The sequence below is a fragment of the Aulonocara stuartgranti genome (genome assembly GCF_965226115.1).
Source record: "Aulonocara stuartgranti genome assembly, chromosome: 5".
Lineage (NCBI taxonomy): Eukaryota > Metazoa > Chordata > Actinopteri > Cichliformes > Cichlidae > Aulonocara > Aulonocara stuartgranti.
In genome coordinates, this window is record NC_138943.1 from 2,143,573 (window position 1) to 2,212,500 (window position 68,928).

General features: G+C 43.4%; 1 protein-coding gene and 2 long non-coding RNA genes across 3 annotated transcripts in view; all 3 read left to right on the forward strand.

Annotated features, from left to right (window-relative positions):
* The window catches only part of gdf5 (growth differentiation factor 5), an 8,772-nt gene extending 5,397 nt beyond the window's left edge, over positions 1-3,375 (forward strand). Inside the window, exon 2 of the mRNA XM_082533896.1 lies at positions 1,861-3,375. Within this exon, the coding sequence (XP_082390022.1) occupies positions 1,861-2,810 (950 nt within the window). The 3' untranslated portion in view covers positions 2,811-3,375. The remainder of the gene's footprint in view (positions 1-1,860) is intronic.
* An 8,713-nt stretch (positions 3,376-12,088) lies between these two features.
* On the forward strand, positions 12,089-60,358 carry LOC309707420. Its single transcript, XR_014276979.1, has 4 exons — positions 12,089-12,106; positions 59,477-59,727; positions 59,887-60,104; positions 60,315-60,358. It is a non-coding gene; the product is annotated as an uncharacterized lncRNA (long non-coding RNA).
* Positions 60,359-64,724: 4,366 nt separating this feature from the next.
* On the forward strand, positions 64,725-66,716 carry LOC309707211. The gene is made up of 4 exons (XR_014276951.1): positions 64,725-65,682; positions 65,774-65,888; positions 66,016-66,086; positions 66,633-66,716. It is a non-coding gene; the product is annotated as an uncharacterized lncRNA (long non-coding RNA).
* The last annotated feature ends 2,212 nt before the right edge of the window (positions 66,717-68,928 follow it).

A 68,928-nucleotide genomic window follows, 5' to 3' on the forward strand; every position in this document is an offset into this window, starting at 1 on the left:
TAAAGCTTTTCACTTACCCGTGAGGACATTACTTTAATTTCAGGACAATTAATATAAAGTAAACCATAAAGTGTTACTCTAAACACGAGTCTTTGGATGCTCATTCTTATTATTTATGTCGATTTCCTTCATAATGCCTGCAGTAGTTTATTGTAGATATGGCAACTGACTTCATTCACCAGTTTTTGCATCTGTGGTTTGAAGCTTCAACATTTACATTTTGGCTACCACCATGTTTTTATTGATTTATTTATTTAAAGCAACGAGTTACCATATTTGGACCAGAAGGTAGAGAGCTCAGTTGCCAGCTGTTGGTAGCCCTTTGTTAGCAAACTGCATCTATAGCACTAATTAACAGGTGTCTGTATTGCTACATTACATCCATACAGTCTGAGTAACATCATTAAATATGTAAAATCTATTGGTTAGGTTGTTTCAGAGAGCCTGTGAACAAAGATGGTGTATTTTGTAAGAAGCTACATATGCCTAGCTGTTTAGTGCTAAATGCTAATACAAACATTGTAAAACCAATCCTAAAATCTATTTGGAGCCATTTCGTACTGCAAAGAGATGCTTTGCCCAAGATAGTAAACGGGGATTAATCTAAACACGATGACACAAATGCAGGAATGTGTTTTTCCAGGTCAGCAGAGGAAACCATATGTTGCAATTTAGAAATGTGTCTGAAATGAAAGAAACAGGAATGAGAGCAAGTTGAAGCCCAGAATAAAATAAATATTACACCAAGATTTCAAACACTGGCCCGTTGAACAAAAAGAAGCAAGAGTCTGACTTGTGAGTGCGAATGGTTGTCAGTCTCTGTGTGTTAGCCCTGTGACAGACTGGCGACCTGTCCAGGGTGACAGCTGGGATAGGCTCCAGCGCCCCTGAAAAGGATAAGTGGAAGCAAATGGAAACCAAAACCAATTGAATTGTAACAGGATATAAAAATATTTGTTGTTAAGTTGGACATTTTACCATTTGATGTTATTGATAAACCTTTGAATCAATGGATATTTGAGGAACTGTAGTTCACTTCACATTTTCGCTCTTGGCAGCTATTACGATGTTTTAGTCTGAGATGTCTTCAAAAATAAAAGAAATCCCAAAATAAAGTCAAGAATGCTGTTCTTTCCTTTTTTAAAGGGTAATAAAAATCTAAACAATAGTAATGTTTTTATAAAACAGACAAGATCCAGAAAAACTATTAGGTCCATTTTTACCTGGAGGGAAAATGTCAACAGTATAAAAGAATAACAGCAGAGCCAAAGCAGAAGAGCACACTTATTTTCTACATTATGGTCATTCTAAGAGAAAGGATGTTTATCCAGGTTAGGCTCCAGCTCGGCTAAATACATGCCAATCACAAATCCCTGTCCAGTGAGTCTTCAGCATCACTTGGTTTCACAGTCAGACCCACAGCTCAATACCAAGATTGTGATGATAAAAAGGGTCATGAATAAAAGTCTATAGTCTGTGATGGGGAGCAGCACTGAAGGAAAGTACAGTATTTCTTTATATTTCAAAATCTGAGATCAGACAATATCTGGATTATTAAAATGGGTTCAATGAAGATTTCAAGTAGGGAGATCTCGTAAAAGATTTAGTTAAAAAAGAAAGAAAGAGTCAGTTATGGAAGTGTATGGACCTGTCAGTGTATTTCATGACCTATATGCAGGAGTCCATCCTTTATGACCTGACGGGTGGCCATCAGCTGATGGCGCTCTGGGGCTCACATTACAGATTCATTCATTTACTCAACAGTCCTTACTTGCTGTGTTGTGTTAGAAAAGTTTGTTACACTATTTTTCTTTTTGCCTGTCGGTGAATATTTACCTGCGCTTTCGTTTCTAATCACAGATGAACGTGGGCCCCAGCTGCGACGGCAGAGGTATCTTTTCAACATCAGCTCTCTGGAACGGGATGGGCTCCTGGGGGCCGAGCTACACATCCTGAGGAAGCGCCTGCCTGACCCTCGCAGAGTCTTGATAGGCTACAGAGAAGGAGAAGGAGGAGGAGTCCCGTCACCGCTCCTAAGGCTGCACACCTGCGCTTCAGGCAAACAAAAGGCCGTTCTTGTCCAGATGAAGGCCGTAGAGGATCTGTTCAGCAGCACATGGGAAGTGTTTGACGTTTGGAAGGTGTTCAGGGGCTTCAAAACCCAGAAAGGCCAGCATTCCCAGGAGCTGTGCTTTGAACTGGAAGCGCTGGAGCACGGAGGCGGTCGCCCCATGGACCTTCGCGCTCTGGGATTCGCTCGACACGGCAGGACCAACAAGGAAAAAGCCTTCTTCTTAGCATTTGGGAAAAGCAAGAAGCGTGACCTTTTTTACAAAGAGATCAAAGCGCGGTCCGGCCACGACAACAAAACAGTCTACGAGTACCTGTTCACCCAGCGACGGATGAGACGGGCACCTGCTGCGAGGGGAGTCAAAAAACCCGTGCAGCAGTCCCTGCCACAGTCCATATCCCAGCACCAGACAGTGAAGGCCAGGCTGCGCTGCCACCGGAGACGGCTCCACGTCAACTTCAAGGAGATGGGCTGGGACGACTGGATCATCGCGCCGCTGGAGTACGACGCCTATCACTGCGACGGCGCCTGCGATTTTCCCATCCGCTCACACCTGGAGCCGACCAACCACGCTATCATACAAACCCTGATTAACTCCATGGACCCGGAGTCAACGCCGCCCACTTGCTGCGTCCCGACACGGCTCAGCCCGATCAGCATCCTCTACATCGACTCGGCCAATAACGTCGTCTACAAGCAATACGAGGACATGGTGGTGGAGTCGTGCGGGTGCAGGTAGCAGACACAGCAAAGACTTTTCATTATATTCAAAGCTAAAACTGGAGTTGGTATTTCAGGCTCACTGCTATGCAACGCACATTACTCCTCACACTCAAGTGGGCTTACAAGAATGCATACCAGAGACTATTTAAGACTAAACAGATGAAGATAAACTCACGGAGGTGATGCTCTGAAACGCCCACTCACTGTGTAATGTTGATGTTGGTAGTGATGAGCATTATGCATCCAATACAATCCAAATAATGGAAACACGACCCGATGAAGAAAGACTCGTTTGGACTGTTTCGTACGGACTTTTTCCTTCTTCTTAGATTTGTATCAAGTTGCTGATTGTTGTAAAGAGTTTAAAATGCCTTGGAAAAATGAAGTGTTATACTTAAAAATGCTCTTTTCCAGCACTTATCTGATGAAGTCATTTGTATGCCTTATCCAAGACCTTTTTGTAAAGCATGTCAAGAATTTCTGATGTATAAATACGAGCCAGGGATGAAGTGCTCATCTGACCTGCTCCAAATTTGGGAAAGCTGCATAAACTCGTGTTCAATAAAAAAATGTCTAATTGACTGAGCTCCAAACTCCTATCAGTGAAAACCTCTGCCCCCCACCCCCTCGAGGATCTGCAGACTAAACTATCGGAGGAATTTGTGAGATTTACAGCTGCCAAATTTACAATTTAACCCAGAAATGACTGTTTGATGTGGAACATGAGTGTTTTACTTGGCTGGCTTGATAAACTGTTGCAAAGGTCTAGTTAAAATTACCAGGAGTTAGGTTTTTTAACTTTGTGCCTATTAAAGGGGACCTGTTCTGCTCATTTCCAGCTCCATCTCTTTATTATAGACTCTGCAAGTAGATTTGCAGGCGCTGAATTCATCATCTGGGTGACTACATATAAAAGATGGTCGAAGCCTCTGTGATGTAACCCACTGGGCTGTGAACTCCACGTTTTGAAATCTCAGTGTCAGCATTTTTCCTCTGGAGCCGGAGCTGGCTGTGAATTATCAGCTGCATTAATAAATTGTACATATATCTGTAAGTTAGCACTAAGCCCCATAAAATAAGATAAGATCAGATAAAACTGGAGCACAGACGTCTCAGACGATCTGGCTAACCACAGAGATAATTGCATCACTCCGACATGTACCTTACTCCAAAACTGACTAACAGCACAAACTGGTCCAAAGATCCAGTTCAGGGACTTCAGTTACCAAAATTATTTCTGTAGCACGCTGTAAACATCTTCGTTTCTGCTTTAAAGCAGCATCTTTTTAAACCCCAGAGGGGCTATCATAGGTGCTAACTGTCAAAACTCAGGAGACCAGTTTAAAAAAGACAGCTCTGTTTGCACAGGGTTAAGGTCAGCTGATGACCTTGGAGGGGGTTCATACTGGCGTTTGTGGGGACTGACTGGTTTTGGAGAAAGCCTCAAGAGTTTCATCGCCACTTGAGGAAGAACCAGTTTGACCAATTATTATTATGTAAGTCATAAAACAAACGAACAGCCTGAGCAGACTTACAACACAACAGTTACAAGTAACTAGATCCAGATAAGCTTAAGAAACTCTGTCAGCTCACTTGTAAATGCATCACTGCATTTATCCATCCCGGGTGCCTGCAGCTCACGAGGTAGAGAAGGTCATCTGATTGGAAGGTTGGTGAATAGATGCCTGCATGCCAAATATCCTAAACCAAGGATCCATCGGAGTGATGGGAAGCACCTAAGCATGGAAGAAACCGCTTGTAAGAATGGCTGTGAATAAGGCGCGAGGTATGAAGAACCAGTCCATTTAGCATCCGTCCATCCACCCTCAGCTGGTGCTCTGAGCCTGGGCTGTGGATACTAGAGAGTTTGCAGAGATCCCCAGAGCTGCTCTGCTCCAGCATTTCCAATGGGACTCTCAGGAGTCTGTGTCTGCCCCAGGTTCTTCTTCTGGTTGTGCATGCTCAAAATATATCATATAACCATATACTGTCATATATTTATTTAATATATTTAATATTGTAGATTTTCTCATTTCCTCACAATAAACGGTAGAAAAGAAAGTATCACTCTCAGCTTCTCCTAATTGTTAAATCAGACTTTTAGAAACTATCAGTTCTTTGTTGTTCAGAGTCATTGAAGGAGACGTGCCTTATAACGGGCCTTGAACATGTTCACGTCCTGGTCTGGTGGTTTCATAATCTCTCTCTGCCTCCTCCGATTACTCGAGAAAGCGCAGACTCTGAGGAAAACCTGACAATGTGTGAAGCAGTAGAGATGACTGCATCTATGGTGTTGCTGCAGAACGCACGCAACAGCAGTAACGTGTGTGCGTGTGCCTCCTACCGTCAGCAGCGAGCACACCTGTCTGCCTGCCTGCCCGTGAAGCTTGCGAGCTATTGGATAAAACCATCTGTGCTGAGCGGATGGCTTGTTTCTCTTGGAGAAGGACTGATGTAAGCATTTCCTTTAATCAAAGCTGAGGCATGCCAGTGGTATGACCCCCACCCCCATCCCCAAAATACTGAACTGAGGAGGTGGAGGCAGAGAGAGGCTCAGTGGGACTGGAACCTGAGAATATTAGGGCTGTTCAGTTTGTGTTTTAACCCCAACAGGAGCTCATTTAGTCCAGAAAGCACTTGTTCCGACGGTGCAGCAGCTGCTGAGTCTTGATAATAACCGCCTTTACATTAGGTCTGGCTTCGCGTCTGCTTCCTTATTTATAATTTTACCTGTTTGGGATATCCAAATGGACATCTTATAACTCATCTTATATATGCTATGATCCCATATTCCTGAACCTGTGCTTGTTTAGCATGTGTTGAGCTGCACGGGGAAATGAGCAACATGTCAAGAGTTAAACAGGAAGTCTGTGAGCTCCAACTCATCTAACATCAATCAAAGGAGACATTTTTAAGCAATCTTTGACCAAAACAAACAATTTTTATCTTTATGGAGCCAAATCAAGGTTTTTGGAACTCATCACGAATGTTACACAGCCTATTAAGCATAAATTAGTCTCTCATCATTCTTAACAGGTGTAAAGGAAATCTACATGTGACTCTGCGGTGCACAGGTCATCCAGCCTACCATCGTGTGAGTCATTAAGGTCTCATGGGTGTCACCTAAAACGTTCCCAGACTGTTGGAGCTGCTTACTGGGACATGGAGCGTCAGCTCTCAGGTGGGAAAACAGCCCAAGCTTTATCGCCGGGCACAGCTCGTGTTCCACAACCAGTCTCCAGGACCGGGGTGCTTTCTGGATGCCTCTGTATGAGGTGTTTTGGGCATGTCCTAGCAGCAGGAAGCTTGGGGCACACCCAGGACACTCAGTCAAAGTCTAGACTAGCTCGGGAACTCGTCAATGTTCCCACAGAAGAGATGTGGGAGGTGGCTGTGGAGAAGGAGTCTGGTGTCTGGTTAAACTGTTGTCTCCACGACGGGATAGGCTGCAGAAAATGGATGGATGTTTGGTTTGGTGTGTACACAGGATGCTTCACAGCAGGCCAAACGTACCGAGAACCTGTAATGAGAGATGGGCCTCGAGTTTGATGCACATGCCCCGAGTGGTTTTCCTTATTATGAAATGCATAATACCTCTGGTTTACTGCAGCTTTGACTTGATGAAAATTCAGTTTGTTCTTTGATTTATGGCGCGTCTGATTTGTGTGCCGGTTAACAATCAGCTCATTCTTTTCAGATGTGGGAAGGAACCCGTCCACTCAGACCTGACAGGGCTAATTTTGGCTTCGTGTAACAAATGGTGTTTGCAGATAAGAGATATTCACTGTGTTTATTTTTTCCCACCCAGAGACCCACCTAAAAAACTCCACCCAAGCAACGGCAACTTTTCTTTTAAAACAACAACTGGACTTTTGAGAGTAGATTCACAGAATACTTATACCACTCATGTTACATACATCTGTCTCAATACTGCTAATATTAATGTTTCTAAATGAAGTTTTTGTCTCTTAAACTGTTTAACTTTAAACACTGAAATTGTTGTGACAAAGACAAAATATGAAAAAGTTATTTTCAGAGTGAATTGTCCTGATAAACATCCTTATAAATAAGTTGAGGCCCTCTTTATGGGTCTTATACAGTGGCTTGCAAAAGTATTCGGCCTCCTTCAACTTTTCCACATTTTGTCACATTACAGCCACAAACATGAATCGATTTAATTGGAATTCCAGGTGAAAGACCAACACAAAGTGGTGCACACGTGAGAAGTGGAACGAAAATGATACATGATTCCAAACATATTTATAAGGATGTTTATCAGGACAATTCACTCTGAAAATATGGGGAAATAGGAATGACCTGAAATCATTCATTTACAGGTAACAGATGGGGATGTTTGACCTGGATGTTGGTCCGGAGTGAAGCTGGATCAGGTATGAATCAGTCCCAGTCTTTGTTTTTCCAGCTTCCACTAAAGCAGAAGCGATAACAGCAACAACAGCAGGTTGGAGGCGCTTCGTGCCTGAAACAGCTTCTGTTTTCATTTATTATTCTACTAATAAAGTCAGTGAGCGTATATTGTTGCACATAATTATGTGTTGGATTTAGTTTCCTAAAATAATTAAAACAATGTTTAAGTAAGGCCTGATGTTGTCTAACACAGCACAGCATTCCCAGTGAGGATTACGGCCTAATTGCTAATAACTCGACGTCTGCAGATAGAAGAAGCCAAGGTATCTGTATCACATCCGAACTGGAAACAGTTGGACAGGTGGATATTTTAGGAACAAGGGATAACTAAATGCCTAATTTACACGCACCGCTGCACCCACGTAGACGGCAGCGTGCCCAGCAGTGACATCAGAGCTAAGGTAGGTTGATCTTTGGTTTGTCTTGCTCTAGGATCCTGTTGACCTTTGCATCCATTTAAGAATAATAAGAACAAGAAACATGTTATTTGTCCCAAATGTGTGAAGCTTTTGTGTTCCAGCAGGCAAAACATGAAACAGAACTGAGCTCAACAAAAATGTATGAAGAGAAAGAGCACGAGCGATCAGTGCAGGAACTCAGACACTCTCAGCAAACAGAGAGTGAGATGCTGCTGAAAGCTCAGCGATGTGGAGAACGTTTCTTGACACCTTTTATTCAGGAGAAGACCGCAGGTCCTGTCAGCGCCATTTTTAATTGTTAGGCAGTTAAAGGTCACCGGTGAAGTGATCTTAAACCAGGCTTCAGTCTGCTGCCACAGCAAGCTGCTAACGGATCAGCTGAGAGGTTTATCTGTGCTACTGCAGCCCTGCAAGCTCAGCTGTGAACAGCTGAAGGAGGTATCGAGCGCAGCGCTGTTCGATAGACATTGGGAAATGGTATTCCCCACAGAGAGCTCCGCCTGGCTTTAATTATCACACATTTTATACACATTAGCCCATCTGAGATACACGCACTGGATTGTACAAACAGCTGATTTAAATCTCTGTGTATGATTTATGGAGACGGATATTTCCTATGATTTATGACGATGGAAAAGTGTGTTGGCTTGGCAGGAAATGAAGCATAATTAGGAAATTGACTTCACGGTATGTGATGGAGTGGGATTGTTTAAGAGGAAACACAATGTCTTGGAAGCTGCAAGTATATTTACTGTAACTCACATCTTCAGATGTACGTTTCACTTTGTTCCCGTTTATGCTTGGCTTGATGTTGTGTATATATTCCTTAAATACGTCAGTTTGATGCTACAGTTTTCAGTGTCTCTAAGCTTTAGTGGGGGATAAGAATTTCTCAACATAACTAAAAGTATATCAACAGAGAATTACTAAGTAGGAGGCAGATTTAAGAGAATCTATGGTTGGTCCAGATGACTTACCTGTGGAGGTATGGAGATGTCTAGGAGAGGCCAGTGGGGTTTTTCACCAGACTGTTTAACACAATCTTGGAGAGGATGCCTGGTGCTGATTTTCAAGAACAAAGGTGATGTGTAGAGCTGTAGTGACTACAGAGGGATAACGCTGATGAGCCGTTCTATGAAGATATGGGAAAGAGACAAAGCTAGGTTCAGAAGAGAGGAGAAGAAGAGAGTACAGGGAGGGTGGAGTGGGTGGAGACGAGTGTCAGAAGTGATTTGTGACAGAAGGAGAGCAGCAAGAGTGAAAGGGAAGGTTTAAAGATGGTAGTGGGAGCTGCTGTGATGGTTTGGAGATGTTCAGATGTTCACTGGGAGTCAGCAGCATGGACAGGATTATAAATTAGTCCATCAGAGGGACAGTTCAGAGAGGAGAGACTGAGACATGCGCGGAGGAGGGAGGGTGGATATGCTGGACAAAGAATGATGAAGATGTTTATCCTTCTTACCAGGAAAGAAGGAATACCTCAGAGGAGGTTTGTGGATGTAGTGAAGAAGGACACGAAGAGAGCTACTGTAACAGAGGAGGATGCTGGAACAGGGTGATGGAGGAAGATGACCTGCTGAGCTACATCATTGGCAGAAGAAGAAGAGAAAAAAATAATATCAAACAAAATATTAAAAGCATTAATGGGAGACTTTAAAGTCACTGCAAACTCCCAAACACAGCACTGAAAATACTGCAGCTCTGAAACGTCAGCTTCTAGATGATTTTACAAACATGAAGGAAAAATTACATTTCATACACAGAAACATTGTGTGCAAAGGCAGCAGTGCTTTAATAACTTTTTTAAGTGTGTACTTTGTCCCAGTAAGAGATCTTAAAAATCGTTAGTATGCCATGTTGTTGCAGTACGTTGTTGAGGTACGTTGCAGTATGTTGTTGCATTATGTTTTTGCAATGCGTTGTTGCAGTACGTTGATGCAGTACGTTGCGGTACATTTCAACAACGTACTGCAACATACTTTTGCAGTGCATTGATGCAGTACGTTACTGAAGTATTTTGATGCAGTATGGTGTTGCAGTACGTTGTCACGGTACGTTGATGCAGGATGGTGTTGCAGTGCATAGTTGCAGTATGTTAATGCAATTTGGTGCAGTATAGTGTTGCAGTACGTTGATGCAGTCCGTTGATGCAGTGCGTTGGTGCAGTGCACTGATGCAGTATAGTGTTGCGGTACGTTAATGCAGTATGTTGTTGCAGTACGTTGATGCAATATGGTGTTGCAGTGCATTGCAGTGCGTTGTTGGAGTATGTTGCAGTACGCTGTTGCAGTACGTTGTTGAAGTATGTTGACGCAGTATAGTGTTGCAGTACGTAGTGGCAGTATGTTGTTGAAGTATCTTGCAATAATGTGTTGCAGTACATTGTTGATGTTGTTGCAGTACGTTGTTGCAGTACGTTGTTGTGGTATGTTAATGCAGTATGTTGCAGTACTTTGTTGAAGTATGTTGATGTAGTATGGTGTTGCAGTGCATTGTTGCAGTATGTTAATGCAGAACGTTGTTGCAGTACGTTGCGGCATTGGGAAATCTTTTTTGATGGGCTCCATGTCTTCCATGCATACAGGGCAGAGGGCACAACCATTAAACTCAAAGGATGGAGCCAAGTTCAGAGAGGAGGATGCCCAAATTGGTCAAAGTCGTTGTATTGCTGTTAAAGTTGAGATGAAACACTATATGTATAAAGGCTAATTTGCACCATGGAGCCCTATGCTCAAAAACTATCATAGACACTGTCTAGTGATAGAGTGAAAGGTTTTTAGAACATGGACTGAACATTAGTTTGTTAGCTAACTTGTGACAGAAAATAGCAGTAGTGAACACCCTGATGATCAGCGTATGGTCTGAATCACTAGTTTCAGTCTTACTGAATTAAACATGATAAATCTGTAAATCATGTTCCCATTTATTGTCAGCGGACCCTAAAGTAGGACCTTCTTTAGGTTGGTCAACCTGGACGGTCAAGTGACTGAGTACGTTTGGAGGCTCACCTTCAAAACAGCAGTCAAATGCACTGCCTCATCTGCCATTAATTAGAAGAAGGAAAAACAACATGGGCCGGGTCATTTCCTCCTCACCATGTTTGACACACTCGTAACATAATACTACTCTGTTGTCACATTTTAATATGATGTGTGCGTTCCTGCTTCCTGCTTATGAAGAGGTGACTGGATCACCCAAGGTCCATGTTAATTCCAGGCCACATTTCCTCACACTGCTACTGGAAAGCACTTCAAAAGTCTAATTCTATTTCCTGTCGCTGTTCACTTGTGTAGAAATGATTTTGTCTTCTGAATTTCTGAACATCGACCCTCCTGTAACTAAAAAGAACTTGGCTGAGGACTTTGTTGTACTCCTGCATTGTAAACAGCTTCAAACACGAATGGTTCACCAATCTTCACCAACAGGAAGACATCAGAAACTCTGTGTGATATAATGAAGTAATGCCATCAGAGGTGCCTAACGAAGAAGCACTCCTGTAACTGGACATACACTGTATATGAACTCTTCATGTAACCCTTGACGTTGTCCTATTGGACCCGAGCAACATCAGCCCCTCCCTCCACGGAGCCCATAATCAGATTACGTCGCAGTGAACTCCGCGGTTTGCCTTCTCAGGCCCAGAAATGTGTAGTAAAGCAGAAACACGGACTGTTTACAGGTTTCGGGTTTCCTTGTCGCTGTTTGTGGCCGGGAATTGTGGCAAAGTGTCAGGCTGAATCCAAGCGAACAGGATCAAGAGCCGGGCTGAAGAGGCCTATTGTGTTTCCCCGCTCGGATGTAATCAGAACCATATGCCCTCCATCGTCAACGCTGAAAAGGGAGGCTTGTTTAACAGGGCTTAACTTCATCGAACACAACTTTAATGGTCGCCCCTATTACACTGTTTAACAATGATGCTTGCAAAAAGCGCTTGTGTGTGCGTTTCCCATGAGAGAACCACACACACCCGGAAGGCTCTTATGTTCCCACAGAGAAATCCAGGCCCGCACAACCTCGTTCAGGGTTAGTGGTCCAGATCTCCTGCAATGGAGTCCTACATTTAAAAAAAAACGAAATCGCATTTTTTTGCATTTGCAGACTCTGAATTTTTCATGTTAGGAAGTTGTTAGTTACATAGTTTATTTATGTTATGCCGATTCATAATGTAAGTTACCTCAGAGTGTTTCCAAACTTTATCATTTTCATGGAGTAAATCTTTGATAACTGGTCATGAATCACTAATTATGATCTATTTCTGTATTTGCCTAGATTTTCTTTCTTATACATGAAACAAATGTCCTGTTCTCACTCCGTGCTCGGTTCTCACTTTCAGGGTTTGTCTGGGCTTTGAAGCCAGGTGGAGGCGGGACTGATCACCTGATTATGATCACCTAAACACTCACCTGCAAGTATATAAAGTCTGGCTTGTCCACCCACTCTCTGCTGTTTTTGTAGCAGTGCTCAGGTTAGCACTTGAGCATTTTAGCTAATCCTCCAGCTCTTCCACCTCCTCTGAAGCATGTCTGCATGCTCACTCTCCACCTGCCTCCTCCTCACGTACATCTCTTCTGCACATTCTTTAAGTCATTAAATGTTTCTGTCTTCTTAGTTGTATTTTGAGTCTGCCAGGTCTGGCAGTAATCTAACCCTTCCAACTCGTCACATAATGACGCTCAGGACCCCCTGGTGTCACATCTTAACACACTAAGACATTTACACAGCTAAATAAAAACTGTTCTGTGGTAGCTGCTGTGCTAAAACTTTATATTTAATTGATGCCTACTGAACCCCGAAGTGTGTGAGTCTTTTAATTTTATATCTGATTTAAATGAATGAAGTGCAGCAGAATACTAGATCTGTTTGTGATAATAAAGCCGTTAACTGATAAACCAGCTAATCTGTATCCATCAGCATACACAGAAATACACATTCACAGCCGTTCAGAGTCCAAATGGTGATGTCGTGAACTGCAAAATGACATTAGCTGTTATATAGAAATATAACCAGAATACAACCAGTTGAGTTGACTCAAATATTGCAAGGAGACTTATTAAAGGCGTCTGAATGCAAACTGACTCAGACTGGCAATTGATCTGTGTTCACTTTGAAGACAGCAGTTATTCACAAACCTCCACTAGTCAGTCTGAGTCGGGCCAAGATTCTTTGGAAAGAGGCAGCCACCAACCAAGTGACTGGTGCAATCGAAGGTGGTTCCCAGATTTTGAAGGCATTGAACGCTCAACCTCTGAGCCACAAGTTCTTCATCATAACAGCTGAAGTTGTGAAAAACTTCAATGCAATCACAGAGGAGCCGCAGGTTTCTTTTCTAGATTGATTTCTAAAGCGAAACTTCCCTAATAACACAAAAGCTTAATGTTACCACACACCAAGGTTTTATTTACCGTTTCATGATCGCCTCACTCACAGTTCAGTAGCTGCTAATCAGCTAACTCGAGCCTCGTGTTCCCCCAGTCTCGGGGAAGCACCACAACAGTGAATGTGAAGAAACAACAGCTGTGTTGGCTGAAGTCAGGCTGGATTCATTTAATAATACAATTTAAAACATGGAGCAGCGAGTCAGTTTAGCATCCAATCTGACCTGAACATGAGAAAATTAAAATGAGACATTATTTAAACTCATGTTGGCTCCTGTTACCAGCTTAATGAGTTGACCCCACACTGGTAATCTGACGTCTCTGCTACTTTTCTAAAACCAAGCAGAAATGTTCGATTAGAGGCCGTCCCTCATGAAAGCAATCGAATGTAACTTCATACACATGCAGAAGAATGTGATTGTGGAGGGCAGACTATGTTAAATCCTTCTGATTAAAAACTGCCATCAACATTTCATTCAGCGGTGCACAGTTTTTACCAAAGTAAGAAATGCTTCGCTCTCTCTCAGTGTGACTGAGCTCAAGGCTGCACAAAAATTTATTGTTTTGTCTTCAATATTTTACTGCGTAAGATCCGAATTCTCATTTGTAGTTAGCGGAGGTTGCATTTGGCCGTGCGTGCACATTTTCTAATAGTTAAAATGGCTTCTGGCCTCTTCTGCAGGTCACTCCTGAAAACAGATCTTTTACCTTAGTGGGACTTTTACCTGCATCAATGAGGTACTGAGCAATAAAATCGGACACATCTTTCTACACTGCCACCTCTCCATATCTGCCCCGCTCCTTCCAAACCTCTCTGTGCCAGGTTTTTATTGCTATCAGATCTGGATGGGCGAGGCTGACCCGTGTTGCACATTTTAGTAAAAGAGCTTTTTCCGTGACACATGTTTGGGAAGAATTTTATCATGTGGCCGAGCCAATAGCTGCTAAAAAGTAAAGCAGAGCTGTTTTATCTGGCAGGCCGTGTGTGGCACCTACGTTTGCAGCTGTGGATGTCCTTCACAGCATGCATGTGGGTGTGTACGTGGTTTTTTATTTGCATATCGTGATAAACTCGTACAGATGCATTAGCTCTGATTGTGTGTGTGTGTGTGTGTGTGTGTGTGTGTGTGTGTGTGTGTGTGTGTGTGTGTGTGTGTGTGTGTGTGTGTAAAGCACACAGACCAGGTTACAGTTTAAATGTGGAGCAGATTGGGGGGTATTTTTCCAAGCTTTGGCAGAAGAGTCTCTGAGCACATTTTCAGTCCAATTTCACCTCCAACTTCTAATCATGAGTTAGTGCTGCTGCTTCACCCGCTTCACCCGCTTCCTCCTCCTCCTCTTCCTCCTCCAGGACTAGAAAAAAGAAAAGCTTATTTCTGTTCTGCTGTGAAAACATAGCCGTCTTTTCAGGGCAAACCCTCGGCCTGGACAGCGTTTGATTGAGTCGTGCGTTTCATGTTAAGACACAGTGGGTCTATTCATTTCTGACCTGGGTGTAAGAGCAGCGTGCTGTGCAGTGTGTTAAAGAGGAAGAGGTGTGTTTCCATGGCAGCAACATCTTGATTTGAGTTTTTATCAGTTTCTGGGTATTTGATGCGGTCTAGTGTTAGCCCTGCAACAGGCCAGCGACGCGTCCACGATGTGTAACCCGCCTCTGCAGCAGGCTGCAGCCCTCCTGCAACTCTGAACTGGAAGAGAATGGATGAACGGTGACTTTTTATGGGTATCTTTCCACTGAATTTCTCTATCACTCTAACTTTGTGCTTTCCACTTATTCACTGAATTTTCTGGTGAAAAAAATAAGAATTTAAACCTTTTGATTTTAGGGGGAAAATATTTTACTAATTAAATTTCTGCCTCAGTTATTTAGTCATCCCTGACTTAGCGGAGATCATATTCACCTTAGCTGGTAATATTTAAGTTTTAAAATATCCACATGTTTTTCTTTTGTCTGCAGAAACAGCACAGACTGTATATAAAGGATGGACGTAGCCACTGTAATATCACCCCTTTGTTTCTGGACGTTAGCATGTGGCCCGCCGTGGAGTGCTAAAGTTATCAGAAGCTTGCTTTAAAACAAAAACACACACACACACACACACACACAGATTAGTGTTAGGACCTGCAGTCCACAGATACCGTGTTCTGCACTGAAGAGCCCATGACCTCATTTTCAGAGCATTTCTTCTCTCGGGCACTTTTTGTTGCTAGGGTGGAAAAACCATCTCCGAGCGCTTCCGCATTGCTCCGTTTTATGGAAAGAAATCATGTCCTCGTACTGGCAGCAGTTCTTGACACAAGCATTGAGAAACTAGTAAAATGAAGAATTTGAGTGCACGAGATAAAGATTGAGAAAGACTGGTGCAACAATCAGTTTCAAGGCTTATTTCAGACTGAACAGGATCCAGTTTGAGATTAAGGAGAAAATCAAACGGCTCAGAGGGAGACCAACATCGGCCCCGTGGAGCAGCTCGGCTCATTAGTGGTAACTGTTACTAGCTTGTTAGCCAAACTAAGCGCTGACTGACCGATGAGACATATGACTAGCATGACAAAAGCAGGTCAGCGGGCAGCATCCCTGCATGTAATGACTAGATGACAGACAGGATTAGTTTCTCCTCCAGTGCTTATGGTGTTGAAAAAGTAAAGCCTTGATTTTTATTGATCATGAGTGACAAATTGCTGTTTATTTTTTGCCAAGGACTTTGAGGGCTGTCAGCATCCAGCTTCGTATGATTTGTTAGAAGATGCCGTCTCAGGTTACAGGCACTAAGTCAAGTCTGAGCTGCACTTTCTGGAACATTTTTTGATGGTATTCTCTGTCGAGTGGCTGCGCCGTCCAACTGTTCAACAAATCCGTGCTCCAGCTTTGGAGAAACAAATTGTAGCGTCTTATTTATCTGTTACTTTGCATTAATTAGCAGGTATCTGTATATTTGTACAGATTATGGATCCTGCTTGCATACCAGGCTTTGTAGGATTAGCTGATAAAAAGTCAAAGTACAGTCTCCGTAAAAACCAACATGGCAGCCAAAGCACTAATTTCTCTTTGCTACTGTCATCTTTTATATACAGTCTATGGTTAATCTGTAGTTTTAAAATATCCAAGCAGGTAATTTAAGCCCGTTTATTATTAACCTATGATTCAAAGGATAAAGTGAGCAGCGCTGTTTCCTTCACACCACACTGGTGAACTGTCTCACAGATTATGTCTGTGCTGGTTCCTGTTCTTGGAGGACAGATGATGAAACTGACTATAAGGGTGGGGTGTTCAGAAGACAACAATACAATAAACTAAACTGGACACACACAGCATTGTGAGGATACAACAAAACCACAGACAGAGGGGAAACACAGGACCTAAATACACCAGGGAGTGACGAGGGAATGGAAAACAGGAGGGAAGCACAGCTGCGGCTAATCTGACATAACGAGACACAGGAAGCAAAGCAGGAACACTGACATAGGACGCAAATAATTTCCCCCAGGGATCAATAAAGTATTCTGATTCTGATTCTGAAACTATCAAAGACACTGAGACGTGGCAGACTCTAGAACAGAACATGAAGCACAGAGACAGAAGTAACTAGACGTGGAACACAGGGACGACATAGAGACAGAAAACTAAAACACACGGAGAACAGAAACAGAACAGAAACCAGGAACTGTGCATATAATACAACACAGAAAACCATAATTCAGAAGGTATAACTAAACCCAAACACACAAACACTGAGTCGTCGACCCAGGACGTTCACAGTTCTGTCTTTGGTTGTAACATTTTCACTTTACTTATATTTGTTTCAACCTTTTTGTTTTGATCTCTAGTAACATTTGTGCTTTTTTCTACAGTTTACTGTAAATTAAGTAAAAATTAAAAACAAATTTAAAAAATCGTAGAAATACTAAGCTTACTATGCACAAAAGCTCAGCAATTGGCATTGAAGCTTAATTAAGGCTCCCATACCATACATACAGGTATGAAGCGCATGTGTAAGTTCAGTAAGGAACACCTGCCATGACTCATCTGCCTGCTTTCCTGGGTGTTCAGCTGCTAGTCTGTTCTTTGCATCACTGTCAGTCTGACAGTTGCATCATTCTCCTTTACAGAGTCTTATTCACCTCTTTCACATCTCCGCCTCATCCAGTCACTCAGCGCTTCATCCAAGCCTCCATCTTCATGCAGGGCGTCCTGACTTAAATCCTGTCCCAGCTAGGATTCAGTCATCAGGGTCTGATCACCAAACAGAAGAACGCATTTCTCCATCTCGATAAATGATCTCTCCGATGGAAATGGTATCTGTAACAAGCCAAACTACTTGAAATCGTCGAGTTGTGACGAACTTTGATTATGTGCAGCCCGCTGCCTCCATAGATGTACACGGACCTGCATATATGTGTGTGTGTGGGGGGGGGGGGGGGTAAACCCCTACCTCCTACACATAGAGCTGAAACCTGGTTCTTTAATGCAGCATCAGCTGTTTTTGTCCTTTTGTTTAAATGTGCTGGAGAACAGACTCTAAATCGGAAGTATGTGCTGCTGTCCAAATACCTGCGGTCCGGACTGTATATTTCCATGGCACAGAGGTAAAAACTAACCATCCCTTCAGTATTTTCTTGGTGACACCTTTAGTGCCAGGTTCTTCCTGCTGTGGTGTTTCTGCACTTCCCAAACACAACTTGTTAATCATTCAGTGTTGCCATAAATCACCGTTCGATTCGGAAACAGGGAGCTGTAAAGTGGACATTTATTTATAGGGAAACGTTACAGATAATTGATTATGGCACCGTGACACTCTGCTACTCCACGGCTGAGCGATCTGTTTATCATAGTCAGCAAATGTAGAGGGGGGAAAAGCAACACAAACTAACACGCACACATTTTCATTCACAAAGTTAGAATTTTGACCCCCTCCTGTCCCTCCACTCCCCGAGTAGGAGGGCAGAGAGAAAACACGAGAGGTACGAATTCTTTAACCGTCTGCAGTCGCAGTGTTTGGCAGACAGTCGTCTCCATGAAGGCATTCCAGCACAGACACATAATTTGTCTGTTTCCTCCTATTTGCATGTTGAACCACCGCTCTGTGTGTGTGTGAGTGTGTGTTGGAAACCATGGGAGTGTCGGACAAAATGCTTAAGAGATAAAGTGTGTGTTACATGATGGGGAGTGCAACTGTGAAGGGTAATTTACATTTCCTGTGTGTGTGTGTGTGTGTGTGTGTGTGTGTGTGTGTGTGTGTGTGTGTGTGTACTTGCATGGGGACCCAAATCTGTTTATTCACCATTCTGTGGGGACCTATCGTCCCTATAATGTAAATCAGCAGCGTGTGTGTACAGGAAGTCTATCAGAATTAGGAAGTTCAATGATTTTAGTAACATTTTATCCACTCACTCAAACTCGTGTGCCGCTCATGTGCTCAGTCTTAATGAGTTGGTCTTTACCCACAGCTTGTAGTCACAGGTCAGGGTGAATCTAGAGGTTATCCTCACACTCAGCTCTCTCCTTAGCACAGCCAACATCTGCCAGTCTCCCCTCACTCACGAACAGCATCCCCAAAAACATGAATCCCTTCCCAGCCTCCACTGTGGACACTCACCATCCTCTGAATTGTGTTTTATGAGACTCACAAACAGCAGCTGGAGCATAAAAATGCCAGCAAGTATCTGTTCTGGGTGACTAATTTCTCTTCAGTCAGAATGAAAACAAAAGTTTAAAATCTTCACGTAAACATTTTTTAACATCATGACTACACATTCACTGATCTCTACAGCGAGGGTGGGCGGAGGAAGGTCAGCATGACCCATTGAGCCACATTAAAGACCGCAAAAAGACATAAGCTAAGCTAAAATTAGCCGCTACACGGGAACTGGTTCGAGTCGGCTCATTGTGCAGACCAGTGATGGACGTGTATCGCAAGTCTTTTTCACCGATGCCTAAATGTGTTTGTTTTTCTTATGTTTTTATGTATTTAACTTCATGGACATGCTTTCATCGGTATGTGTGTGTGCGTGTCTCTCTGCATCGTCTGGCTTTTGTAAGTGTGTCCATGTGTGTGGGAGAGGGGGGCTATTTACGCAGCATTACCGTGCTCGTGAGCTGCCAAGTACCTGTCACCTCGACTTCTTCCCTTCTTTGTCTTCTTCTTCTCAATGTGGCCAGCACCTGCAGAAACAGGACACACACACACACACACACACTCTCGTTTTCATATCTAAGTAAGGACATCTAATTGACATAATTCTTTCCGTCGCTGCTTACCCTAACCATAACCTAACCGTAACCCTGACACCAAAACCATATTTTGAGCCTCAGAAATGCCTTCAAACTCAGGACGGGCATTTTGTTCGTATGGTGGCATGCCATGTCCTCACAAAGATGTCTAAACATGTACACGCACACCTCGCCTACTAAAGATGTGCACAGAATACTGAATTCTTATCTACGTTCAGTGTGACGTGCCGAGATCCAGAGTAGGATTTATTTCATGCAGCTGTCCTTGAGTTTGGGCTCATATTACCCTTCGCCTCTTTTAATTAATTTACTTAAATGTGCCACAATGTGTTCAAGGCTTTGAATATGAGTCAGAATATACAAACAATGAAACACGATGAGGCCAGTTGGCTTCCCGGTTGGCCAAATTAAAAGTGTTTTGAACTGGCTGTTTGCAGTTCATGTTTGAAATCTGTCCAAGAACGTACAGACAGCTACAACTTCCAGCAGCTTGTGCTAAAAACTTTTGTTGGGGTTCAGTTTTGGGGAAAAACCCACAGACTTAATGTAAAAGATGAGGTACAATGCCCTGATTTCTAAACTCTCCAATCTGAAGGTTCAACATTAGCATTTTGGCTGCCGCCATGGTAGCTTTTGGAGCCATAAATGACCACAGATGACTATGAGGTGCACTCACTTGATTAGGAAGTGGCATTTATAAGCTGTACTTTTGCAGCAAATACCAGATAACTCATGGATAAATCCGTGAGACAAGCGCCAGAAACGAAGCCAATAGGAGGCAAAAGCTGCAGTTCCTGTAGCATCCAGCAGAGGCTCCAGCATAGAGTCAGTGCCCATAGACTCGCATGGCAAAATGTACAACTTCACAGCTGAAAAAAACACGTTCATGGCTTGATACAAAATAGTTAAAAATGTAGTAAAATGCCAAACATAAAAGTCAAAGTCTTACTACCTGTGATACAGTAAAAATCACAGACATGGTGCCAAGATATTTCATGACAGTCAGCATTAAGAAGACTCGCCGCACTGTTTACATACAGATTATTTAAAATCACTTCAGGATGCCCGTGTTAGTCTTCATCCATCAAACATCCCGTGAATGCAGAGCTGTACAGCATCCAACTTGGACACCTTGGATGTTGGAGCGCCTCGCCAAGCTGAATTACATACACAAACTCAGACTGCACACACCCACACGCAGTCAGCTTTGGACCGAGCTGGACGCTTCTTTCCCACTCTTACCCTCTTTGTAAACACTGTTACTCCAACGTAAAACCGCCTGGAGCTGGCACGCAGCGATAAACGCAATAAAATCACATAACTATAACAACAAAATAAATATCACCACAGGGTGGCCTGAAAATATTTTGAGAAACTGGTTTTACTGACACAAGAAGGAGAGAGAAGACGTGTTTTGATTTAACTGCTAAAGGAAAAGGTTAGTGAACCCTTCCACGTACATAAGGCTTAAACCATCATCACACAATAGAAAGAGTTCGGTTAATTACGTGTAAAAATTTGACTTTGTCATTTGTTTGCTGAAGAAAATGTGAACATGGAGGACGAGCGGGGAAACTGAAATCAAACGCAGGTGCTTCCAATTGGGGAAAGTGAGTCAGGTGTGAGTCGGCATGCTGATGATTTAAAGGGCCTTAAGGCTGATTTACGTGTACCATGACACAACATTCTCAGGAGATGACGACCTGAGAAAAAGAGTTGTTCATTGGGCTGGAAAAGGTTTCAGGACCATCCAACTTTGGCTTTGGACCGAATTGATCCACACTCAGACAGATTGAGCATAAATGGAGGAAATTAACCATCATTACCCAACACTGGAGAGGTCCACCGACAAAGATCACTGTGACGTGATAGCCTGGGAGGTCACAGGGGAACCCGTGTTAAAGGCCTTTCTCACAGTGTCGAATGTTGAGTCCGCCATCAGTTCAACTATGAACAGCAATGGTGTGCAGGAAGAGAGCACTGCCCTTCAAAATAAAACTACAGTTTTCTAAAGATCATACGGAGGAGCCTGAAGGTTGTTTGTCAGGACAGGTGAGAGTAAAATGTAACTTTGTGGTTTAAATCAGAATCAGAATCAGAATCAGAATACTTTATTGATCCCTGGGGGAAATTATTTTTTGTTACAGTGCTCCATTTTAAGGGACGAGGCATGATGTCTTCCACATCATGCCTCGTCCCTGTACCAAATGTGGATTTGGAGAAGATAAAAAGTTGTATTAAAACTATATCCGGTCTGAAGGTGGTTCTTTGACAACACAAACACAATGCCTTCTGACACATAGCAACAAATTCTGAGATGTCCAGCTTGGTGCATGGATCCCATAGTTCCCAGTCTGCATGTCAAAGTATCCCTGGGCAAGTACACTGTCCACTGGTGTTCTAGTGTGAAAGATAAGTCACTTAAAGCCCACAGAGTAAACTGCGTCCCTTCATCACAGTGTGTAGTATATTGCTGATTTGTGATAGTAAGCTGTAGGCCTATTACCCATATTGACACTGTTTTGTTTTCTATGTTGTGTCGAACTTTCAGGGTTTTGTGTTTTGGTTTTTTTTCCCCCTCAAATCAAAAACAAAGACCTCAACTTTTATTTAATTTGGTTCTTTTTCAGCTGGCAGGGTTTGTGTAAATCTCTGGTCACATTTTTAAAGGAACACAGGAAAAGTCTAAGGGCTCACAAACCTTTTCCTGCCAGCTTATGCTCATAAAGATCAAAAGTCCCATTTTCACCCAGTTTTTATTCTGTCTTTGTGTTTTTCTGTCTGTTATTCCAGTATCACTGATAGTTCTGTGCTGATAGGGGATCATACATTTTGAAAGTTGACCTGGTGATGGCGCTAAATGAAGAAGAAGATTGCTGATGCTGATACATCTATTACTGTAAAGATCCGTGAGCCTGGCAGTGCTGTGATTACTACAGCAGTCATGGCTAAAGTCATTGTCTTTGCCACTTATCTACAGTTTCATTTGAGTTTTCATTTGTCAGATTATTTTGTTTGTTCGCTTGTTTGGGTGTTTGGTTAGTTGTTTGGTTGGCTGATTGGTCAATTGGTTAGTTAGTAGTTTGGTTGATTGGTTGGTTGGTTGGTTGGTTGGTTGGTTGGTTGGTTGGTTGGTCGGTTAGTTGGGTGGTTGGTTGGTTGTTTGGTTGGTTGTTTGGCTAGTTAGTCAGTTATTTTGTTGGTTGGTTGGTTTGTTCATTTGTTAGTTGTTTGTTTGGCTACTTGGTTGGTTGGTTGGTCGATTGGTTAGTTAGCGGTTGTTTTGGTTGGTTGGTTGGTTGGTTGGTTGGTTGTTTGTTTGGCTAGTTAGTCAGTTAGTTTGTTGGTTGGTTGGTTGGTTGGTTGGTTAGTTGTTTGTTTGGTTGTTTGTTTGGCTAGTTAGTCAGTTAGTTTGTTGGTTGGTTGTTTGGTTTGTTCATTTGTTAGTTGTTTGTTTGGCTACTTGGTTGGTTGGTTGGTTGGTTGGTTGGTTGGCCACTGCTCATACAAACTGCATGTGTTTACACTGAGCTCTGTTCACGTGTCCTTTGTTGTATTGAAGACAAAGGAGTGTTTAAGAAAGAGTTTAAGATTGTCTTCATCACACTTTACACAATCTTACAGATACACAAATCTGTTTTCCTCCAAAGTCCTATCACCAAAATGAGTGCGACTAAAGTTATTTCAGAAGAAATTCTGTTAACATCAGTTACATTTATTATCCAGCAGAACACATGTAATGAAAATTAACCAACACTAATGAACCTCAATATTCAGCACTGGATAACCCAGATGATGTCAAACCTCCAGCTAGAGAGAAGAACTTGAATAGAAGAAAATAGAAAAAGTTAAAATTAATAAGAGGAATGAAGTGGAGGAGGTTGCTGTCTCCTGGACTCCTGAGGTACCTGACAGACAGGTTGGCTGTAACAACCTGTGCTGAGTTTTCCATATTTATTCCTAGCTAAGCTAGCCATCAGCTTGCTGCAGCTTCATGTTTGATCTACAGACTGAGAGAAGAACGCGTGCTGTCGTCCAACTCAAAGAATCGGAAAAGTGACACGTCGCTCAGACGACTGACGTACGTGACACGGATCATAACCTGCTGAGTCACCGGGAGACTCCTGATCACTGTCTGATTTAAAAAAGGAAAATCACACCTATAATTTTCATTTCTATATTCAGGCTCGTCTGGAGCGTGGGCCGCGGCGTTCCAGCCCTCGGCGTTCCCACAGTTTATTTCCTTCTTTTTCCTTGTTTGAGCAGAGCGCTGAAGCGTGCGGCCGGATCAAAAGGCCGTGTCCAGTGTCCTGAGGTTTCCACAATAAATACAGCTCAGGATTGGACCGCTGCCCTGAAAACACCTTTTATACACACATACTAAATCCACTCCACCACCACAGTCACTCTCAAAGCTTATATTTAACTAAGGTCGACTACAGGAGGCAGATTTACTGTGTTTTGTGGTTCTTGGAAGAGGAGGTGAGCTGAGTGATTGTCAGTGATAGGTGCAGGATGTGCAGGCTGTCTCTGTAAGCCCTGATATCTCACATCACGTCGAGGTTTTACTCTCGGCTGTAATATAAGCCCACGTTTATTAAGATGAGATGACTTGATATCGTATTTTTGGTGATTAGAAGGATGAGAAGTGACAGCACAGAGCAGAATCGCAGATGACGGTTGGAGTTAGCGAGTGCAGATGCTGATGGTGAAGAACAGGATAATCTCTTCACAGCCTATTTGGAGCTTTTTGCTTTGCAGTTTTAGATTTTTTTCCACATGCTGATTGGTTTTATTTTTCATTCGCTGGCTACGTCTAGCAACAATAGCTACTTCTTGGGTAAAGCTAGTATAGGATTGAGGTTCTGGTTGAAAATGATGAGATGGGAGGCGGCTCACCTCCTTTCCTGATGTTACAGAGCTGCTCCTTTTGCCATGAATGACATGATGTCTTTGCTGTGCTGCCTTCATGTTTCTGAAGTTTCCAGCCTGGCTGTGGGACATTTCAACGCCATCTTTTCGCTGAGTGCACCGCTCAGCACAGCTGGATTCCCAGAGGATCCAGCTGTTTCACTCAGGCAGACTCATTGTCGCCCCCTTCAGGTGGCTGCACAGCTTACAGTGTATGTCAAGTTTTTTTGTTATTCGTAGTTTTTTGCTTTGTGTTTGGTTTTATTCTGTTTTTAAAATTTCTTATAACTCACTCTTTGTCCTTTTTCTGGTTTTCTGGAAAACGTTGCGCCTGTGCATGAAAAACAGACACATCATCAGAAATATTTCACTGCTGCAGACTCGACTTCTGTAGGAGAAAAACTATGCTGTCTTAAAATTATGACAAGAAAGGTAGAAGTGAAAGGAAGCACTGGAGGTGGAGTGTAAATAACCTGCTCAGGTGCTGTGCTGAAGTATGAATGTTTAGCTTTGCTATTTTAAATCATTCAACTTCCTGCTGAGCCTCATACTTCCATCTGACATAGTTGACTTAGAGGTGTGCAGGCCCCGTCAGTCGAGCTGAAATGCTTTGCTAACATCCAAACAATAACTACAATCTTTGAGGTCATTTGTTGTTTGCTGTGTCTCTTTAAATCTTTAAATTTCCTGCTTTTAGTGCACTAATTACCTGATTGAAGCTGATTAAGATGATTATTCAGCAGATAGGGAGGAAGGCGACACTTTCATGGAACAGTGAGGACGGGACAGGATGGATGGTAACAACAACAAGATATTTTCCAGCAGTGAGTACTTTAAATCAATGCATTTTAAAGTTACTCTTTCAATTGAAAAAAACAAAAGCTGACTGTTGGCATCAGATGATGTGACCCCAGGATGCAGTAAACACTGACAAACGATCATTTAGGAAACATAATTCAGTTACAGTCTGTGTTTGTCCGCACAGAAACACACTATAATGTAATATAAGCAGGTTCTGCTGCGGATGCCACTTTCTTATTTCCTCATTGTGTAACTGAACCCTCTGTTCTGGTTCTGGTTCTGCCCACATGGACTCTGTTAGCTGATCGTTCACCTCATCGAAGGATTCCATCTCTGCTTTGTGTAACCGAACCGCAGGATTTTCTGCTTTTCAGCTGAAATGCGACTTTTTTTCCGATCGTGTAATTTCATAATGTCTTCCAGCATTTTTATTTCTCAGAGTCCATTTTTCTGAATAAAACTCAGGCTCCTTGAACCAGCAAACACTACGTTGTATAACATTAAAAGATGTTCATCGTTTGGTTTCATTTGTTTAGTTGAATTTATAAAGACCAAAGATAACACAATTTGACATAAAATTGCAGTTTTCCACCAACAAGGAGATTCCCAAAGAGCTGTTAGACAAAACTCTGCAGTGTGCAGTGAGTCCTTAAAAATATGAGAAAATTGGTCAAGTGGAGCACAAAGAGGAAGTGTAAGGACTAGAAACCTACCTCCAGGAGGTGAACAGTATCTGAAAGCCACGTAGTTTAGAAACAGGAAAAAATTGCAGCAAAGACCTGACGCGGGACCTGAGAGATGATCTGGACGTTCAGCTGATCATCTACTGTTCACTGAAGCTTCATCAGAAATGTTTCAGTGATGGGTGGCTGTCAGGAAGCTGTTCTTAATAAAGAGAAACAAGGAGGAAAGACTGAGGTATGAAAATTACTTAAGAACTGGACTGAGGATCAGTGGAACAGGGCTGATGGAGCGATGGATCCACACCATGGTCAGTATGTACGAGCTGCGAGTCTACAGCCATCTGTCAAACACGGTGGAGGCTCTGTCATGCTTTCGGCTGCAGGTCAGTCAGTGCTTTTGGAGATCTCTGTTGAAATCTTTGTCACGACACCCGGAGAAATATTCCTGAAGATAATCTAAGGAGCTTGGACAGAAAGTTCAGTTCTGAACTGAAGAAGCTTCTCGATGAGGTGGCCTGAAACGTCTTCAAGAGATTTAAAGAAGTCCATCGCTTTTCTTTCCAAGCTCCTCAAACTGACTGAGAACCTTCAAATACATATTCATGAAGATGCAGACATTACAGGGAGTTTCCTCAGAGAGTTCAGACTGTGCTGAAGAATAAAGATAGAATTGTACAATTTCTGTTTTTGCCTTCTCTTTGTTCACATGTTTCAGTACATTTCCCATTTCTCTGATAGAATATAATGAAGAGTTACTCAAGACGTTTGCAAAGTGCTGTGCGTCCCAGTCTTCAGACTGGTATCAGGCAGGTGGTTCTAATGTTGTGGCTGACTGGTGTAAACCTACAATATATTTGCGCTTCACTCTCCGGAGGGGTTCGTTTCAAAATTAAAGATTGCCACTAGATATTTCATTTATATTGTTTTTGTGGTGCTAAAATCTTTCACCTCTCTGACATGCCATTAGGGACCATTGTTAGTGCCAGTGTGGGGAACACGATGCCACTTCCTGTATTTCAGCGAGGCGACAGAAACGAGAGAGAATCACTTCTTTGGGGAGCGTTTGCAGCCGTATCAGCTGTCGAATGAACTCTGGTGTCGCTCATAATGGGACCTGGACAGAATAAAAGTATGTTTTGTTAGATTTTATTGCATGTGGCTCTGGCGTGTAACCTGAGCCCGGTGAGTAAATACTGAGTTGTGCCATTTTCAACAATGCATTGCCGCTACCGGCTGAATAACTGCCCAAAGTCCATGTACGCAATTATGTCACTTCCTGCGTAAAATGTGCCCGCGTGGCCCTGAGCCTCACAGTTCAGCTCAGCCAGCGAAATATTGATGAACGTTCTCAACCATTTCCTATGGCGGTAGCAGATCTTTTTTCTGGTGCTTTTAAAAACCCGGGGCGTCAGGAAGGAGCCGAGGGGTGAAAAGTTCAGTGAAGGTCTGCGGTGGCAAACCCACTACATCTGCGGCTCCATTAACCGTGTGCATTTATGTGTGCAGGAGCCTATCGAGCGACTATAACTCAGATTTTAATGCTTAAACCGAATGAACTCGGGCTTGAGGAAACACCAGGAAAGATGGCCGACTGTGGGGAAAAAGGGTTTCCTGGTCGTTATGAATGACTGCGTGTGAGCGTAAGTCCACCGACCTGTCTCAGGTGAACCAAGACAAACTTCTATTTACAGCAAGATTAGATGATTTATGAGAGGGGGTGGAAGGGCAGAAATGACTCGAGTATCCACACCTCCAACTGCAGCACAGGTACAACGCAGAGCTCAGTCACACACAGCATCTGCAGTGACCTTCTGTCACTCCCAAGGCTGCACTTCCACCTTCTACTCAAATAACGTTCCTCAGGCTGCCTGTTATGGTTGGCCTTTACACACAAACATCAAATAATAGGAAATGCACCGACTGTACACTGCAGCACTGTGTGGCTGCCATGGCGACAAACATTTCTTGTTTTTACAAGATTATTTTCATAATTATGGCGAGCACTCAATAAGAACTTTATTGAGAACACCTGCTCGTTCATGAGATTATCCAGTCGGCCAATCGTGTGTCAGCAGTGAGGCAGCAGCTCCTGCAGGTCAAACGCTTCAGTTAATGTTTCCTTCAAACATCCGATTGGACAGAAGAGATGTTCTCACCGAGTTTGACGGTGCTTTCTAAAACTGTCGATCTAGATTGTTTTCCACAACAGTCATAAAAACCTGAGATAATGACAGAGGTCAGAAGGGAATGACCTCACCGGCTGGAGCAGAGAAACATGTCCGCTGAGCTCCGACAACCAAACAGGATGTGGGGTTTCACCCCGCAGCCACGAACACAAATCACCGACAGGCTCAGTCGAAAGCTGTAAAATCGTAGCCGAGTCTGCCCGTGTGAGCCGTCCTGTGGGGTTTCAGGATTTCTCCTGATGAGCAGCCGCGATGAAGCTCAGCTGCAAACAGAACCGACCGTTCGATGCATCACATTCAGCAGCACATGTGAGTGACGAAGGTTGAGGATCCTAGTAACGACCCGGGACACTCGGCCTGCTTTTGATGAGTTTTTCCTTTTATTTAAAAAGGGTTTGGTTTCAGTTGTGTCCCCACTGCTCCCCCCAGGGCCCGGCATCACTAACAAAGCCAGAGCATGATTACTGGATGGGTTTCAGCCTCCCTGGCACTGCCCCTCGAGCCTGCTGGACCACCGCTCCCCTGCAGCAGAGCCGCAGGCCACACCTCCACCACAAATGTGTTTATCATCGAATCTATTTCTAATTTCTGCTAATATAACAAAGTCGTGTTCGGGTCAAATCTGCCTCTGACCCCCTGAACAACCCACTGAACTGAATTTGGTGGTGAAAAATGTTTCTTATGTTAGTTTAAGAGCTGTTAAAACTGACTGGTCAATTGTGACTGGAGCACTAAAGTAAGGGAGGTGGGGGTGTGCACAACAGGAGGGTTAAAAAATGAATCAGTTACGTGTGTAAGCACCAAGACGTTTGCTTTGATTGTGCTTAATTTCACTCTCGTATTTTTACAAACTTTTCGTTTTTTCACCCGAATCATGTATTTCATCTGTTCCTCTGATAATGTCTCTGACTGAAGAAGGAAACTTTGACAGAGGAAGAAAGCTACGATGAGCCAAACGTCCCCTTTTATGTGAGCAGAAAGCCTGAGCTGTGATGTTTTGTCAAGCCAGCTAAAGCCATAAAAGCCCGACTATGTTGAACCTCCTGTTCGCTTCCTTACCCACACGGCTCGTGATCGAGTCATGACCCAAACCCACCTCTCCTGCAGGCACATTAATCAGAAAGCGGGAATTTAGGTGACATCATCATGAATTGTGAAAATTCAGTGTTGATGCTGCGTTTCGTGAGAGAATTTGACTCTTTGTTAACAGAAGCCAATAAGCTCAGTTTTGGCTCTGAGGTACTGATCTGGACGTCCTCATCTGAGGAGCAGAGTGGAGCAGTGTGCCGGCGAGTTCTGCTTTACAGATGAACAAAGCCGCTGTGATACGAGCACACACAAACCTTTGAAACCTTGCATTTTCTGTGGGTTTAGCACTTCCCCTTATTAGTAAGATTTCAGTCTCCGTGAATGAAGCAAAGACTCTGGTCGTCTCCTGCACTCTGAGCACAGAGCGCGTTTCCTGGCGAGACGCCGTCAGTCGTTTAGCGGTTCTGTTTGTCCTCTCCGTGATGAACCCTGAACTTTTCAGAGCGCAGCGGCGACCCTGCAGCTCAAACACCGAGGTCACATGGCTGTTATTATGAAGGTGGCCCTCGGCCCACACATCAGGGGGTAACTGTTAAAGTGCTGAAAAAGTGTGTTTTTATCTGTTCATCTGAACGTTGGCTGCAGCCGCCGTTCCTCAGAGCTTTGCCCCAACAAAGAGCACTTTATCCCCTCCCGTCGACAGCCTTCCCTTTTTGTTACCCCCACCGCTGCAGCATAATGTCGTATTGTCGAGTTTAGACCGCCAATATCATGCTCAGATTTTCAGGAATTTAAAGGAAAGGTGAATTCAGTGTTGCACCTGCTCCCACTCAGGGCTTCTATAAACTGGATTTGATATTTAGAGATATTATTTTCCTCAACTTGTTCCATGTGTTTTCCCAACAAAGCCTACATTGTTCTTCCCCAGTAACTACCCTTTTCTGTCCGTGCTGCATAATATCACATTGTTGTCAGGTTAAAATGCCACAAATAAAAAACAGTGCAGTCAGCTGCAGGAAAAACACACGGGCCTGCACGTGGCATGAAAATGGTGACAGTTTGTTATTCTGCAGAGCAGCAAATTGCACTTAAGACTGACTGGCACAACAAACGACTTTATTCGTGCGGCACGTTAAAGCGATCCAAAGTGCTTTGCTGGTAAAACTGATAATGACTCACTTTACAGTTAAACAGTGAAAATGAATCAAACTACAGTGGCACATTAAAACGCAGACACGGCAAATTAAAAGAAAGAAAAAGCATTTGTATGGTGGGAGTTGCAGGCAAAGCCTCATTGACTGGCAGGTGGAGCTGATATCTGCCTGGTGGGCTTCATCTCCGCTATATCGGACCTCTGGAACATTTTTGAGGTGTTGCTGTTTTTTGGGAGATCTTACTGAAATTGTCCTGCACGATATATGGGCAAGCCATAATGCAATGCATCATGAGGGATTCCTATGTGTTAATAGACCTCTCTGCATTGAATCATATCTGTTATTAACCTCTGTCTCTCTTCCACAGCATGTCTTTTATCCTGTCTTCCTTCTCTCACCCCAACCAATCACAGCAGATGGCCCCGCCCCTCCCTGAGCCTGGTTCTGCTGGAGGTTTCTTCCTGTCAAAAGGGAGTTTTTCCTTCCCACTGTCACCAAAGTGCTGCTCATAGGGGGTCATATGATTGATGGGTTTTTCTCTGTATCTGTTATTGTACGATCTACTGTACAATATAAAGCGCCTTGAGGTGACTGTCGTTGTGATTTGGCGCTGTATAAATAAAACTGAATTGAATTGAATTGCTGTGCAATTAACTGTAGTACCAGACTGTCCAATAAGTCTGTGCTCCAATGACACTAAACAAGAAAAACATCAGTTTAGTGTATGACTGACTCAGCAAGCCTGTGGCGCTCTACTAGAGAGACAACTCCACTTCCAAAGAGCTCTTGGTGTTCCTCTATAACCTCCTATTGAGACTCGATGTTTCATTTACAAGAGAGACCTGTTTCAAATGTTGTGATGTAGTCATGATTCTCTCTAACGGAAAGTGGATCCTTAACATACCAGTAAAATGCCCTTCGCAGCATAAAAGAAGGTGCTTTTAATAAACAGCAACTTTGTCTAATAACTGTTTAAGGTGAAACCTTTGTTTTATCTGGGTCTGTCCTGCAGGACCATCACAGTTCTTAGAACATTGTTAGCGAAGCAGCACTGGTTTATCCATCAAAACTACAAAAATGTACCAAAACACTCTGAAATGAACCTACTTCTGAGAAGCTGGTGCAGATGGAATGAAGCAGCATAATGTAATTCATCCTGCACATAGCCATGATCAGTATCATCAATGTGTTGTTGGTGAACCCAGTGAAGGTGGAGATCTCATGTCATTTATAACACCCTTTTTTCTGAGACTGCCCCAAAGTCTAACAAAAAAACAGGGGGTGGAGAACATCCACCCATCCATACCTTTATTTCCATTTATCCAGTCCAGGGACATGCCTGTGCTGGAGTCTATCCCAGGTGTCACACACTGAGAGGTGGGATACACTTAGGCAGGTCAGTCTATGACTGTCTGTCATGGCCAAACAAACACTCACATCTACGGCCAATTCAGAATCACCATTAACCCCACTGAGTGCATGTCCTCGGACTGTGAGAGGAAGCCAGAGTACCCGGAGAGAACCCACACAGACATGGGGAGAATGAACTCACACAGAAAGGATGTTATTGCTAAGCACCACATTACTGTGGTCACCACGACGGGGCGATCGTGGCTCAAGAGTTGGGAGTTCGCCTTGTAATCGGAAGGTTGCCGGTTTGATCCCCGGCTTGGACAGTCTTGGTCGTTGTGTCCTTGGGCGAGACACTTCACCCGTTGCCTACTGGTGGTGGTCAGAGGGCCCGGTGGCGCCAGTGTCCGGCAGCCTCGCCAGTGTCAGTGCGCCCCAGGGTGGCTGTGGCTACAATGTAGCTGCCATCACCAGTGTGTGAATGGGTGGATGACTGAATGTGTAAAGCGCTTTGGGGTCTTGACTAGAAAAGCGCTATATAAATACAGGCCATTTACCATCACTTATGGTGAGTCTTGTGGAACACTTTGGGTTCCACACATATTGTGGAACCAGAGTTCCTTTATTTCTAGGCATACTAAGGATATTGAAATAAAAAGAAGAATGTACACAAAATAACCCAAATTAGCAACTAGAAATATCTCAGAATTGTTCTTAACTTGTCATAAGGAAACCACAACACTACATCATGACATAACTGACCGCTGGTGGCTATTAGAGGACGAGTCAAAGCTGGCCTTGGACGGGGAACCACAGCTGGTACTTGTCTTAGAGCACTTTGGTCTGAAAGTGGCTTCAGGTCTTTCGCCCATCTGTAGATGAGAGAGAACACATAAAATTGAAACCTGCCATCATTAATACAAATGTATGGGAGGAGTTGGTTATGGCTACACATCTATTACCTTTTTTTAAACTTCCTGCAGAGCGCCAGACGTTCATCCATTCTTCACTAAAGATTTCTCACTGACTGACCTGCTCTCACCTGTGCAGCATGGTTCTTTGTTTCTATGCACACAATCCTGCTGACATGACCCTGGAAACATTCAGGCACGTAAAGGCAATTTTTGTTACTGAACTGAAGTTTTCAGAATAGCTCGCCGTATCAATTTCAAGCCACGATGTGCTTTGTTTTAATGCCAGCAGTTAGCTTTCCACAGCGTGTGCATCACTGTGGACTCAAACAACAGACTTTCCAGTATTAAATGGCTGTTGAGTCTGATGCTAAATTTATCTAAAGTGTAATAATGTCTGTGACTCGATAAATAAGTTGTACGTCTAAGAGCTCAGGAATGTTCATAATGGGGCATTTTACCTGATTGTTGCTAAACCACCTGCCAAACATACGTCGTCATCACTGCTACCTGCCAAACTACTACACACACATTCACAACACCCGCTACGATCTTGCAGACAGATGTTCAGATCTGGGTTTCAGGACCATTCCCAGGGGGACCTCCGCCTCCTTGCACCTGCTTGCGAACACACTGAGCTTCCAGGTCATCAATCATCACCAGCCAACGTCTGCCCGCAACATGGAAATGAAGCCAAAACCACCAGGAGAGTGCAGAGAGGTATCAATACCAAAAAAACTCGGTCACTTGTACGATGTAAAAGAATCCACACAACAAATCATCCAGAGAAAGGTGAACATTCGATATCATCTCATCTGGAAATGTCAAACTCACACAGTGGATATGCAGAACATCGCTGGTGCTCATCTAAAGAGCATCAGAACTACTGTTGACCACACGAGAATAAAAATACAATAATACAATATACGATAAATACAACAAAATACAACAAAATAAAACCAGTACCGGTACCAAAAAAAATAAGATTTATTCATAACACACGTGAAAAGACCCAGGAAAACCGAGTTAACGATAAAAACGATAACAAAATAACGCTGAAAACCGATAAAAACCCTGAAAACCACACATTTCACACCTGAGCCTCAACTCTCGCGGCCCGGTACCAAACGACTCCGAGGCCCGGGGGTTGGGGACCGCTGCTTTAGAGGATACACTGTGCACAACTTTGGAGCTTTGGTGTGCTTTGTGTACAAAATCATTGAAAGCTGTTAGTTTAGCAGGAAATTAGTCAGCAGATGATCTGCTAGCTAGCTGAAAGAAAAAGAGGATTGTGAAGTCAGAAATCTCTGGCCAGTGTTACTTTTATTTATTTCTTCATTTTTAAATTGCTCCATGTTGCTTGTGGCATGAAGTGAGCATTCATGTGTTTGGTGTGTCAGTCAGAGAGCATGCTGACGCCCTCGAAGATTTAACCTGTGATGTTTTGATGAAGAGGCCTTCTCTCTAACCTGCTGCCAGGTTACATAAAAGCCCGGCCAACACATAACCGCTGTCTTTGTTCAGAGGAGAGGAGCTACAGGAACCTCGAGGTGTTTACTGGAGGCAGCAGCTGCACGAGAAAGACGCTCTTTCAGCCAGAGGCCAAGAGAGGGAGAACAGGGAGAGACGACTGGCCTGGTGAAGACATAGCAGACAGACGAGGGAGAGAGATAAAGAAGAAAGAGGCAGGAGGAGAATACAAAGAAAGCAAATAACAAAGGGTTACTGCCATTTTATTTATTGACTTAACCAGGAAAACCCAGAAAGGAGAAACATTTCGTCACTCATCCAAGTGACTTCTTCAGTCTCAGCTGACTGCAGGTTTCCTCGACCTTATAACAGGACATTTGCATATTGACTGACACTAGCACCACTGGCTAACAACGGGCCGTGAGGTCAGTTTCATGATCGCTATATGGAAATTGTCATGACCAATTGATCAATGGCCATGAGCACCCAAGTAGTGGTTACAGGAGTACGATACAGTTAGAACAGGGCAAAGCTACTGACCAGACCTCACACCACAGGCTACACCCAGGGGGAGCTACACCAAGTCTGTACGGCTTAAGATACATGAACAGGATGTACCTTCAAGACCAGTTGTCTGCATGATCAACTTGGTCACCTATAACATCTCAAAGTTTCTGGCTTTGATCCTCAACCGGTCCATAGTCATTGATCAGTCTGATTCTGATGAGACTGAAGAAGTCACTTGCATGATGTCATGCGTGGCTGTGGCAGGCAGGAAGTGGACCCAAATGCAGGACTCAAACACGAACAGGTAAATTTAGAATGGCAGCTTTATTCACTGGAAAAAAATCTTTCATAAAAATAAACTCACACAAAACAAACCAAAACCCTGAGTAAGAAACACAGAACAAAACACAAGGAAACTAGCAGTGCGGAACTAAAATAGAAACACGGGGAAGGCAACAATAACAGAAACCTCAATCCTAGGAACTAAGAATGAACACAACTGAAAACCACAAATAAACCCATAAACACAAAACACTGGGTCAGACCCACGACCGTGACAGACGAGTGACTGAAAACACTACGTCCAGATGAACAGAGTCAGCTGCATGCATCAAGACATTTTAACCAGGAAAGTAAAACAAGGTTTAGATTCTGGTCTGATAAACACCCACAAAACCCACATAACCAAGTTACAGAGAAATGCAGTGACGTTAGAGTTACCTTAAACTGTGTCAGTGCTTCCTTTTTATAAGACAGTTTGAGCTTTTATGAAACCATTAAACGCTGTTTAAAAAGAAAACCAAGGAAAGATTCATAGCATTATGAAGGACATAAAAAATGTTGGAAACACAAACCTGTGTCTACCAAAATAAAAGTTTCCACTTGTTCTGGATAGGATTTAAAGGAATGTAAATAATCAGTTTCTCATAAATGTACTCCAGATGTCTGATAATAAGCTATGCTGTAGTTGGGGGGTGCAGTTCCTCTTTTGTCCACTTGAGGCTCCAGCATATAGACTCCCATTTTAAAATGTTGACCTTTACTGCAGACATAAACCAATCAGACTTTATTTACAGATCACTTTAAAAACAACATGGTTGACCAAAGTACTTTCCAAAGACAATGATAAAAGTTAAAAATAAATAATATAAATAGTAAAACATGAATGAAATAGACAATAAAATATCCATTTAAATAAAATTAAGATGACTAAAGTGACCACAAGCTGACTCTGGTACTACTCCAAAAAAGCCTGTAAACACATTTACAACTGTTTTGATTGCTCTGGATCATCCACTGTGCAAACTGTACGGAGAGGTAATTAAAAAAAAAGAAACTTCATCTATCTGAATGCTGAAACTCTGTGCAGACAGGTGTCCTGGCACAGGTGGGGTAATCTCGAGTCACTGACAACTCAAAGAGATACAAAATTACTAAATGTTTCCATAGTTAAGGTATCGAGTGAGCCAACCATGTGATCTGGTGATGCATCCTTCAACAAACGACAGAATTTTTGTCTGTTGCCCTTTCATTTCATTTGGTGTAATAATTGCAACAAAACCAGAAGCTTGCCCTGATCACCATTACATGTGCACACAGATAGTCACAGTGCACCATATCAGTCTGTGTGAATCCACTCAGAATTAAGTGAAGAAGTACACCGTATTCTTTGGAGATTTAATCACATCAGCAGACTTTGTCTTGGTGCCACAAACTTTCAAAGCAGACATAGGCTGCTCAGCAGCACTTACAGCCACTCTTCTTTCCTTCTTATTAAAATGCTGATGAGCCCTCGTTCTCCTTTTCAGAAATGTTGGATCCCCTTCTCTCAGTTTCGAAACACTCTGTAATTGATTCCTACTGAATATGACCTCTTGACTTTTAACCAAACAAAATACAGGCATTTGTTTCCAATGAAAACACGAGCGGAACAATTTGAAACAGAGGCATTCTTTGGTTTTAGGAGTACAATGACATGAGCTCGTTCCCTTCAGTTCCCACAGAAAGGGCTCTGTTTGCCTCCTCGGTAACATGTCGGTAGCACAGAGAACTGAACAGAAGAACAGCAGGACACTGGACATTTAACAAGAACTCAGTTTTTAATTTTCCTTGGCAACAATAACAGAGTGAGTTGGGTTTTTAACCTTTGTCTGCAGCATTGTTTCATTTATTTATAACTTTATGTAAAAGCTGGATATGTCACAATGCCTTCACACTGGCAGATATTTACACCAGATGGACTTCCTGACACAAACACCAGGGGTTTAATTTTTTTCTTACACTCAAACACTCTTTTGCTTGATAGTGAAATATGTCAGCACTATGGAGCTACAAGGCCACAAAAACAAAAGAAAAGAAAAACCTTGAGCAAAATGGGATTTTAGTAGAAAGTGAAAAGGAGAATCATCTGCACAAAAGAAGGATTGGGCCTAGAATGGAGCCCTGAGGAACCTGACGAAAGCAGAGTTTTAGAGGACGAAAAGCTGCCTGTTAAAAATGACTTAATTTGCTAAAGTACAGTTCCTTAAATTCTGTCAACACGCTCCAGCCAATAGACAAAGATATCATAATCTACAGTATGAAAGGAACTAACTAACAGATCATGTTTCCTCTCTTGTTAAATCCCTGATAGGCCCATCGTAGCATCATATGATCCTCATGGTTTTACTGACCTTCACTTGCTTCCAGTTTATTTCAGAATTAATTTTAAAATTTGATCAATGACCTATAAAGTACAACATGGCCAAGCCTCTGTAGCTGTCTTATTCTAGCGTTCAGTCCCTCCGATCTTCTCCCAGAGGTGATTACGCTTTGAGACTGTAGCTCCTTCAGGTCGGCTCAATCTGTCGTTTGTTTGAAACAGCTGCTTAAAACTCATTTTTATAGGTTAGCTACTTTTAACCATTATTCTTAGGACAACATGAAAGTAATAAATGCATAAACTTGTTTTTCTGCATCACTCTGAGACAAGATTTTTTAAAATTTTAGAGATGTTACACAAATGAAAGGAAACAGTCCTAAATATTAGTTTAATATGTGTATTGAAGGACACATTCTAGCTGAAAGTGACTCTAAGATTTCTCACAGCATTACTGGAGGTCAAAGCAATCCCATCCACAGTAAGTGAGGAATAGTGTTACTAAGATTTTTATGGCCGAGTACAATAAACTCAGGTTTATCTGAATTTAGAAGCAGGAAATTAGAGGCCATCCGGGTCTTTATGTCCTACAGTTAATCGGTGTGATCATCTGTCTTTGTAGATAAAGCTGGGTATCGTCGGCATAACAATGAAAAATGTGCTGAGCCTTCTAATGATGCTGTCTGAGAAAATCATGTATGACGATAACAAAACTGGTCCTAGTACGAAACCCTGTGGAACTCCATAATTAAACTTCGTGTGTGAACAGGAGTCAAACCCACCACCATTCAAAAACATATTATGCTTAAAAGTATCAAATGCTCCACTGAGATGGTGCCTTAATTTCACATGTCTAATATTGTAGGGTCGTTAGCTTACAGCCTAAACTGCTCTGAGTTTGTTCTGAATTGGGCACATAAAAGTTTAAACTTTCAGGAGGGGTATTTACTGAAATTTGATGTTGTAGAGCCAAATGTGAACAGTTTTTAAAGTTTGTGTTAACCACAGATTAGGCATCTAATCAAAACTCAATTAAAAACAACAACAACACAGATTTGAGGAAATAAAAAGTCAAAAATAATCACCCATCTGGTATTCATTACTGCAACATTTATTATCCAAGTCATACTTAAGTGCAGCACTAAATATACCAAGTTATAATCTGTTTAATGCTGTCAGAGGTCAGAGCTGGGTTACAAAAGCTGTTTTTCATCCTTGTAATGCAAAAAGGATTTCAATAATCAGATTAAAATGAATGAAATGAAAACAGCAGAAATGTGAAGTCTAAATATGACTTCAGCTCGTCTGGATGGAAGCTGAAGTCAACAAAGAGCAGTTTGGTTTCAAATCTGTTTGGTTACTTTGACAGAAACTAATCTGAGAAGCATCTGCAGGAACTCAAAGAGAATAATATGTGATTAGTAGGTTTTCCATCGATTGACACTCTTCCTGTGGGATTCAGGATCATTCCACTGTTTTCCTCTCATCCGACTAATGGTGTTTGGCAGTGAAACACAAATGAGTAATTTGGCTTTCTGTGGCAAACTTCCGCACATTTTAACCATGACTAAATGAATGGCCTCATTGGGTCAACAGTTATGTGTTTTAACGTTTGGGGCAAAAAGTTCAAACTTGCCTCAGACTCTAATCTGAAGCGGAGTCTTAACAAGGTGGGATTGAAGTCGTAGCAGCTTTTGATTCGGGTTGATTCATACGACCGCTCTCTGCCACAGCGGCAGCAGGGAGGAGGTCCAGCTGGTGGTGGTAGTCGATGTCACGGGATCCACAAGATGACGCAAACCTTCCTCTGAAATTCTCCTCCATCCTTTCAGCTTCTTTGCATATCGATGCAAGATGCAGGGTTTTGTCTTGCTTTGACTTTTGAGCTGTTTAATATTATTGAAGTATTTGAGTTCTGCTTTCTGTCCTTTGCTGTTTTACTGTTTGAGGTTTTTCTTTTACTTCTGTAATATTATTGTTTTGCATTTTTTTCCCAGTTGCATCCATGTGTTTATCCCATCGTCCCTCTGTGTTTTGCCTCAATTTGTTCATAGATGTTTAATATCTGAGCCATTTGAAGTGGTCCATGTATCTGACCAGGATGTCTTCTAGAAAACTGCCGGGTGATGTGTCAGGTGTGTTTCACCAGGCGGGGGTCTCGGGGCAAACCCAGAACACACTTGCAAGATTATGTCTCTCAGCTGGATTATGTCTCCAAGATGTCCCACTCCCCATCCACGGAGTGGGACATCTAAGCATCTCTGCTGAGACTGCTGCCTGCAAACTGGATGGCAAAAACAGATTTCAGCCGCCGACCGTTTGTTTTACACAATTTACACGAACAGCCTAGATTCATATTCAGGGAACAGGGTGTGAGACACACGGCCATCCAAGACAGTAAATTCTCCAAATGCTGCATTTTCATGAATTATCTGTCCCCAGTCACTAAAGCAGAAAGTGTGAACTATGTTTAAAAAGTTGGTGTATCCCATTCCTTATCAGAGTCAGAATCGTGTTTATTGGCCAAGTATATGTGCAGACACATACAAGGAAGATGGAGGCTCTCAAGCACAGCAATTCAATTCAATTCAATTCAATTTTATTTATATAGCGCCAAATTACAACAAAAGTCGTCTCAAGGCGCTTCATAGATACAGAGAAAAACCCAACAATCATATGACCCCCTGTGAGCAAGCACTTTGGTGACAGTGGGAAGGAAAAACTCCCTTTTAACAGGAAGAAACCTCCAGCAGAACCAGGCTCAGGGAGGGGCGGGGCCATCTGCTGTGATTGGTTGGGGTGAGAGAAGGAAGACAGGATACAGAGAGACAGAGATTAATAACAGATATGATTCAATGCAGAGAGGTCTGTTAACACATAGTGAGTGAGAAAGGTGACTGGAAAGGAAAAACTCAATGCATCATGGGAATCCCCCGGCAGCCTACGTCTATTGCAGCATAACTAAGGGAGGATTCAGGGTCACCTGGTCCAGCCCTAACTATATGCTTTAGCAAAAAGGAAAGTTTGAATCTTGAAAGTAGAGATAGTGTCTGTCTCCTGAATCCAAACTGGAAGCTGGTTCCACAGAAGAGGGGCCTGAAAACTGAAGGCTCTGCCTCCCATTCTACTTTTAAATACTCTAGGAACAACAAGTAGGCCTGCAGAGCGAGAGCGAAGTGCTCTAATAGGGTGATATGGTACTACAAGGTCATTAAGATAAGATGGGGCCTGATTATTTAAGACCTTGTATGTGAGGAGCAGGATTTTGAATTCAATTCTGGACTTAACAGCAATGTAAATCACTCACACACACACACACACACACACACACACACACACACACACACACACACACACACACGTGTCTATATATACATTACACATGCATACACATACATACACAAAGCTGTGTAAACCATCTATAAATAACTAATCTAAACTTATATACATAAAATACAGAAATGAGGTGGAATGAATATTACAGAATGTACATGAGGTGCAGTTGCAGTCTAGCTCCCACTGCCAGACTGCAACTGCACCTCATGTACATTCTGTAATATTCATTCCACCTCATTTATCTGACAGCTGTTTAAGTCTGATCTTTGGCCCAAAACATGAAGCTTAAAAAATAATTAACTCTGTCCAGGTGAGGAGTGATTGATGGCCAAAACTAGCCCAAGTAGGCTACGCAGGCTGTTGAGATCAAAGTCATATACTGTTGCCTTTCCCACTATGAACGCAGCTGAACTGGTCCACATTCACACGTACGCACAAACCAGAGTCAAATCAGGCAACCTACCTGGGCGAGTGTGCCACTCGTTCTGAAAACCAAGCTTCAACATAAACCAGACCCGTCTGAGCAGCTCTTCAAGTGTTTGGTTTGGAGCATCTAAATGTCATCTGTCATGTGCAACACTTTGGATATGTTCATGTAAATATATACAAAGATATCAGTTTCATTTAGCAAGGCTTTCCTTTTTTTTCCTCTCCAATTTGTGCTTCTGAGCTTTTTTCTCATGATATTTTCAAATGGCAAAAACAGATTTCGGCCGCCGACCGCTGACTTGTGTTTGTCTTTCTGTCGTCTGTGCAGCAAAAACACAACGAGCTCTCCAGGCAGCCGAGCGGGGACTGCAACACCTTTGACACCTCATCAGGAGAAGCTTCTGATTTCACAGGAGTTTCATCTGAAGAGTTCAAACTGCCACAGCGTCTCTAACCCGCAGAGACCTCTGCAGAGTCCCGGGTTTGTTCCGGCTGTAAAGTTTCATTTTTACATGAGAATCTATGAGGATCAACTCGCTTTTTGAACTTTCCACTTCATTTTTCAGCTCCACAGGTTGACCTTTCGGGGTTACTCCCGTGAGCTGACCTTTAAATTTTAGACTATGAACGTCTCTGGATGACAAAGAGACACAACACAACCACTGAGAGATACTGAGTGTGTCCCTGCCATGACCGGCTCCCGGCACTCCACTCTAAAATAAAATCCCCAAACCAAAAAACGGTCAAAAAGTCACTCATTAAATGTAAAAAAATGCAGTCCGAGTGACGCCTCATCAGCGAGCCTGTTATGTCAACACTCTGCTGTGAGAATGGCCTTTTTATCCTGCGCTGGCCTGCTGCACAGTTTCCCAAATGCCCCAGCGCCCCGCGACCCCGCTGAGCTGCCGTACGGCAGCAGCTCGCCGTTGATGTAAGGAGCTTTTGGGAAGCCGAGCGGAGAGCGGGTTCATATGAGCCAAGTGCTGACAGCTTGAGAGGCTCACGCAGGCTCGTTATAAACCGTGGGCGTTTGTATCCAGCTTCAATAAAACGCTGTGAGCATATCACGTCTCCGTGATTCAGCCTGGATTTCCGAATTGGTAAACTTTTCTCGGCTTCATTTGTTTGGCGTCACTGCTGTGAGGTTCCCCGTTAGTGAAGAGGCCGCCTGGTACAACTGTGACTGAAATGGTCGCAGTATTGTTGTGACTCATTTTAGGCCTTTTTACGAGGCTGTTATTCCAGACGCTTGTTTTCATTTATTTAGGGTTTTTTTTACATGGTTAGAAGAGGGGCTCCACCACTGACCACAGGCAGAAGCTGAGTGCAAAGAGACATCTGCTCATAGTCCTGCTGTGTCTGCTTCAGCGTGGGGGCCTTTCTCAGGTCTGTGCCCGGGGGCCAACATAACCACCAAATATTTTCTCACACATGATGATGATGCTGATGATGGTTAAACCAGAGCAGCTCTGAGTGGATCCAAGAACAAGAAGAGCCGTGAGTCTCCTAACATCGCCACGCTGTCGTCTGGGCCGTTTTATGTGCAGATTAGCTGTAACGTGTCCATCGGAGAGATTTGGACGTGGGTTTTCTTTCTTTTGGAAAGAAGTGCTTCGAGCAGTTACACGAGTCAATCAGGCCCAGTCTGCACATGCAACAAACACAGGTTACTTTTAAAATGTATTCCACTACAGATTATAGATTACATGCCCCAAAATGTATTTTGTAACGTATTCTGTTACGTTACTCTCATTGAGTAACGTAACAGAATACGTTACTCAATGAGAGTAACGTATTCTGAATACTTTGTGTTGAAAGACTGCTGCAACAGAACTTATTGTTTCAGAGGAAAACACGAACGCAGCGTACAGTCGAGTCTTAACAGCTTACTTACAGCTGGGCTCGTCAGGCTCTCTGTTTGGCTGCAGTGGTTATTATTATATTTACATGCTTCCAGCTCCCGTTTCTGCTCCATGACAGCTCGTACATTCTTTGGGGGCGATGCCTGTAACACTCTGCCTATTGCCTTCATATTAAATCATTTTTTGAACAATAATTTTAGAAAATATTTCTTCACATCACTATTCGGGGCACAAGTAGAGGAGACATGGGCCATGAGATTGAGACACAGACATCAGAGCCTCTTAATGTGTGTTTTGTTTGGGTTTCCACCGGCCTGGAATTACCAAAAACAGAGAGGACACAGCCGAACGTATAAAACAGGAAAAGACCGCCGTGTAATCCATTTATTTCAACAAAGTAACTGTATTCTGAATACCACCTTTTTAAACGGTAACTGTAACGGAATACAGTTACTCATATTTTGTATTTTAAGTACGTAACACCAGTACATGTACTCCGTTACTCCCCAACACTGGTTTTGACCTTTTAAATGTGCATTTAAATCTTTGTACATGTGGACAAAAAAAGCAGACGTTGTCATGTAGTGTCAAGCGTGTGCACCTTTATTGTCCGTTATGATGCCAGACTGCAGTGTTGTTGAATGGATATTGATATTTTTCAAAACCAATGCAAGAAAATCCTCATTTAACTCTTTACCCCTTGAAATCTTACTATGGTTCACCATCTTTTCCAGACTGAGTGGTTCCTGTTACAGTTCAGCCTGCGTGTAGAACAGAAAGACAGAGTTTGCAGCTGAGGTTAGTGAAGTCGACCTCTGCCTACGCAGCTATCGTTGGAAAAACCCGGGATCTGTTCTGTGTGGTTATATGGGTCTGTGTTTTGTTTTATAGATTTTTCGAATAATGTGCACGTTTTATGGGGGAATGAGTTAAAAAATACCTGTGCACGTGTGGATGTAGCCCCAGTGACCTGACTGTGGTCATCTTCACTAGATCCATTCACAACTTGACTTTAGCAGCTAGCACTTAATAAATATGATGCAGGTGATGATATTTGTCTGTTGCTTGGTTCTGAAATGGGAATGTTTGAGATCATGTCAATGATCTTCCCTTTGCTGGAAAGTCTGTTTCTAGAAGGCAGATACACCAGTTTTTGTTCCATCTTAGCTCTTTAACCTAAAATCTTTAAAGGTGTTAAAAAATGTTCCTGTGCGTCCTCGCTGTGAGGATGTCTCCGTGAGTCAGGTCTGATGGGGCTTAAAGTTGTGCTAGATTGATGCTTCTAATAGATGTGTTTTCTTTCTGTCTTTGTCTTCATCCTCCACCTCATCACCCGATCTCGCCTTATTCTCCCTCTCGCTCCTCCGTCATTGCGGCGAGGGTAAACTTTCGCTCCGGCAAAGGAAAACATGGAAAAGGCAGCGCTGCCCCGTAACTGTCATGATGTCATCGAGTCCCAGCACTCAGCTTAAGTTATCTGCACCCTCTTTATGACTCCACTCACTTTCAGCACAGAGCGTGTGCATGTGTGTCATACAGAGCGGGGGGGGGCTGATGTTTTTGTGTGTGTTTAACGACAGGCCGGGGGCTCCGAGTGCTTACCAAGCCTAATAAATCCTGACAAGCTCTCCACAATAACCTGGATGAGGTTTCTCTTTTCTCTCACTCACGCTCTCCTTCTCTCGACAGCTGGCTAACCTCTGTGCTCGCTGCATATTATACCTGCCACCTACTGTTTCCTCAACTTCTGCACACTGAGAACACACACACTTCCACGTATTCCCATCTCTGTGAGAAACCGGTCACACACAGTATTACCCAAACCTAAACCTGATCCTAACCCGAGCCCGAAATCCAAGTCTGATGTTGCTTCATCAGCAGTCCCTTAAGCGTGTATTCTTTCTAATGGCCATCAGGGGGCAGCTCAGGGCGCACAGAGTTGGTGCCTCACCATGTGACAGCTTGATAGCCTATCAGATTCGCTCAGCACGCGTCACGTCTAGTTTCAAAACACAAAGAGAGTGATGCTGAAAATGCTTCATGGTGCAAAACTTCACAAAACTAAGGGGCGCGGTGGCCATGTCCATCTTTTATATACAGTCTATGGTCCATACGGAAATACACAGAGTCTGTGAGTCTTCAATTTCTGATTTGTGGCTTCATTAAATATCATTCAAAGTCAGCTGATTCTGATCAGCTGAGAACTTTTCAGATTTCAGTGATTTTATGTGGAACCATCCATAACTACATTTTTACTTCCCCACATTAGAAATACAAGTATGCATGGACAGCATAGCGTACAGCGTCATTTATATAAAATGAAGCCGACCGAGCGAGAGAAAAGTGTAATATTTATTGGCTGCATGGGATTTGAACCCTGCTCTCATCTACCTTCTGCCAAAGTGGATTAGTTGGAATACTACTGTATGGAGCCAGTGTGGATTTCTAATGTGTCAGGTTGGCTGAATCATCCGGCTCTGCCAAGACGCTCGAGCTGTTTGCAAAGTGACACAACTGCTGGCTCGGACGTTACCCATCAGTCAGTTTGACGGCTACAGTCCGAGGCAGCGTGGAGCAGTGTGTGTGCAGGTGTGTGTGTGCAGGTATGTGTGTGTATTAAAACGGGACAGCACTGCTTGGGTTCAGGCTGAAATATCTCAGCTACCGTTTGATGGATTCCCGTGAAATTTCACGATTCCTCATCCCCATGATTTATAGCACCACTATAAGTTTGGACTTTACGATCTGCTTCAGCTAAATATAAATGTTTAATATTCTGAATAATTATCAAGCCCCACAAAATCGACTCTACGGCCTCTTTTCCCGCAGCACCTACTCAACTGAGTACCGCCTGATGTGCGTCGGGGTCAAAAGTCCTGTGACATCATTTGTCTACAACATGAACACGGCGCAACATTGCAGGACACTGAGGTGATGGTGCTGCTCGGCCTGTGGCTGCTGTCAGACTCACGCTGTTGGTTTCTGTGCAGTCATTTCAAAAATGGCGGATTTTAATTTTCGTGAAAGGGTCGCTCTCATGACTTGTCGAGTAACGCCATTCACTGGCCAATCGGTGGCATGCATTCTGCTGACATCACATTTTTGGATCAACTCAACTCGTTTGGAACCCTGCACTAACAAAGTAGCTGGTACCAGGTACTATAAACTACTGGAGAACCCTGAAAACTGAGTAGGGACGAGCAGGTACCAGTGGGAAAGGGTTATAAGTGTCCTGTAATCACACAACGGGATGTTCGAGATATCAAACTTCCTTCTTGGGTTAGCAAGTATTTGTGTTATTTTCATAAGGAAAATAGCCTCTGGGAGGAGGTTTGTATCCTGATCAGTCAACGCCACACCTGGCTCCTTTTATTATGGAGGAGTAACAGATCTACTCTGAGCCCACAAACACTTCAGAGGAACCTCATTTCTGCAGATAACCGAAAAACTGCTGCAACCTTTCAGGTAACGACATAAATAGAACTGTAATGTAATTAATGAATTTAGTCGAGTAACATCTTTAACATCTCAGGCTGCAGTTTAGTCACACAATCGCTCCTCAGAGTCTCAACGAACATGTACCTTTCAGTCAAGTCTCTCTCATGCATTTCTCTTTTTATATGATATAAAGCATTTATCTGCACAATCTCACACACACACACTTTCATGCATCAAGCTGCACAATGCTCAGTCTTTTGCACAACCTGCTGCCATTGTTGCACTTTTCTATTGCACCGTCTTTGTTTTTTTTGCAAAAGCCCGATGGTCTTGGAGGAATGTTGTCTCACTTCACTGTGTGCTGCATCACTGCACATGGTTGGAATGACAATAAAGTCACTGGACTACATGTGTAAGGTTAGGTTTGCTTGGCAGTTGCAGGTTCACACGTATCCCTGCATATAGCTCTCTAACAGGTCACTGAGGACCTGGTGGATGTGAAGAGGTTAAAAACTGTTTTTGCAACTTCATCTTCTTCAACAGTTTCCATCATGAACAAACGGGTGAAACTGCTCCTTAAATCCATGTTGTTTTAACTGCAGGACCCCCCCACCTCCCCCGTCACGTCCTTGTTTCTTAATTATCCTTGCACACAAACAAACGCTCGCTCTTCTCGTGTGTCGCCCTCTCGACACTCGAGCAATGAGGGATGAAGTCATTATCAGCTCTAATGGGTGACGTACCGTTTATTTCCACAGCACTGCGGGGAAATAACATGACAGCAAAACAAACGGCACCATTAGTCATACTTAACAGCACCTGTAAATCAGCTCAGTGTGTACGCATGTGTGTGTTTTGGGGGGGAGGCGGGGTTCTTGTGTGTTTTAACAGGTTATTTTGCACGACAACTGCAAACTGTGGAAAATATGAACCGCACAGATGACTGACAGTATATGATGAGTGCAACCCTCTCGAGCAACACACACACACACACACACACACACACACACACACACACACACACACGCAGTAAACACACCCCACTTGTAACACAGATTATTCACACACTGTGACCGGTGCCTGTTCATATTTTCCACTACAGGGCCAAGCAGGGTTTGTGGAGGCTCGCTCAGCTGCCAGTTTGTCACAGCTTGAGGCAGTGAGCATTAAGTCTGAGGTGCCCACAGAGCCGAGCAGATCCCACCGCCATCTGTTTGACGTCTCAATTCCTGCTGCAGAGCCTGTAAGAGGCGACGAAGAGGCGACGAAGAGGCGACGAAGAGGCTTCCTGTTTTCTTACAGCGATCGTTACAGCCGTCCAGGACACTCAATTAAAAACCACTTCAATGAAGCTTGGAAGTGACTTTGCTGGTTTGATGGCATGTTACTGTAAATGGAAGTCATTAGATCTTCAGTGGAAGACTGAACCGATATTTAATGCATAATATTTCCTGGTTCTTTGATTTGAGTTCTCCTCCTGTCTCTTCAACTTCATCGTCATTTAGATTTTCAGGTGTTGCGCTCTGACTCGTCTGCTTTGTGACTTTGATGAGAAATTGATCCGTTTATACGTGATGGTGAATCTTTTGAGCACTCAGAAGATCTTAGAATAAGTGAGACAGTAATAGTAGTCAGCAGGTCTGGGTTTGGTACACCGGCAGAAACGGGAGCACCCCTCCTCACGTCACTTCATGAACCCTGAGAGAAGTATAACATGCACATTTTATAAGGCTCAAATCTGTATATACAGACCCAGTTAGTAAAGCGTGTATGTTTGCACTCCATCTTCCATCTAGAGAGGAATATTATCCTTTTAGAGCCTGAGCCATGAAATAACTGCCATAAAATTCATTGTTTATTGAACCTTCTGAAACATTTTACAAAATGAATTTGCATTTATGAGATTTCATTTGTGGAAGTCTCAATAACTCATAAAAACCACACCGATAAAATACGATATACTTGACATTAAGGGGTTATTATTGCACATGTAGATTTTAGGGTTTTAACCCTTTATTAAAAGAAAGAAGTCAAAACTATTTGATGTTTTCTGCAAAGTTTGACGTGTTCAGTTGTGGCACAGCGGTGGTTGCCCTGAAACTTCACAGGGCTTATTTCCAGCAGCTCCTCCATCTAAACAACCAGATCAGTTTTTGGTTTCTTACACACTAAAACTGCCCAGCATTCCTGAAATGAAAATAAAGTGTTTCCTGGTTTTCCAAGTAACCAAGTTCACTTTCACTTGATGTTTACTTTTATTTTCACCCCGTCTTTGCTCGGAGTGAGGCACCAAACAATCAGTCTTAAAGAAGAACAGCTCGCTCTACATGCACGTACACAACTGAGACGTCGGGTTTATGTTTGGGTTCAAACAAGGTTTTAGACGTGTTCTGGACTTTGAACTGGTTTTACATTGGTACTGTGTTTTCCAGTGTCTTGGAGAATTCACTGGTAAACTGTCATTGTCTTCTTCTGCCTCTTCACGCGATCAGAGTCTGATTCAAGGGCCTAACAAAATACCTAACAGACAGCAGGACACCTGCCAATCAAAGCAGCCACACCCTGACTTTAACCCATAACACACAGGTGTCCCCGCCCCTTCACACACTGAGGTCCTGTTTTCACACTGACTCTCACACTGATTCTCCCACAGTTGTCCTGATAGTAAAACTGCCTCTAAGCCTCTCCAGCATGAGTTATTGAAATGAAAGGGGAAATTCTCTAAGACCAAAACAGCTTTTGGATCAGGCTGTAAACGTGTTGGAGCCTCTGCTGGACATTAGAGGAACTGCAGCTTTTACTGCTTCCACGAAAATGAAATCTAAGCTGTAATCTAAAACCTTTTTAGTTTAGTTAGTTATGTTTTTAGTTTAGATTTTGTGTTTTAGATGAGTTTATCTTTTTAACCAACAAACACTTCTCATCATTCTTTGTTATCAGCTCTAAAGCTGCTAAATTGAAGCCAAAAACAGATTTAATCAGAGCGGGCCCACACTGAATTTTGACTGAATATCATCGGTCAGTTATCACCGAGCGCAAACTTTACAGCAGAAGATTACCACCTAAAATCCGGCACTCTCTTGGTCAGGAGCACTCAGCAGCGTGTCCAGCTCTCCGTGGCTGCACAGGCTGCTTTTCTGTGCCAGTGTTAATCCTCAGTAAACCGCCAGCAGCTGGACCTGCATGAGCACCGACACGAAGCTGGAGAGCCGCTGAGGTGTAAAGAGTCTGATGGGACCGTCAATGAAAACCAGACTGCAGCAATAAAATGCCAACCAAACAACGAGCCACTCAGCACAGCCACTACCCCCTACATGCACTCTGCCCACACCACTCCCAACGAAACAATAAAAACTAAAACAACACCATTGTCTTTGTGTGTGTGTGTGTGTGTGTGTGTGTGTGTGTGTGTGTGTGTGTGTGTGTGTGTGTGTGTGTGTGTGTGTGTGGCAGAGGAGTTAACAATCGAAGAGCACAAAGATGATTTGTGACACTTTGCTTAGTGAGAGATAAAGACTGTTTGAGTGAGACAGCTGAATAACAAACAAAGAAGAAGAATGTGTCTGAGCAGGAAGGACGCGAATAAACCGCTGCACTCCCAGTTCACGTCATCAGCATGAACACAAAGCAGAGTGTAGCGTAACCAAACGGGGAGTAAAAACAATAACACGCTGATGGAGGCTCTTCTGTTTTCCAGGGTGTAAAACGATGTTACTGCCGTTTCTCGGTTCTTAGCTGGTGGTGCGGTGCATGCAGTTATGCAATAAACGGAGGTGTTACTGGTGCGAAGGGTTGTATTTTAAACCAAATTACAATCTTTTCCAAATCCCACCAAGTAGCTTTTAGTACTTACAATTAACAAGTAAGAGAAAGTGAAAAACAGTGAGTGAAAACAATTAAACGGAGTGGAAAAAAGACGAACCCGAAGGCAAAACACAACAGACGCAAACCACAGCCTCCTGACATAAACGTGTACTGGCACCGTCGCTGCTTCACCGCCTCAGAGGGCTTTGGTGAGTCATGATGTATCTGCTGCTGGGCCAACATACCAACCCCATACTGCTTCTGCATAGCAGCAACACAAACGGCATTATGTGAAGCTCCAAGTGCGGCTGATAACACGAGAAACGAGGACGAATTTGTTTATCTTATAACTGGGTAATTCTCCTGTTACTGCAGGTGAAATAATAATAATAATAATAATAATAATAATAATAATAATAATAATAATATATGGCAGAGCCGTCTGTGTTAGATGTGTTGGGCCATAGAGGCTGATAGCACGTGGTATGAAAGGGTTCAGACCTTCAGAGCTCGGCTGTGTGTCCTCACCGAGCAGCTGTAAATATCGAGAGAGGAAAAGTTCTCTGACGCAGATTGACGATCGTACCTGCAGAGGGTCAGGAAATATCTTTACCTGTGAGGTGATGTTTGGGAATTATATCACATTACCAAAAAAATATGTGACCAGTTCAAGCTGTGAGATTTTATCAAATTGAAGAGAATTCTGATAATATATGAGTCCTGTATATGTGAATGCTTTATGCTGTGCTCATGAACTATGTAAAAAGATCTAATATTTAGAGAATTAACTTTCAGATCAAAGAGGTAAATCATATACAGAAGATATAGTATGATGTTTAGGGAAAAAATGAGTGAAAAGATTTTTTAAAAATGCATCATAAAAAAGACAATTTATATCAGCAATGAATCATTTAATTTACAAAAACAGCCTTTATGAGAGCAAACAAAGAAAAAAAATTATATTTAAAGAAAAACTACAGTTTGAATATTTTTAGTCTTTATGTGTCAATAATAAATTATAATTAATAATTTAAAAATACAAAATATGTTCTTAATAGTATTACAGCCTTTTAAATATTGTCATGGTAACAATAGAATAATGGCTATTACTTAAAAGATGAAAATAACACGTAGAAAAAAGGTCATGTTTGAAGAATAAACATTCAATCAGTTACACAGACCTAGATCAAGATGGCGCCGAGTATGGCAGCCTCGTCGCGAGCTCCCCCAAGCAACGGCTTTCTTCTGTGTTTAATTTTACTTTTCCTTTATTTTTTCACGAGCAGCACTTGTCTCCTTGTGTACGACCGACAAACCTTACTGGACATAAAAGACGGTCTTTCTTATAACTTTCCGGAGTTCAAGTTTTGCAACACGGACGCTCCGTTTGCAGACCCCCCATTCATCTCACCTGAGACGCCTTTGTTCTCTGTCCCTGGAGGCCGCAAACGCCGATGCAGAGGGAGAAGATCTGGCGTTCTGGTTCGACTGAGACGCCGCACTTACAGACCACCGTTACCCAGTTTATTACTGGCTAATGTGCAGTCTCTGGAGAACAAGCTGTGCGAGCTTCGGGCACGGATCTCATTCCAGCGAGAGATGCGGGACTGCTGCGTGATCTGCCTCACAGAAACCTGGCTATCGGACAAGGTACCGGACTCCGCAATACAACTACCGGGGTTCTCCGTGCACCGCGCGGACAGGTCACAGGATCTTACTGGGAAAAGCAGAGGCGGTGGTGTGTGTTTCATGATCAACAACAGCTGGTGTGATTATGCGAACGTGCACCCGGTCAAATCCTTCTGCTCACCGGACCTGGAGTACCTGATGATTAAGTGCCGGCCATTCTGGCTACCGAGGGAATTTACAGCAGTGATCATTACGGCTGTTTACATTCCCCCACAAGCCGACACTGACCGAGCACTCAGGGAACTGTACAGCGCGATCAGCAGCGAGGAAACCGCACACCCAGAGGCAGCGTTTATCACAGCCGGAGACTTTAATAAAGGAAACCTGAAGAAAGTCTCACCCAAACTCCACCAACACATCCATTTTAACACGCGTGGAAACCGGCTACTCGACCACTGTTACACCTCTTTCCGGGATGCGTACAAAGCCCTCCCCCGCGCCCCATTCGGCCAATCAGATCACCGCTCCATCCTGCTCCTGCCCGCCTACAGGCAGAAGCTGAAACAGGAAGCTCCAACCCGGAGGGCGGTGCACTGTTGGACGGACCATTCGGAGTCTGCGCTGCGGGACTGTTTTGATCACGCGGACTGGGAAATGTTTCACGTGGCTGCTAGGGACATTGACGAGTACACAGACTCAGTCTGCGGATTTATCAGGAAATGCGTGGAAGATGTCGTCCCATCCAGAACAGTTAAATCCTTCCCAAATCAAAAACCCTGGATTAACGGAGATGTTCACGCGGCACTGGCGGCACGGAGCACCGCCTTTGCCTCCGCGAACACATCGGACTACAAACACGCACATTACCAACTCCGGAAGACGATCAAAGCAGCCAAACGTGAGTACAGGGACAGGGTGGAGCAACAGTTTGACAACCCTCGGAGTATGTGGCAGGGACTAAACACGATCGCAGACTTTAGAGGGAAAACCAGCACACCGCAGACCACGGCCTCTCTGTGTGAGGATCTAAACGTATTCTACGCTAGATTCGACACGGCGAACACCATGAGACCGGACAGTGTGCGCACCGCGGATGACGTCAGTGCGCACACTGTGTCTGAGGAGGATGTGCGGAAGTGCTTCAGGAAGGTGAACGCACGCAAAGCTACTGGTCCGGACGGGATTCCCGGCCGCGTCCTCAGGTCATGCGCGGCTCAGCTGGCTGGAGTGTTCACGCACATCTTCAACCTTTCCCTCTCTCTGTCTGTAGTCCCAGCCTGCTTCAAAGTGGCCACCATCGTCCCTGTACCCAAATCCTCCACCATCTCCTCATTGAACGACTGGCGACCTGTAGCCCTGACCCCCATCGTAAGCAAATGCTTCGAGAAGCTGGTCAGGGACTTCATCTGCTCTGCACTACCCGACTCACTGGACCCTCTACAGTTTGCATACCGCCACAACAGGTCCACTGATGATGCCATAGCCCTGACACTACACACTGCCCTGTCACACCTGGAGAAGAGAGACACGTATGTGAGGATGCTGTTTGTAGATTACAGCTCAGCATTCAATACCATCGTTCCCTCGAAGCTGGACAGGAAACTGCAGGATCTAGGACTGAGCAGCTCCCTCTGCAGCTGGATCCTTAGCTTCCTGTCTGACAGACGCCAGGTGGTCAGACTGGGCAGCATCACCTCATCCCCCATCACACTGAACACTGGTGCTCCACAGGGGTGTGTACTGAGCCCTCTCCTGTACTCACTCTACAGCTACGACTGCACAGCCACTAACAGCTCCAACATCATTGTGAAGTTTGCAGACGACACTACAGTGGTGGGTCTTATCACCAACGGTGATGAGACGGCTTACAGGGAGGAGGTCAGCGCCCTGACCCACTGGTGTCAAGACAACCATCTCACCCTCAACGTCGCAAAGACAAAGGAGTTGATAGTGGACTTCCGGAGGTGCAGAGAAGTACACACCCCCATCACCATCAACGGCGCTGCTGTGGAGAGAGTGAGCAGCTTCCGGTTCCTTGGTGTACATCTGGCTGAGGATCTTACGTGGTCAGGACACACAAACAAAACAGTGAAGAAGGCGCAGCAGCGCCTCTTCTTTCTCAGGAGACTGAAAAGATTCGGCATGAGCCCCGCATCCTCAGGACCTTCTATCACTGTGCCATTGAGAGCATCCTCACTGGATGCATCACCACCTGGTACGGCAACAGCACCGCCTACAACTGCAAAGCTCTCCAGCGAGTAGTGCGGTGCTCTGAACGGATAATTGGAGGTGAGCTTCCCTCCCTCCAAGACATCTACAGGAAGCGGTGCCTGAGGAAAGCGGGGAGGATCATCAAGGACTCCAGTCACCCCAGCCATAAACTGTTCAGACTGCTTCCATCAGGAAGGAGGTTCTGCAGCATCCGGTCCCGTACCAGCAGACTGAGAGACAGCTTCTTCCACCAGGCCATCAGACTGATGAACACGTCATAGACACCTCAGCTTCACTACTGGAACTTTAACATTATGCACTCCACACTGTACAGTAATGCCGCTGTTTTGCACATATTCAACTCTGTATATTTTTAGATATTTTATTTATTGTTTACTCTATTTAATTTGTAAAATATATGTGTACACACACACACACACACACACACACACACACACGTAGAAAAATATTTAGTATACACATCCAGAAATGCATATACTATTATATATTGTACATATATTTATTAGTTTCAGATGTAGCCATTCTTGTATTTTGCTTGTTTACATTGTTGTATTTTGCACAACTCTGTTGCTTGTGGGGCTCGCACACAAGAATTTCACTCACATGTGCTGTACAAATGTACCTGCACATGTGATGTGACAATAAAAGTGATTTGATTTGATTTGATTTGATTTGATTTGATTTGATTTGACAGAGTGTTTGTAAGTGCGTGGCTCTATGGTGTGAATGTGTACACGTGTGTGTGTGTGTGTGTGTGTGTGTGTGTGTGTGTGTGTGTGTGTGTGTGTGTGTGTGTGTGTTATTTGATTACATGGATATTTACGTGTGTGTGACTGCTGAGCTTTCTGAGTCTATAAAACATACTGTGGCCATTCAGCGGGTGATTACATGTTAGCACAAACTTTACAGAGGTGAGCTCACCACTGCTGTGTGTGTGTGTGTGTGTGTGTGTGTGTGTGTGTGTGTGTGTGTGTGTGTGTGTGTGTGTGTGTGTGTGTGTGTGTTGCCAACACTAACACTGTGCTGACTGGACTAATTAACCTATGCTTATCACCCCTCCTCCATCCCGCCTCCCGCTGTCCTCCTTAGAACAGAAGTACTGCACTTAAAGCATCAGACTGCTTTATTTGTCATAATGTGTCTGTTGCATCTCTGTGGTCATGCTAACTTTGCCCCCCCCCCGAACTCCCTCACAGAAAGCCTGTATTGGTGCAGAAAGCTTGACATCACAGGTGCTTCCCAAAATAACTTGATTTTTACATAAACTTTTTAAAACAGTTCTGTTTAAGTTCTGTCTCACTGAGGCAAAGCGGACTAACATGTCACTGAAGGGATTGAGGACGGATTGGGGAAAACCCAATTCTAACTAAGAAAAAAAGCATAAAACATAAAAGCACTCGAGCTTTTCCTGTTTGTGGGCACAAAAGATCACTTTTTAAAGTTTATTTTATCCAGTGAAAGTGGGAAGGCATCACCATAGCAATGACAAAAAAAAGTTTTCAAAGACATGACATTTCTTTTACATTAACCCAAACCACCAATATAAATCCAACCCAACAGTTTTTAATGTCTCTCCTCAAAATTTTTTTTAAAGAAAGTATGACTTAAACATGGCTAACAGCAGCTAACACTAGCTAACAGCAGTTAATGCTAACACACCGCAACTAACAGTAGTTAACAGCGGCTAATAGTAGCTAACTGCAGCTAACACTAGCTAATGCTAGCATACGGCAACTAACAGTAGCTAACAGCGGCTAATAGTAGCTAACTGCAGCTAACACTAGCTAACAGCAGCTAACTAGCTAATGGCAGCTAACAGAGTAAAGAGACGTGAATACCAGGTGAGGTAGAGACTGAGGTGTAGATTGACAGTCAACACTCACTACAGATGAATGGTGGTTGGAGTTGTTTGATTTACAGTGGCCGCTGTAGCTAGAATTGTGCACTTGAATCGCGAGGGCTAAGAAAGCATCACTCACTTGGCTAAAATCTGCAATCTACTGACATGTAGTGATGAGATTTTACACACTGTAACTTTAAAGATGGGGAATATTAATTTAATGTGCATGAACACAAAATGAAAGGACAGGAAATAATCCTGGGATTTTAAAGAACTACAAAAAGTTACATTTGTGTCCAGCATCTTGAATCCACGGGTTTAAGGTCACAACTATTCAACAAACTGCCATGAGACTGTGTTGAAGGAGAGCTTGAGTAAAATGTGACATTAAAGCTTGTTGCACTGCACTCGATTCTCAGAGTGGCCTTAAACATTTCATCCCCAAAATGTATTTTTTACTTGATATTGCAAATGTTTGAAACATATTATATGTGCAGAGTTTTTACCTGTAATGTTTAATACAATTATTTACATGATATTTCTATTTAAAGTTAATCTACAGACTTCATCCAGCACTGATATTAAGCTGCCAGACATGTGCAGAGCAGCCGTGATTTATTCCCTGACCTGCTGTTTCTGTTTAGTTTGTGGAAGTTGTAAAGCTCTGGGTGATCTTTTGTATTTATTGAATAAAAAATAAAATAGATTTCTGCTCTGAATGCTGTGGCACACCCAAGATGCATTGAAAACCCACAAGAACACCGCTCCATATCTGCAACTGTTCTGGCTTTATATGTGTCTGTAAACTTGAAAATGCTTCACTCAGATTCTTTGGGTGATGTAACAATACTTTGCAATGCTGCTTTTGTTTAACTGCTCCCTCGGTTTTACTGCTTGGTTTTCTTTTGAGCCGATAGTTATTTTTTCTGTAAGAGTGCTGAGATTTGGCAAGATTTTGTAATTATTATTTTCTTATTTATTTCCTCAGTAGGGAGTTTGATAAGGATGCCAACTAGAAAAGTAGCTGGTCGAGGCAACAAGTCTGCAGAGGCAAAAGCTAAACAGCTGCGAAAAGATATAAAAGAAAAACTACAAATAAGGTCAAATATATGGCATTGAAAAAGATGTTAAATGAACAAAAATTATACTAAATAAATACAAAGATATGAAACAACCAGAAAGATCAAGTGTTTGAAAAACTGACATAAAATGAAGACAAATAGATGCAGAATGACAGAAATAATAGAGAAAGGCAGCTGCAAACAGAAGTAACCCAGAAGCCTCTTGTCTCATAGTGTGTCCATGTAGCAGGATGCTGTAGGGGAGTATGATGTTTCTATCCACATTTATTCTTCAGCAAGAAGCTGGAGTCCAAATGCTCCCCATGGCTTGGCTGGTACTGCACAGCTGGCAGCAATCGGTGTGCGAGTGTGTGAATGAAAGGCAAAGTGTGAGCGCTTCACATGAAATCACTGTAGTCCAGTTGAAACTGGAGTTCTCTGTGATCCTTTTTTACCCACATGTCTGCGTCCCACCTCCTTCTAAAGCAAAATGACGTTTTCAAAAATGAGAAAAACAAAACAAAAATCGGGAAAATTATTATCAGAAAGTTAACAATGAAGACATCCTGTAATCACTCAAAGGTCTTTTAGCCTCATAGAGTGTTTTTCTTCTTATTTAGGCTACGTCCACACGTACCCGGGTATTTTTGAAAACGCAGATTTTTCTATGCGTTTGCACCTTTCATCCACACGTAAACAGCGTTCACTTTTAAAAACGCCTGCCAGGGTGGATATTTTTGAAAACTCCGTTTTTGCGTTTACGTGTGGACGAGGAAAACGGAGAAAACGCAGCGTCAAAGGTGTGCGCCTTTTTTGACGTCACACTGTGCGCCACGTTATTGTTTCGGTGAAACGAATTTCTACAATACTGTTACTGTTAATTGTTAATTGTACTCTCTGCAGTGTTTAAATGCTTACATATACACACACAGTTACTGTCCCTCCACACATACGACTCTGTTCTGCTTCTATGCCCCAGCTTTGTTTACTATTTCCAACCGAGGCTTCTAGACTTCTGATTGGCCAACATTTCTGCACGGTTAGGAATCTAGCGCCACCTGCTGCTTTGGCATGTTCATAGCAGCGTTTTCCTTCATTTCTGCCTTTACGTGTGGACGGGATTATTTTTTAAAACGAAAACGGAAAATCTCCGTTTTCAAAAATACCCGTGTACGTGTGGACGCAGCCTTAGAGACGCGTCGTTCGTATGAAAATGGTGAATCATACTTTTATAGCATTTTTCAACATTTGCTTAACTGTGCACTCAAAACACTTCTTACTACAAGCCTCAGCATAGTGACCAACGCATTCACACAGTGCACGCTCTGTGCCTTTAATCCTTTCTAATGATCACGTGCACCTATTGATCAGTTTGTCAAATGTTCAGTTTGTTTCAGTTTTATCTTCTGTCACGTGACGCTGTGTGGCAGAACACTGGAAAATTCAAAGAAACAAACAAAAGACGAACTGGAAACTCGGACTTATAACTATGTAACTGACAACTGGGAATAAGCACGGACACAGCAAACGGTGACAATAGGAGAATGAGCAGAGGGAGACTCAGGACTTAATCCACACAGGATAACGAGAGAATGGGCAACAGGTGGGTACACGGCTGGAACTGATTAACAGGACAGAGGAAGCAAAACAGAACACAAGACAAAGACTACCAAAATAAAACAGGAAGCAGATGGACCAGACACACAGGACAGGGAAGCAAACACTGAGACGAGACTGACTGGACAGAGGGAACACAGTGAGGGCACGGAGACGAGGAAGACGAGCACAGAGAACGAGGGACAGAGAGACAGATGCAAAAGGAATTAAACAACCTAAAATAAATCTGCACCGCGAGTGACAAGAAAACAAGATTCAAGACTCCACAAACTCAAAATACTGGGTCAAACACCCACAACCGCGACGTCTTCAGTCACAGACACGTCATAAACTGTCCCCACACAGTTTTCGGGGACACCACAGCGTATCACTGAGCTCTGACTGTCACTGTGGCTCGTGCTGGTAGCGCTGTGAAGCTGTGTTCCATTACAGAGCAGCTTTGGGCTGAATACTAACATCTGCATGTGATGAAGCTAACATGCTGATGTTCGCCATATTCCTTTGGGATGTAACCATGCCAACATTTGTACAGCTGAGGATCATGGGAATTATCAGAGACGTTTCAACATTAAATAATGAGTATTATTGTTTGATGTCATCACATAATGGCAGTAATTAACCATGACCCAGCTGTCTTATGTCATTATCAGGTAGGGACGGGAATCAAGAACTGGTTGTTATAGAGAACCGGAGTTCTCCCAGCAGTTCAGTTCGATCCCGCTCATCCTCCTGCACTCGGTCAGCTGGTTTCAGTTCGTGTGCGGGGGGAGGAAAACAGTGGTGCGGTCTACATGAGTACGGACATCACTTTTAATCTCATTGGACAAAAGGACGAGAGCGCGATGGTAAAGTCCAAACTGCATCCACAACAGAAACAACCAAAAGCTGCTAACACAGCTTTAGCTCTGTGAGAGCATCTGCACAGACGGCTAACACGCAGGCAGCAAAGGCAGCGATGTTAAAGCTGAGCCTGTGCACACCTCAGCCTGCAGCCTCCATTTCTACCTGTGCATGTTTCTAGGGTAGAATCACCGTCGTGATCGCTTTACAGTCCCTTTGTGCTGGTTGTCATCTTTGCTCTGTGTTTATATGTAAATACTAAGAGATCATACGGTTGGTGTGTGTGGGATGGCAGCCTCAGGTTTATTTCTTAAATAGTTAGGCTGGATCAGGTGATCCTGAGTCCTCCCTTAGTCACACTGCTGTAGATCGAAGCTGCTGGGGATTCCCATGATGCACTGAGTGCTTCTTCTTCACTCGCTTTTTTCACTCACTATGTGTTTATACACCTCTCTGCATTTAATCATTAGTTGTTATTAATCTCTGGCTCTCTTCCACAGCATGTCTTCCTCTCCTCGCCCCCAACCAATCACAGGATGGCTGCCCTGAGCATGGAGATTTCTTCCTTCCCACTGTTGCCAAAGCGCTTGTTCAAAGGGGTTCATATGATTGTTAGGGTTTTCTCTGTTTTCTTTGTTTGTCTATTACCCATTTATATAAATAAAATAGAGCGAGGGGCCGTCTCGGTCTCCTGGATGATACTCTTTAAAGCGTGATGGTTGGGCTGAACCCCCGTGACTCAAAAAGAAAGGTTAGTATGACTGAGGCTTTCATGGTTGTAAGCAGAACGGGGAACAGACAGCGGAAAGCAAACAAAGAAACAGATTTCCCAAAATGCAGTTTGGGCACATGTATTCATTCTATAACGCCAGGTTAGTTTTTAATGAGCTTTTTATGTATTTGTAAACAGTGAATATGGAAAGAAGTTTTGGGCTCAAGATCCTCGGGCTACACCAGAAGTTCTGAAAAAGCTGAACAAAAGAAAGCAAAGCGCTGGAACAAAGTGAAACAAGGAGCCAAAGCATTTCAGGCTCATCCATGGTCAAAATCACAGCTCTGCAGAAGTACAGCAGAGTAGGCCACAGTGTTAGCTGAAGAGAAAGGCCCCAAACTTTAACGGCACGCCAAGTAAGTTTCCCATATCCTGTTTCTGTTATTTTCTGTTTTTACCGTCACATTGGTGCTTTTTTGACTGGTTTGGGGCATGTTGTTGTAGAACTCTATGGAAGTCTCTATTGTGGATAACTCAGACTCTTCACTTTCTATCTGATTGCAGATTACTTCAGTGAAGGAAATGCTGATTTACAACTATAATCTTTCACTCTTGTGTCTGTTCAGCAGCAGTTTTCTGGAGAGCTGAGAATAGAAGAAAAACATCTACCCAAAGATCGTCACTTGGCAAGGCTTCTGAATTTATTGCCGTGCAGAAAGTAGCACTCGATCCTTTCTGCTGATGATGTTTGCAGGAGCTGGAAAAATGTCACGACTCTCATGATGTAAGTGGTAATGAATGAGTGCAACATCACGAGATCAGAAGCCAGGCCTTTCACTACCTCAGGCCCAGAAGACGTTCTTTGTTTTATGCGAGACCAGAGGCGATCTCGGGTGATGACAAGCTACGTTTTGTTCATGACTTTCACCTCAATCCAGCAGGAAGTCCAGGTCCCCGCTCTGCTTTTACCATTCTGGTTATTCCACTCTAATCAACAGCTGGCATTGTGTCCCGTACACGAAAGGCATCAAATAAAGCCAAGGCCAAGACAAACTTCTGAAAAGTTCCTTTTTAGAATTCGGAAATGAAAAAATGTTCAATGGGCTCTACAATCTGATGCTAATTCTCCTCATTCCTGCACGGCTGACCTGTTTGACATGTGAAAGCTAACGTGTTGTGAATAAAGTTTTGAAAACATGAAAATTTATTTTGGCCTAAACTGTTGTGTTTCTGAGGAGAGAGGCGTTACTGGGCAGGAAAACAAGAGATTGGCTAAAGGCGAGTAAGCATTGCAGAGCGGGGTGCGCTTATTTGTAGGTGAAAACAGGTCAGCACAGGAGGGGGTGGCCATGAGTGTCCAGAGGAAGGACATGTGAGAGGAGATAGTCCAAGAGATCCAGAGGGAGGAGAGATCCAAGAGAGCCACGATGGGCAGGAGGGCCGGCCACAGACGGAGGTGATTAGGAAACCTTTGGTTTGTAGACTGATTGATTTAGTTGCACCAAACAGAACCAGCGTTGCAGAGTGGGACAAGAGGAGATGGATCTGAAGAAACTGGGAACAAAAAAGGCAAAGTTACAGACGAGCATGAACGAGGAACACAACTGTTTGATTCCCATTGCTAGTGTCAGATTCTTTCCCGTGACTCAGATAAATACCTGCAGACTTGATTCTTGATTCTGTTTGACCTTTCTGCCTTTGATGAAAATCGAGTCCATCTTTACTCTATGGGCCCAGGAACATCCAGGAACCTCATGGAGGAATATTGGAAATCTTCTGAATGAATGAATGTGTGAGATGCTTCTGAGTCCAGTTTAGCTTCATACTACCGCACACTTGTACTGCTGGGTGCTGCCCCTCAGCAGGCTCACTGAAGTTGGCCAATCCAAAGAAAGTGACTTTATTAGAGGCCAAGAATAAAAAATATGGGTCTGGAAATGAACAGAGCTTCTAACTTTTAGTGAGAAAATGTGTCCCTTTGCTTAAAGGCGGACACAGTATTTTTACATGCTACGCAGTCATGCTGGTACTTTTGCTTAGGCCTGCAGTATTTTTTCACAGCTGTTAGCAGCACATACATGCAAACTTTCAAACAGTTCTCCTTCCTGTGTGTGTGCGTGTGAGCTGAAACACACACACAGGAATACAGTAGAAATACTGTAGTCTGATGTTTTAGGGAGGTTTGACACACACGCTCTGCTTTGCCAGGAAACACTTTAATGAAACCTAGAACTTAACTTCATTGCCTTTTCACTCCTCTGGATTATTCCTTCACCTCAAGGCCACATCTCTCTCTCTCTCTCTCTCTCATTATACACATGGAAGCGTTTCCAAACCTGACTGTCGGCACATTACCGTCTTTACCTGTCTGCTGCTCCAACCCTTCTACTGTTTCCTCTGGATGATGTTTTCCTAAGTAAGTGCTCGCAGAGGATAAAATATCAGAGCGGCTGCAGCTGGGGTTAAAGGAGTTATGAAATACATGATATAAAGAGCTGATTATATCCCTGATTTGGACTGGATGGCTGACCGCCAAGCCTGCAGGTCGTAGTTCACCTCTGGTCTGTTGTGATTATATGAAACAGGTTTTATAAGTTTTATGACAAAAAGTGTCAAGCAGAGGGCACGAAGGGTCTGACCACAGACTGCGAGAGGAACGAGGTGACAGCCGCCAAGAAGTCAAGTCTGTGGATCGCCTCCTGGTGGCTGGATGCAGTACGAGTTATAAGCCCCACCCCTCCATCTTGGCCAATAGGACGTGAGCCAAACGAAACAAAGACAAACAAAAAGACAATGAAGTTCTTCTCATTAGTTTGATGTTTTCTCATGTGTTTATGTTCTTGATACGTGTGCTAATCGTTAAAAACTGTGGTCACCACCAGCTGCTCTGAATGAAGCGGACACACCTGCAGACGTCTGCACAGAAGTTCAACGCTCCTCTTTGATCTCGTGATTTATCTCTATCATCTGTTTCAAAGCCCTAAAGCTGTATTTTTAGACATGAACTTTGGACGGTGGAGGAAGATTCAGGCTCGTCTTGTCTTACACGGTATAATAAAGTTGTCCACTTCAGACACTTTCCCACTTCTGGAAGTATTCCCTCTGGTTTAGTTGAGGGAGTTACCTGGGTAGATCACACAGGAGGCAACACATGCTGGACAGTGTCGTTTCTATGAACAAAATCCTCAGCTGGGCATCACTGGCATGTGATCAGCCTCATACAGGTGAGAATCTGACGGCACAGGCTTTACAGCAGCCATCATGTTGTAAATGTACACTTTTATATTATATATACTCAGTGTTGGGGAGGTTACTTTTGTATTCTACTACAGATTACAGATTACATGCCCCAAAATGTATTTTGTAACGTATTCTGAATACTTTGGATTACTTAATATATTATCATGCTTTTTACAACTACATGAATGTCCTATTGCTGTGTGATTCATTACTATTACTGAAGGTTACTCTCCACACCAACACCAACCAGATGTTTAAATCTTAATATAAATGAGTAACAGTAGGTGGACATTAGGTAAGGCTGCACTTTCTGCAGCGATCTCGTATAGAAACTATTCAGCGCGTATATAAAACAGGTCCGCGGCTCCGAACCGTAGTAAAGGGACCTCTGGCTGATACGTCGGGTTCGTGTCGGGCTCGTAGCTGAAAACTAGCTTTACTTTGTTGTCTGGGTCAAGTTTGCTAGTGAGAGATAGAGAGAGGCGTTGAAAGGCTGCTGCAACAGAACTTATTGTTTCAGAGGAAAACACGAACACAGCGTACAGTCGAGTCTTAACAGCTTACTTACAGCTGGGCTCGTCAGGCTCTCTGTTTGGCTGCAGTGGTTATTATTATATTTACATGCTTCCAGCTCCCGTTTCTGCTCGGTGACAGCTCGTACTTTTCAACTCTCCTTTTTTTGCACATAACGGGTATAGGGCGATGCCTGTAACACTGCTCATATTGCCTTCATATTAAATAATTTTTTGAATAAAAATTTTAAACAATATTTCTTCACGTCATTTTGCGGGCGACATGGACCGTGAGACTGAGACACAGGCATTAGAGCCTCTTAATGCGTGTTTTGTTTGGGTTTCCACCGGTGTGGAATTACCAAAGATAGAGAGGGGACAGCCTAACACAGGCCCACGGCTGTGAATTAGATTTGTTCCTCTGTTAAATCTGACCCAAATTAAACCTTTGGTACTTTGTTGGTCTTTGTTTAAACTCATTATAGAAGTGTTTCCATTTAAACATACTCTGCAAAAAGATTAGGATGACAGCTGACACATTTTCAGACACTAATTTGTATTTCCCCATTTTTTTAATTACTTACTTTCATTTATTTGACACTGTCCTGCTGAAATAGCCCCCCCCCCCCCCCCCCCCCCATACAATCAGAGAGGCAGGCTTTAAACTGAGAGCTGATAACAAGCCTTTTTAGTCTTGAGGATGCAGCGTCCATGTTTTTATCTTTCTGCTTCAGGCTCTGGAGCACTCACATAAGTGGCCATTGGGTGACAAACATACATAAAGATGATAATAATATCGTTTATTTCCACTCAGTGTGCTTCCACGGCTGCCATTTATTTGCACTGTGATGGCTGCACATTTAAAAGTTACAGCTTACTGAGTGCATTCAGGTCTGACCCACAGCCTAATGAGCCAAACGTTTGTGGCTGGATCAAAGTGTAAATCAGCCAATTGGAACCAAGCATAAAAACATATTTGTACATTTTCTGCATCTTCAGCCACCTAATTCTCTGGTGATCGTGTTTGTTGGAGTGCTCTGCCTGGATTTTTCTCCATATTTTAAAGGTCTTGACCTCACTCAGTGGAACTTACGTTACGATTGGTGCTATATCGATAAAATAGAAGTGTGTTATCTTACTTTCTTTCATGACATGTAATATTAATTCTTTCTGTGATCACATATTTAATTTTGTGTCTCACGTGGAAAGTTGTGTTTTTAGTTGTTCAAATGTAAACATGACATCTAAAGTTTCTGCTTCGGTGCTGCACGCTGAACGTCACCGCCTCACTCAGCAGCAGCAAGCGTATCGTGTTTCGCGAACACTCGCAAAGACAACGTGTGCGCACACAGACGCGCGACACGCCGTGCCGTGCTCGTGCCCACGCACACACATGCAGAGTTGGCCTTCAACGCACAGCTGGAGCAGCTGTGGCGCTTAGATCATCAGTTTGTACAGCAGGCTGGTACCCTGTCCTGCGTCAGGAGGTGTTAGCGGTAACATTAGCCAGGGGGGTGGAGGAAGGAAGAGCCAGGGGCTGAAGGCGGGAGGAGGATGGGGAGCGTTAAAGAGAAACAGAAAGAGAGAGCGAGGTGGAATTGGTCATAACGTGTCATTCCTGTTGTTGTTTTAGCCCCACCATATAAACGCTCAGGAAATCAGGCCGTCTTAGCAGGAGAGCCGCTCCGCCACCACACTCACACACCCTGTTCCTCTCCTCTCGTTTGGACTCCCCCTTGTTGCCTCGTTTAGCCTTCGCAGGCCAACAGCCTTGGACGCGTTTCATCTCCAGTACATCCGCCAATCGTTGGCTGCTTATGCACAGTCCACTGTGACAGGCCGCAGCTCCCTGCATTCAGTGCACAACTCAGCACAGACCAGGGTGCATGCAAATAAATGCCGCTCTGTGCTTAATGCAGTCCTCAGTATAAGTTACATGGGACAGTTGTTGGTGTCTGAACTTCATATTTTGAAGTCACCGTGATGAAGTACATATATTTGAAGATGGTGGAGCGCTAAAGCATCAGTTTAAGGCAGGAATGTGCATTCGTAAACTCTACAGATGCATTATACAGCACAGACTTATTAAACAAGCACTACGGCGCAACAAGTCGGATTATTTCATTAAAATCTGTTCAGGGACTCCAGTTAGCTGAGTTGAAGCCTAGCACACAGCTAGCTGCTACAGTCACCTGTGTCACCATCCACCTGTCAGTCAAAGAGGCCACACCTTTATTGAAAAGTAACTCAAAATGTTGACTTACTTTCCTCAAAATTTTGAGTTAATAAGTTGAAATTTCGAGTTATGGATACCTTTTTTTTATTATTGGCAGAAACGGGCTTCCATACATTTCTGCTGCACATTTCAACATGTGTGTTTGTGGGGGGCCGACTCATGGCTGGAGCCTCTGCTGGACATCAGAGGAACTGCAGGTTTTTGCATTTACAGTAAGCCTGTAGGCTATTTCTAGGTTATTTTTTCTAATTTTTTTTGTTTTCATTTTATACTCTTAGCACGGTTTTAAATAAAATTATTTACCACAGTATTATACTAAGATGTTCTTACATACTGCAGAGATGAAGACGAAGCTCCTTTTGGCTGCTCCAGAGTGTTTAAGCTGGATTCCTTTCCTGAGGCAATTGAAGGTGAGTAATGCAGACTTCTGGAAAGTCCTTCAGCGTGGTATTTTTGAATTCTGACAAGTTGCATTTTAATCCTGTTGCACCAGGTTTGGCACCTACAGTCAGCTATGGGAGTTTGTGTGCAGTGCCACCGGTCAATCATATTACTCACAACTATTACGTGCAGCACCAATTTCCAACCAGAGCTACTTGCAGCCCAGATGGAACATGGAAAGATTAGCTCAGCTAATCTGAACAAATGCTCATTACGGTTTGAACAAATTAAAATCCAAATAGTGGCCCAAGAAAATTTTGGTGAGCAGGAACAATAAATGCTGATTTCCAGCTCCATATTTTTCGACTGCATAGGTTTTGCATGACTCGTGGTTGAAAACAAAAACAAACTATTCACTCCGTTCTCTGTCTTCAGCAAGCTTTTAGTTATTCTCTCTGTAAGCCAGCTCTGTTCTTATTGGCTGCCACCTAAAAACAGAAGGTTTGAGCAGTGGATGGGCGGGGCTTGAGTGTTTAAGATGACTGAGGGCTCTCACTCTCAATGATACTATACAGACTCAACAGTTTAAAAATACATCTGGTGGATGGATACATCTGGAGCAGTGCTGATTTGAAGAGTCCTCATTCTGCAGACAGCCGGACAGGTGAGGAGTGAGACTGGGAGGATACTGGCCGTTATTTCCAACATTCATCAGGTTGTGAAGTCCTCAGAGTCCCACCGTGACATCCTGAGGCATCAGAAGGAGTGTGTTCAAGCCTGAGCTGTGGTACATGTTAGACATGCTGGAGATCCAGCAGCCAGCGCAGACGCACAGATAACAGCTGACTGTGAGATCTGAGAGACCTAAAAACAGCAGCTACAGCAAACACAGCTCAGAGGTGCACCAGTAGATGATGTAAGTAGAGTTAAATCAAGGGTTCGGGTTTGTATTTTACACTTTTCATCTGTACTTTGGGATCACACCTCCCGAGCAGTCGTTCAAGCGTTTAATCGTTTTTGCTACTTTCTGCAGTTAAGAACCAAACTGTAGACAACAAACCAGAAAGTTAAACCAATTGAAGCAAACACCTCATTTTTCATGCTTTTTCTCCCTGCACATGCTAAGCAGTGTGACTGTTTATCCACTTTATAAAACCAAACCATAACCAGGATTAAATCAAAGGTAACACATAAACAGCTGCCTAACCAGTCAAGCGAGTTTTACCAGGGTTTCAGCATCTACCTGAGGTTAGCTTCAGCCAGGAGGTATAATCAGTGCACAGTGTGTTGGTGTGTATCCCTCTCGGATTGGTGGAGACAGGAAGAAAATCACCAGGTTGGTTAAAGAAGTGAGAGAAGCTTAAAGGTTCAGTGCACAGACCCCCGTGGAGGACCCCCATCTGACTACATTTATAAACTTTTTCTGAGTGTACTTTCATACTTTTCCAGATCCCATTACTGTACAGCAGCGTGTGCTTAATTCAGCCGTTTTTATTAAGAAGTTAATTGCCTCTGAATCTAATCTAGAGCTGCAATCATCTGTTGCAGGTCCATTTAATGGCTCCTGTATTTTAGTGATAAAAAGGCTCTTAATGGGCCTTTTTGACTCTTTCAGACCGAGGCCATGTGGGAACAAGGTGCTCGCACTCCGGTGAGACACTCATGACTCTTTGTCCTGCAGTGGGAGCAGCTGATGGCACAGAGACACACTTTACTACGTGTCTCTGAGGAGAGGCAGGACCTGTGTGTGTGTGTGTGTGTGTGTGTGTGTGTGTGTGTGTGTGTGTGTGTGTGTATTCATTAATCGTCCTTTTCTCTCCCCTCATGCCGCGGCCATTCCTGTTCATAGCCTGGTCACTTCCTGGATCAGTTACTGCAACTCTCTTCTTTTTGGTCTTAGTCAAAAATCTATCCATCAGCTTCAGCGTGTCCAGAACTCTGCAGCTCGTGTCATCACCAGGACCCCTTCTATGCACCACATCAGCCCTGCTCTGCAGCAGCTTCATTGGCTTCCAGTTAAATATCGCATCAATTTCAAGATACTTTTGTATACATTGAAGGCTATTCATCATCTCTCTCCTTCATACCTCTCTGACCTGGTCCAGATCACCATCCCTTCTCGGTGTCTCACATCCTCCTCTTCTCTTTCTCTTTCCATCCCTTCTCTCCGGCTAGCCACCGTGGGCCGCAGGGCTTTCTGCTGCTCTGCCCCCATCTTTGGAACTCCTTCCTCCTGAGATAAGAGACATCACTTCCCTCCCTCTTTTAAGTCCAGAATCAAAACTCACCTGTTCACATTAGCCTATCGCACATAAGCTTTTCCATCCTGCTGCTTTAATTTATTTAATTTATTTGCTCAACGTTTTAATCAGATGGCTGGCTCTTCTCAAAGTGAAGGAGAAGCAACTCCACTCCAAGCTTCTTCCAGATGTCTGGCGTGTTATCCTACCTCCAAGGCTGAACCCAGCGACCCTACGGAGGAATTCATTTTGGCTGCTTGCATCCACAACCTCATTCTTTCAGTTACTACCATGAGCTCATGACCACAGGTGGGGATTGGCGTAGATTTAGATTTGATAGTAAATCCAAAGCATCACCATCCAGCTAAGATCCTTCTCCAATCTCCACCATGATGGCCTGATACACCTCTAGCTCCACCTTCCCATCGCCTGAAAACATTATACAACATGCCTGAACTCGGTGACTTGGGGGAGCAACCCAGAGGAGGCCATCTATTCTTTTATCATCTGGAAGTAAACGACCATCTTTGGTCTTACAGAACTCACCCACAGATTTGACTTCGGGACTCTCTGAGCGCCGTGTCTCTCTGTAATAGTTTCGCTGGCCAATAACAACATAACCAAAGGTTGA